The following is a 71,034-nucleotide window of genomic DNA, read 5'->3' on the forward strand; positions in this document are numbered from 1 at the left end:
CCCCCAATCCTAGCTTAATCTAGCCTACAAAACCCATCTCACTTGGCCCGCTAAGCCTATCTCGCGACCCTCTCCTTAGGAATGGTCAACTCTTGTGTTCTCCTTTCGGACAACGACCCCCTCCTTGGGATTGGTCAAGTCCAGATCCTCCTTTCATCAAGACCCTCTCCGATGGAATGGTCATTGATTTCTTTCTTTACATCAAGACCCTCTCCAACAGAATGGTCATTTATTTCTTTCTTCACATCAAGGCCCTCTCCAATGGAATGGTCATTGATTTTTGTCACACCAAGGCCCTCTCCGATGGAATGGTCATTGATTTTCTTATGTTTACATCAAGGCCCTCTCCGATGGAATGGTCATTGATTTTCTTATGTTTACAGCAAGACCCTCTCCGATGGAATGGTCATTGGTTTCTTTCTTTATCAAGGCCCTCTCCAATGGAATGGTCATTGATTTTTGTCACATCAAGGCCCTTTCCGATGGAATGGTCATTGATTTTCTTGTTTACATCAAGGCCCTCTCCAATGGAATGGTCATTAAATTTTTTGTCACATTAAGACCTTCTCCAATGGAATGGTCATTAATTTCTTTGTCACATTAAGACCCTCTCTTGTAGAATGGTTGAGTCTTGTTTTTACTTTCCATATCATGAGCCTCTTCACGGAATTGGTCATCAGATCCGTGTGAACCGATTTTTACTCATCTTTTACCTCTTCAAAATCCGGACAAAATTAGTGTCTTTATCTTTACTTATCTTTTACTGCAATAATTTGAAAATGTCACCTTTTCATATTATCTAATAAAATCTAAGTAAAGAGGGACAGTTGTCAACACCCAATTTTGTCCAGGTTATAATGTATTTTACCTTTTTTTTCTCATAATCTTATTTTACTTTTCATCTTATTTTACTTTTATTTATTATTATTCTATTATTATTTTATTTTATTTTATTTTATTTTTTTATTTTGTTTTATTTTGTTTTATTATTTTTTTCGTTTTAATCTTATTTTATTTACAATTTTCTTTATTTTCCTTTTTTACTTTTTATTATTTAAGAAAAAAATGAAATGAAAAAAAAAAAAAAGACCAAGAGGTTAACGTAAGGTCTCTGATGGCTAGCTGGCCATGGTCATGATCACTGAAGAAGGAGGGAACAGGAAGCAACATCTGTTTTTAGCCTTATCCCACGTCTTGAGGTGGGAAAGGAAGAGAGCAGAGGCACAACAAATATCACCAGAGTCCCTTTATTCATGGATGAACCTTCTTCACTCAAGGGGGCTCTTTCTCATCCTGTTCTCTGCAAAACAAAAAAACAACACCTTCGTCCTCAAGATTCCAACAAAAACACCATAATCCATTGACGCCCCCTTGATTCACTCAACAGATTCTCCTCCTCCCATTCCCTCCATTTATCCCTGCCTTCTCCATCCCAATCTCGCAGCATTCCCATTCACCTCAACATCACAATACCATCTCAACTTGCAAACAAAATACACAAGCAAAAAATCAGAATCACAACTCCATCCCCGCAATACATCATCACACCGGGTCAGAATCCCATTCCTGCACAAAGCTCTCACGTTTCATCTTTCCCAATCGTTTACACCCAGCGCAGAACAGTGAAACAAAGGAAAGGATAAAGACTTTCGCCAGCGATTTGGGGTTTAGGACACAAACCTGTGCACGAATCGAGTTTATGTTTGAGTGATTGGCGTCTCCGGCAGTGTTCTCAGCAAGCAGTGATGGCGTCGCGGCGGCAGTCCAGATCGTGACTGTCTAGGTTGGCAAATGCGAACGCGAGGCTGGAGAGGTGACAGGAGCGGCGGCAGCTCCGTCGACGATGGTCGTCGTCGTCGCTGGCGTTTAAGGTGGAGCATACGCGCGTCCCAGGGGCTAGAGCGGCGTGGTGGCCGGAACGGGTGCAGCGTAGGTGGGTTCGTTTTGTTGGTGCTGTGAGGCAGTGGAGTTGTCTGGCTGTGAGTGAGGGTTGGTGGAAGGAGAAGAAACTCTCTTTAGGGTTTTGCTTTCTATGTTTAAGAGTTATTTTTGGGTTTAGGTTTAAATTTGCTCCCATTAACTTCCTGCACCACCATTTTTAATATTCTCACCCTTCTGTGTATTGTTTCAGGTCTTACTCTGTGCACCCCTTTTTCCTTTATCTTGCACCCCTGTTTTAATTTTTGCTGCGAGTACCCCTGATATTTACTAACCTCGCACCCCTGCCACACTTGTTTCATACTTTACTCTGCGCACCTCCTTTTTTCTTTACCTCACACCCCTGTTTTAATTTTTGTTGCGAGTACCCATGATATTTACTAACCTCGCACCCCTGCCACACTTGTTTCATACTTTACTCTGCGCACCCCCTTTTTCCTTTACCTCACACCCCTGTTTTAATTTTATCTGCGAGTACCCCTGATATTTACTAACCTTGCACCCCTGCCACCTTTGTTTCATGTTTTACTTCGTGCACCACCATAATTGATAACCTTGCACCCTTGTTTATGTTTATCTTGTTTTGGGCCTATGTTTTATGTTTACTTCATGCACCTCACATGTTACTCATGCACTCTATTATTATTATTATTATTATTTTCTCACTTTTGTCCTTTTTGTTATTAAATTTTCTTTTATCCTTTTTTTGTTATTTATCTATTATTTTTTTTCCTTCTAAAAAAAAGAGAAAACAAAAATGTTTTAAATTATAAAAATTACACAAAAATAGAAAAAAATCTAAAAACTAAAAATATTCTCTTTTATTTTATTGTGTCTGTCAGATCGCCCGCACCGTTTGACACTCTTTTTTAAAAATACCAAAAATAGTTTTCTTTTCCTTTTAGTGTCTGTCCGACTACCCACGTCATGTGACACATATTTTCAAGTAATTCAAAAATACAAAAAAAAAATACAAAATTTTCAAAAATATAAAAATATCAATATTTCAAACAACTACCCTTTTTAAGAACTACGTGATCCTTGATTCTCCATTGTGAGATACGTAGGAGCAAGGTCAGTCCTTGTCAGGTTCACCTCCAAAACATCAAATCATTTTCCAAATAGTTTTTTTTTAAATATCTTTTTAAAGAACTACGTAACCCTGATTTCTCATCTTTAATGAGGATACGTAGGATCAAGGTCAATCCTTGTCGGGCCCAAAAAATTAAAAAAAAAAACATTTTGTTTCTTTTAGCATTTTTGTCTTATTATTTTTGGGGAAAATTAATATTTTGAAAATCACATCAACTTTACATTTTTAATTAAAGGTACCGCCCTCGGACGGGCGCGATAGGGTGTTAACACCTTCCCTATGCGTAACCGACTCTCGGATCCAAAATCTGGTTTTTTGCAGACTTGTTTTATTTTTATGGTTTTCTATAGTTTTCCAGAATAACTATGGTGGCGACTCCAAATCTCTTTTTAAACCTGTTTTCTTTTTCGGTTCGCCTTCCCGTCGCGATTCCGGTTGCGACAGCTGGCATTTAAGTTAATAAAATATTAATTTAATTTGATTTTAATTTTAAATCAAATTAAACTTAATAAAATATAAATTTAATTTTCATTTTCATTTTTTTAGGCTATGGATATCTGCAAATACGCATAGTTAATATTTGCACATGATTTGTTTATAAATGGGTATTAAAATAGTTGTTACCAATGGATAATAGATATCTGCGCATACGAACTATTCATCGCAGATACCTATGGACACAGATATTTGTATCATCCCTAGTATTAACATATATATATATATATATATATATATATATATATATATATTATTCTAGGTATTAATGTGAAGTTATCTAGTGTTATCTATAATTAAGAATAACCTAGATACATATTTTTCTAATATCTTATAACACATCATTTCCCATCCATTTTCATCTTTACACAATAAATATATCTAACGTCTCATCTGAGCTTTACTTCTTATTTTTTAGATAATTTTGCTTTTAACATCTTAGTTTTAAGTCATTCATCTTTGTCATTAACAAAATTCAAATTCAGTAAATTATATTTTAAAAAAAATATTTAAAAGAATATTATAAAATTATTATTAGATCTTTTTAAATGAACATTTCAAATATAACTTGATAAAGTATAAATTAAAATTTAATTTTATCAAGTAATAGGGTTCAAACACATGCCCAAAAGATTAAGAGTCATGCTCTCAACCAACTAAGTTAAACAAGCTTGATAATTTAATATTACTTGTGATGATTGTATATATTCAACAATAAACTTGAATAATATTCAAGTGAATAAACTAGTTCACTTTCCATTCAATATGTCGCCTAGGGATGGAAACGGATCGGTAAAATTATAAAAGAAAATTAAAATATCTACACCCACCGTAGGGCTCAAACCTACGACCACAAGGTTAAGAGCCTTGCGCTCTACCAACTGAGCTAGACGGGCTTGATATATATTAGAAGTAAAAAGTTTTCAGAAGAAATCTATGTTGGAAGGAAAAAGTGTTGTGTTTAGAAGAAAAGTGCAACGCCCATCGTGGGGCTCAAACCCATGTCACAAGGTCAAGAGCTTTGCACTTTACCAACTAAACTAGATGGGCCTGATATATGATTTAATGTACAACACATGAATATAAATCTTTGACTGAGGAAAGTTAACCCCTTCGCCAAAATCCATCGTTTAGTTTCATATGAGTTTTAAGATAAAAAGTAAATTAGAAAAGTAAATGAGAGTACAAATATTTATTATTACTTGCGATGATTATATATGTCCAACAATGAACTTGAATAATGTTCACATGAATAGATAATTTATTAGCAAAGAGAATGACATCTTAGTTAATAAAGGTTTGACGATTTTAAGGATAGTTAAATTTGGTTATGTTAAGAATCCAATTTAGAGAGCTATTCTTACATATGGCTCATTGGTCAGTCAATATCTTATTATTTTTTCAATTCACTTTTCATGCAATGTGTCAACTAAGGATGGTAACAGGTCGAGTTGGGCATGAAAAGTGCCTACCCATTACCCAAACTGAAAAAAAAAAAGAAGTTCAACTTGTTACTCATCCTGTTACCTGCCTGATTCTCACGAATATTTACAAGAAGATGTTTTTTTACTTTTTAAAATAAAAACTAGTTAAAATTACAAAAAAATTATAAATTGTAATATAAATTAAATTTTAATTTTAATTAAATTTAACCTAATAAAATCTAAATTAATCAAATTTAACTTAATAAAATATAAATTAAATTTTAATTTTAATTTTTTCCATGTAATGGATACATGCAGATATAGATAGTATGACACCCGCAGATGACCCATTTATAAACGGGTATTAAGATACTTGCTACCTGCGAGTAATAGACATCTGTAGATACCAACTATTTGTTGTGAATTTTATCCTCAAATACATGTGGGCACAAACATATTTTTTCATTCATCCCTAGTGCAACCATATATCTCCTTCTAGGTATTAATCTAATGTTATCCAGATTTGTCCATAATTAAAGAATAACCTAGATACTTATTCTGCTAACATCTTATAACACATCATTTCCTAACTATTTTCATCTTTACATAACAAATATATCTCATATGAGCATTATAACTTCTTATTGCTGAGATAGTTTTGCTTTTAACATCCTAGTTTTAAGTCATTCATCTTTACATGTCATTAACAAAATTCAAATATAGTAAATTATATTTTAAAAAAATATTTCAATGAATGTTAGAAAATTATTATTAGATCTTGTTACAAAAATGTTCAACAATTTGATTTAAGTGTTAAAAAAACAAATTATAAAACATGATCATGCTTTGTCTCTTAAATACAAGATTTTTTCAACAACAATAAATGTAACATACAAGTGTTTCTTTTGTTAGATAGTACCACAATATGTATATTTTGTTTTTACAAATGCTAAAACGATACACACATGCTTAATCTATGTTGCAAGAATGTTGATTTCTTATGTTTGACCAATAAGGTACGAAAAAAAAGCTTACATCCACGACCTCAAGGTTAAGAGAGCCTTGTGTTCTACCAACTGAGTTGAAAATAATGTAAAAGTGTTTAAGAATGTTGATTTCTTATGTTTGACCAAGGAGGTATGAATAAAAGCTTATCTCCACGATCACAAGGTTAAGAGAGCCTTGCGCTCTACCAATTGAGTTGAAAATAATGTAAAAACAAAAGGTGCAAGGTTCGAATAAAAGCTTATATCCATGACCACAAGGTTAAGAGAGCCTTGCACTTAGGGATGTCAAAAAAATATGTACCCGCAGGTATTTGTGGATAAAACCCGCAATGAGTAGGAAATGAATATTGTAAATAGATACCCGCGTGTAACAGGTACGGGTATTTTTTATACTCACATGTTAACGGGACGAGTACATGTATCATAGTATCCGTACCCGTGAATACTCGTACCCGCTATACTCTAATTTAAATTAAAAAATGATTAAAATATTAACATATTGATTTTGAATGAGTTATTTTTTTATCAATTAGTTTAAAAAAATCATTTCTTTGTAAACTGTCATTATTTATGAATGTTACGTATGATATTTTATTTGAATTTACCATTAAAATATGTTAAATATTTTTTTGTTAATACCCACATAACAGATACCGATGAATATTTATCTAGCGGGCATGGGGCATGGTACATCGGAGCTATTACCCGTATCGTTTATAAAAGGATATTAAAATATCTACGCCCACCGTGGGGCTCAAACCCACGACCACAAGGTTAAGAGCCTTGCGCTCTACCAACTGAGCTAGACGGGCCTGATATATATTAGAAGTAGAAAGTGTTCAGAAGAAATCTATGTTGGAAGGAAAAAGTGTTGTGTTTAGAAGAAAAGTGCAACACCCATCGTAGGGCTCAAACCCACGACCATAAGGTTAAGGGCTATGATTTAATAAATAGCAAAGAGAATGATATCTTAATTAATGAAGGTTTGACGATTTTAGGGATAATTAAATTTGGTCAACTAGTAAAAAGTGTTGCTTAGGAAAGCAGTGCAACGCCCACCATAACCCACGACCACAAGGTTAAGAGCCTTGCGCTCTACCAACTGAGCTAGACGGGCTTGATACATGACTAAACGTACAACACATGACTTGAAGTATTGGACTGAGGAAAGTCAACCCCTTCCCAAGGACCGATCTTTTAGCTTCATAAATGGGAAAAGAAAAAGAGAATACACACATTTAATATTACATGGGATGATTGTATATATCCAACATTAAACTTTAATAATGCTCACATGAATAGATAATTTATTAGTATAGAGAATGACATATTAATTAATGAAGGTTTTACGATATTAAGGATTGGTTACGTCAAGACTCCAATCTAGAAAGTTATTCTTACCATTGGTTTATTAATCACTTAATATTTATTTTTCAATTGGATTTCCATTCAATATGTCAACTTGGGATGTTAACCGGTTAGGTCAGGCACGGAAAGTGCCTACCTACTGATAAGTATAAAAAATACTTATTATTCATATTTGATTGGACCTCTTAATTGTATTCATTCATGTGTTTTGTGGGAAGTTTTAGGTTGTTTTTAGGTTTCTTTTAGGTTAAGTATATTTTGTGTTTTATTGGAGATTATTGTATAGGAGAGTGAAGGATTGGATAAGAAATGAGGCTGTTCTGTCAGGACCCAGTTGTCCAGCGAGTAATCCCTAGTCGCCCAACGAGTAAGTCATCTCGCCCAGCAAGAGGACGATATTTTGAAATTGTTATAGTTTCGAAAGTTACACGAAATTGACGTGTTAGAGTGTGGGAATGCGACAGAACCAGGGAAAAATATAAGAAACGCCATTCTAGGGCAAGGAGCACTCAAATCACTTCATTCATTCCATCAAATTCATCCATCTTTTGTTCTCTAGATGCCTAAGAGTGACTAAACTCCTTTTTCATTAGGGTTGGATGTAATGAACTTATACTCTCTGTAATTTTCCTATGTAATGTAATCTATGTCTTTGTTCATATGTTCTATCTCAATTATTAATGTGAATGATGGAAATCTTTGCTATTTGGTTGTATCTAATTATTGGAACATGAATTGGAACTTAACCTTGGATAGAACAACCATGAGATTGGGTTCTAGGAATAGACATAATCTCTAGGTCATTCTATACATCAAATCTTAATGCAAGTCATGTGTTAAAATGGTTAAGGAATTAATGTTTGGCATATTTGACTTAGAACTTGCTTCTAAGGAATTAGGGGCTAGTATGCTTATGATATGGATGTCTGAGCAAGATGGAGAAATTGTGTAGGAAATATTGTGCTAGTATGGTTCATGAAATCCAACCTTGGTGAAGTCTTTCCTAAATTATTCTATAACTTTAGTGTTTATTAATTTTGCATGTTATCTTAAATTAAACCAATCTTTAATGTTGACATCATTCCTGAAATTAGTAAATAATTACAATTAGACAAATGAACACAAATCCCTTGGGAAAACGTACTTGGACTTCCATTTTACTACTTGTAACAAATTGGTACACTTGCCAAAGAGTTAACACCTGCTACCAAACCTACATAACAAAAAATTGAACTCGTTATCCATCTTGTTATCCGTCGGATTCTTTGCAGATATTTAAAAAAAGATGTTTTATAACTTTTTAAAATAAAATCTAAATAAAATTACAAAAAAAAATACAAATTAAATTATATATAAATTAAATTTTATAATATAAAGTTATCCAAAGTTATCTATAATAAAGAATAACCTAGATACATATTTTGTTAATATCTTATAACCCATCATTTCGAAATTATTCTCATTTTTAGAGAACAAATATATCTAACATCCCATATGAGCATTAGTATGTCTTATTGCTGAGATAATTTTGCTTTTAACATCTTAGTTTTAAGCATTCATCTTTGCATGTCATTAAAAAAATTCAAATTTAGTAAATTATATTTTAAAAATATATTTAAATGAATATTAGAAAATTATTATTAGATCTTGTTGGTGAAATGTTCAACGATCATGATTTTGATTTAAGTGTTAAAAACAACAAACTATAAAATGTGATCATGCTTTGTCTCTAAGACATAAGATTTGTTCAACAACAATTAATGTGAGATAGAAGTGTTTCCTTTGTTATATGGTACAACACTATGAAAGTGTAGTTTTTATGTCTGATAAGCATTACTATGCTCAAAAGATACATACACAGTCTTAAGTTAACTCAATACTTCACGAATATATGTATGCTTAATGTATGTTGCAAGAATGTTCATTTCTTATGTTTGAACTAGGAGATACGAAAAAAAGCTTACATCCATGACCACAAGGTTAAGAGTCTTGCACTCAACCAACTGAACTAGGTGGGCTTGATACATGGTTCAATGTACAACACATAAATTGAAATATTCGACTGAGGAAAGTCAATCCCTTCGCAAGGATTGGTCTTTTAGTTTCATATGTATTTTAAGAATCAAGGAAATGAGAAAAGTAAATGAGAGTATGCATATTTAATATTACATGGGATGATTGAATATATCCAACATTAAACTTGAATAATGTTCACATGAATAGGTAATTTATTAAAACAGAGAATGACATCTTAATTAATGAAGGTTTGACACGTCTAAAATGAATGGAGAAGTGAAGCTAGAGCTGCTATGAACTAGTTGGCTTTGGTCACCCACTGCAGTAGGTCCTAACGTCTAAGGCAACATCAAACATAATGCAATGAACTTGAATTAGCCCGTGGCAACTACTAGGAAACCTTCCACCTAGGTTTACAAGTTAAAGTTTCAAGTAGTTAGGGAAAATGAGTTATTTTAGTTAGTTGGTTTTACTTGGAAAACCAGTTACAAGTGCAACACTAATTTAGATTGGTGCCAACACAGTTCATCACTTTGAACTTCATCCATTCGAACCGTACACACACTAGCCATTCTCTGCCCTGTGAAACACACAGATTCACTCTCTGTCATACCATTGAAGCACTAATTCTTCATTGTTTCTTTGCCATTTTGCTACATTTTGGACCATTCTTAAAGTTGTTTTTCTATAGATTTTTTCCACTATCACTGAATACAATTGTTGTATGGATGTTTTCTGTATTAGATTGTGCTTTCTTTCCTTTTTCACCGTGCAATTGTGATGTTTTACCTCTTTCGCTGGTGAAATGAATTCATGATTCAAGTGTGAATAATTGAGTAACGTTGATCTACCACAACACTGAATTCAACTTGCAATCGAGTTGAATCTTCAGAGAATGGGTAGTCATTCTACTTAGATATCAAAGGTTGTTTGATTATGATCAATCATACATAAATCATCAACTTGAATCATGATCCTCATTTTGCAAAACTTGCACACCGTTATATTCGTATTTCAATTTCGAATTCGTTGTTTTCGTGTACTTTTTTATTGATTCATGTTCGTAAGATGAACATGTTCTATGTAACGTTTCTAAACCATTTCCATGCTCAATTCATCAATCATTGCATCCAATTATTCATTCGCGCATATGTTCGTTAATATCATTAATTGGGGTTCTTCATTTTGGAATTCAAGTTTTACTCAATCGTTTCACGTGATTCTTGTTCTTACATTCAATAGAGACCATTTCCATTCATTTCACATCATTACATCATCATTTCATCCATTCCATATGGAAATTCGACCATGGCCTGCACATTTTGCATGTGAACATACATGAACCAATTTCAGATTTTTCGTTTTCTACATATTTTAGTGTTAATTCGATTCCAGTGGTTAATTTGAGTTTCATTCATGTATTAGAAGCATTCCATAATGTCCAGATTGTGTTTAGGATACTCACATTGCACAGCCATGCATAGTCACACACTTAGTTCATCTTGACATTTCATCAAACACCTTAGGTACATTTTGTTTTACTTAGGCATTTCATCAAACACTTTGCATTCATATACATTCATGTAATTTTAAGTCCAATTTCATTTCAGTTTGAATAGAGTTTAGTATAGTAGAGTCTATATAGATTTCCTCCATTTCACAAAACACGTTCAATAAATCTTTCAGTTCCCTTGCCTATCTTTTGGATTGATCATTGGTTGATCACTATATTATATTAGTTAGTATTTGTAAGGAGATCGAGTTTTGACTAAATCTCTATGCAACAAGAGGTTTGCCACTCTTCATCAAAGTGTTGTCTTCCTGAACTCTAGTTAGCGGGAGACTCCCTTTTCTTATAAGAAATGGTGAGGATGATTTTGGTGGAGCTTTGGGATCTTGATGAAGGATGGTGTAAGTTGGACCACCCAAATTGCCAATTTTGTGGTGGATAGAAGTTTTCAAAAGAGAAATATTGGTAAAGGTTTACTAAGTAGACTCCTAGGAAAGATAGGTGAGTCATAATGGACAAACTTAAGAACATTGTCTTTCCTAGCTAGAGTTTTTCTCAGACCTCTTTTACAAATTTCCTCGTACAAAATCCTCAAGAAGATTAGACTGGAATTCTTGAAGTGTCTCTCGTACTTCATACTTGTTCACTCGAGTTTCTTCTTGTATCTTGTGCATATTGATATGTCAGCATTCTCATTTGTTGAAGATTTTTGTGGTTGTCCTGCATGAGACCAATTTGTAAGTTATCATCGTTGTGAGCTTCATCAAAGTTTCATCTCCAAGTTGGAATATTAGGCTCTCAATAGAGAGAGAGAGAGAGAGAGTCGAGTTGTGTGGGTATTGCCCCAATCATCGCTATGGAAGGTATCATGTTATACATCAAAAATCTTGATGGTGCCATTTCGCCTTTCCTATATATCATTCTCAAGCATTATGTTGAAAACACAAGAATGAATAACATAATGACTTGCTTCCTTTGTAGTTGTTTGTTTTGTATGATGAGGACTTGTAGCCTCATTTCCTTTCAGAAGAGCCTTTGGACTGAGTAACCCGTTCCAGAACTTGCATATAAATCTTTTGTGACTTGGATTTGCTGAGTTTATAAGATCTCCATTATGAAATGCTCGTGCTTTATTCAAATATTGTATCATCGTGCAACTATTTGTTTTGTTGCTTCTTCTTTTGTTTGATTTCATCTTCTTTAACTTTTGCAAGCATTAATGTTGGTTACACACTTTCCACCAATGAGAACAACATGTTGCATTCAACTTTTATGCATTGGCTCAACAACCTTCTGTATTTCTCAGTGTAGATCCAATGATCAAACTAAAGGTGTTGGTGTGAGCCATGTAACGATACATATTAATTAGAGTGAGTAATAGAGTTGTCAATTTTGCCCAGCCCACATGGCTTGTTCTTGGTCCACGTTGGGGCCAAAAAATCTCACAGGACCAAAAAGCCTCCATTAAAAAAGTCCACAAGGTCAAAAAGCCCATAAAAGCCTTGCAGGTCAAGGCCATCCCATGCACTCCCTTTTTAAACATGAAAATATATTATTTTTTATTAAATATATTACTAAGCTTTGTCTTGACAATCGACTCTGGCCCATCCATCTCGATAATCAGCCTGTCTTGGCTAGTCTCAACCTCTGTCACAGGCTCGTCCCCTCAACCTTCAACCTGGATTGGTCCATCCCTACCATCGACCCAAGCCGGTTGTCTCAGCCTTCGGCAACCTTTGACAATGAGCTCAGCTCGACCCGTCTTGGTCGTAAGCATGAGTTGGCTCGTCTCAGCCTTGGGCATGAGCTAGACCATCTCGACCGTCGGCCAATGTGACTCGTCTCGTCTATCAGCCCAAGATGAATTGCCTCGGTCGTCGGCCTGAGCCAAGCTGTCTCAACTGTGGACACGGGCCGACCAGTCTTGGCCATGGGCACAGGTCGGTTCGTCTCAACCGTGGGCACGGGAGGCCATGTGCTCAGGTTAGCTTGTCTCGGTTGTTGGTCCCAACTGGCCCTTCTTAAATGTCAGACTGGGTCGACCTATGTCGCTCGTCGCCGAAGGCTAGCCCATCTCAACCGTCGGCCTAGCTCGTCTCGAACGTCGACCCTTGTCGACCGTTGGCCCTTGCCGACCCATTTCAACCGTGGATACAGGCCAATCCCTCTTGGTCGTCAGCCTGAGATCGTCCTTCTTAATGGTTGGGCCGAGTTAGCTTGTCTCAATTCGGACCTAAATCGTCCTATCTAGGTCATAAGTGCGGATCGACCCGTCTTGGCCTTCGATCCAAGTTCACTCATCTCGGGTCCAAACTAACGTTTGGAAAATTAATTTTATATAATTAATTTGATATGCATATGTTTTCTATTCAAGTTTACAATTTCATTAATGCATGTTTGTTTTAGTTTTAAATAATTGATTTTGTGTCGTCGAGAATTTTGAAGGTAGACTAAGAAGTTGTTAGACTTATAATAGAATCATTTGAAAGTCTTTAATTTTGATTAGTTGATCCTTATCCATTCATCTCGTCGGTATAATTTTCTTGAGAAAGGGTAACTGATTTTGGGTTATACCCCTTTCCTTCTTAAAACTTCCTGCAAAGCAAGAAAATCAGAATCGGAGAGAGAGAAAGCTAACATTTTTTTCTGTGGAAAAGAGAGAGAAACTTCCATTGAGATTGGCGAAATCGTGGTTGGGATAGAAAAGGCAAGGAAAAAACGAGGGAGAGAGAGGGAAAAAAAACACAATTTTCCCGGAAAAGAGAATAAAAAAGCTCATTACAAGACCGTTTGTTTGTCGTTGAGATTTGATCCTTTGCTTTCACTCCCTTGTTCTTGGATCTTTGTCTCGTCGTGCTATTCCAATCCTTCTCTTCTCCTGTGACTTTTTGTTCATTGATTCTTGAAGAACAAAAAGATCGTGTTTTGAGTCTCGTGCACAAGAATCTGCTTCAAATTCAATTCTGGGTCGGTTTCAATTTCTCCAAAAGATTCGTCCTTTGTTGCATCGTTTGTGCCCGAGGTAGGGCTTTACGGGGTTGCATTAATGAGTTTATTTTTCCGTTGTCTATTTGTGTTATGCTGATTTGGTTTGTGTGGGAATGTTGGAAACTGTGTGAAGGTTTTAAGGTTCGATGAAGCGGCAATGAGGTGTGTGGCTGTGAAATGGAGGTTAGATCAGAGGGTATACAAGTGAGGTGTGATAAATTTCCGGGTCCTGTGATTCCCAGGACACGTTTGAGGATTTGGTTCATTCGTGTGTGCTCAAGCATTGTGCTCTGGACGTGTCTGGTTCAGTTAGTGACAGTGAGTGAACTATGGCATTCACATTTGATTTCTGGGATTACTAATGGTATATATCACATTGCCCAAGTTCAGCTTCCAGTAGAAGGGGATAATGGAGTTGCTCAATCGCCTCCTGCTTTTCTTCCCCGAAGTTAGTTTCTTTACTCAGTACTTGTCTTACAGCTATGTTCTTGTTTGCTTAAATGAATAACTTGAAGCTGTAATGTGACATTGGATACGTATACAATATGCTTGAGCAATGAAACCCATTTGTTAATTGTTATTAAAGACGACTATGGTATTATGGTTGTTTTTAACTAAAAGTAGGTGCAATTGTGTTAGATTCGTGGATTGTGAAATCTCTGGGGAGCATCAATGCTTTATGGACTTATGGCTGTTAACTAGCAATTATAATTTGGTGTTTATGAAGGTTTGATTGGGGATTTGTGATGAGAGCATTATAATTTCTAACTAAGATTAGAACAGATCTTACTGATTTCTGAACATCGACATTAATTTTGATATTTAATCATCATATTTTGAGGAATTCCTGCAAGAAGAGCTGCTTAAAATTAATACTGATTTGTGGTCCCATACAGTTTTGGTTTGGGGTGGCAGGAGCGACTTAAACGGAAAGCAAATATGACAATAACATAGGGTCTTAAGATATGGATACGTTCATTCCTGGTAGTTTTACATGTACCTGTTTAAGTTGTAACCAAAGAGGTAATTGTCTCTAAATATTACGGAAAGATCTCCATTTATAGATTTTTGTATGTTACGTTCTTCTATATGACTTCTTCTATAACTATTTTATATGTATGGATAATAATTTATTCAAAGCTGCTTGCTTGTTTTGGATTCATTGACAATTTCCTGAGTTCTGGACAAAAATTGTGTCCTGTTGGTGTGCCTCATCTTTTGATTTCCATTATTGTGTATTTTAGTTGTTGAAAGGATTGCGAGTGGGTATGATACGACTGGTATAAATCAATACTATAGGTTTCTTGGATAAGATATTTTAACTGTTTTACCTCTATTTTCTAACTCATTTTGGTATATATTAAAAACTTTTGATCTGAAACCTGACAGGAAATTATACAAGTAATGGTTTTCTAAGAGTTTCCTGCAATGGGGGCTTGAATCAAATGCGTGCCGCGGTTTGTACTTCCTATTCTGCGGTTTCTCTTTATATTTTATGACAAGCATAAATACTCATTTAGTGGTATGGCGTTTCAGATTTGTGATATGGTGACAGTTGCTCGGTTTTTGAATCTCACATTGGTTGTTCCGGAGCTTGATAAAACATCATTTTGGGCAGACCCTAGGTACGTACTTTGTTCTGAAAAAAATATGAGTATCCTGTAATTTGGCCTCCTTGTCATTTTAAGGTTTTTAGTTTTCTTTTTGCAGCAATTTTGAGGACATTTTTGATGTGAAGCATTTCATTGATTCTCTAAGAGATGAAGTTCGAATAGTGAAAAGAGTGCCCAAAAAGTTCAGTGGTAAACATGGATACTCCACCTTGGAGATGCCTCCTGTTAGCTGGTCTAATGAAAAATATTACTTGGAACAGGTGTGGTCATTTTATTTGTTTCATGTCATTTGAGCAAAATGCCAAAAGTTATATACTATGCATATTGCAATTTAAGTTTTGATCTTGTGATTATGATTCTTCGCCTTTATTTTTATGCAATTGAAATATATAATTTTAGGACAGGATGGATTCTTTTATTTGTTAGCATTATGATACAAGTGTGTCATTCCCTCCTAAATCAACATTTAATTCTTTTTTCATTAGGCCATGAAGCCTTTCTTAACTTTTATGATTGTATGGCATGTTGCTGCTGTCTTATTTAGTAGACATGAAGATACAATGAATTCTATGTGTCAATAATTTTTTCCTCTTGCAAATTGATTGGGATTTGGGAATTATTGTAGCCCCTAGTCGATTATTATGGATTTCTTGTTCGAAATCATGCTTTACTTGGTAATTGTTACTTTTTGCTGTATGTTATTACTCTTGATTTTGTTATGTGATGCAGCAAGACTAAAATGCAGTGTGAAGTTGTAGTATATAAATAGGACTGCATTTTAATTTTCCTTTCATCTTGTCATTGGTACTGTCTGTACCCATCCATGCTGGAGGGTAAATTGGGATAATAGTTAAGAAATTGTTTTAACCTTCCATGACTCATTTCTGAAGTTACTGTTCTTCTTCCTAAATATCTCATCTGTTCTCATTAAAAAGGAAAGGACAAAAGAGGCAAGTGTGCAATTTAGGAGAAGAGATGTGTTATGTTGTTGAAAATGGAGACTATTGGTTGTGTGATATTAAGAAATATATTATCATTGAAGTCAAGCATTTTAACTTCTGAATTAAATTGAAATAATATGAAGAAAGGCACAAGTACTACTTTAAGTTGCTTTTCTTGTGTTTCTTATTTAAAAGCTGGTCTGAGTTGCTTCTGATGTAGTGCCAAAGTAGGTATCAAAATTCAGAACTATGGCTTCCATGTGTGCCTAGAAGAAAATAATTAGTTTGTAATATTGTGTTATCTTTTTATGACCAGTACATATATTGAGTTTAATCTAATGCCGGTAATTCCAATTGCAGATTTTACCACTTTTTGGAAAACATAAGGTGTTACATTTCAACAAAACTGACTCACGTCTAGCAAACAATGGTCTTCCACTTGATTTACAGAAACTCAGGTGTCGTGTCAATTATCAGGCACTTAAGTTCACTCCCCAAATTGAAAATTTGGGGCACAAATTGATTCAGATGCTTCATGAGAAGGGACCTTTTGTGGCATTGCATCTCAGATATGAGATGGATATGTTGGCTTTCTCTGGTTGTACCCATGGTTGCACTGATAAAGAAGCTGAAGAGCTCAAGCAGCTGAGGTCTTTTATGTTTCTTGTTTGGCTTTATATATTGGATTTTTAACCATTCTTGTTTTTGTCAATAATTTAGAGAGATGGTTCTTATCTGAGAGATGCTGGGGAGGATACAATTGAATATCATTTTTATGCCTTCTATTCATTTTGAGATGAAAAATAGGAACATCATAGTTTGGGACTGATAATAGATACTGATTAGTTGTGCTGTTGGAGGAAACTTCCAGTTGGAGAGTAGACATTCTATACTATATTTCATGAATTATATTTGAGAAAATAAAGAATTTTTATGATCAGAAATTCTGCTATGAGCCACAATATTGAATTTCCTCTTGTAATTCAGGTATGCTTTCCCTTGGTGGAAAGAAAAGGAGATCATTTCTGAGGAAAGGAGAGCACAGGGTTTATGTCCTCTGACACCAGAGGAGGCAGCCTTAGTTCTGCGAGCCTTAGGATTTGGTAGGGAGACTCAGATCTATATTGCAGCTGGTGAAATTTATGGTAGTGAACGCAGACTTGCACAATTGAGATCTGTATATCCACGAATTGTGAGTTTTCATTCGATTATAATTTTTCCTACCAACTTTCTGTTTATTTTTTGGATATTAAAATGGTTCAGAATAATACTAATGCAAATTTTGTGGACTATGCCTAATTTTCCTTGCGCATCCTGTCTGTTGTTGAAAATTGGTCTAGCTCTCAGACCGGTTGGCCCTGATCTAAATGTGCATTTTCTCTTTTTGATCCTCCTTTAAAATTGTTCTGCATGGAAGCATCTGACTTTTCTTCTTTGCAATTTTAGGTGAAAAAGGAAACATTGCTAACCTGGGATGAGTTGCGGCAGTTCCAGAATCATTCATCTCAGATGGCAGCCTTGGATTTTATGGTTTCAGTAGCCAGTAACACATTTGTTCCTACCTACGATGGGAACATGGCAAAACTAGTGGAAGGTCATCGCAGGTATGTATTTACCCTTGCAGGTTGCAGTTTTGTTTTGGAGAATGTAAACACACTCCTCTATTAAAAATGAGTGAACTTCACATTATTGATTTGGTGGGATCCTTCTGAATTAATCTAAATCGTTAGCAAGAGAAGTGCTAGTATAATACAATCTTTCTACAAAAGCATGAATGCAACAAATTAAATAAAAAGTGAGACACTTAATCTTGTGTTTTCAGATGAAGAGTTTTTCTCTTCAGCAATTATGTTTTATTTCACATGAATATTTGTGTGCAGGTATTCTGGTTTTAAAAAGACCATCTTATTGGACCGAAAAAAGGTGGTAGAATTAGTTGATATGCATCAAAACGGAACCCTTTCATGGATTCAGTTTGCAGATGCTGTGAGAGTGGTTCATGAGAGGAGAATTGGTCAGCCAACTAGGCGTAGAGTTATCTTAGATAAGCCAAAGGAAGAGGACTACTTCTATGCCAATCCTCATGAGTGCCTCTGTGAGCAAACAAATTGTGATGACTTGCTAGGTCCTCACAACTCTAGTAAGGTATCATCATGAGTTAGAAGGAGGAATCCAAAATATGCATTCATTCTTGCTCAGGTGCTGTGTTAAGATTCAAGATTACAGCCCAAAGATATGGTGAGATCACAAGAATTTTGTAGGAAACAAGTAAAGGAAAGCAAAGGAGTAAAAATAACAAGAAAAAGAGAGTAAGCAATAGCTTATATTGTGGCTGGCAAAAGTTCATTTTTTTCCTTCATTAGTTAATTTTTTCTTCTTCTGTCTCTTTATAGTTTTATTCAATGAATATTTGACGATTCAAATTAAGTATACCATAATATAGGATAGAAGAGGAGTAACTCATCATCGTATCATAAAAGGATATGATTTAATGAATTGACCAATCACTTTATTGAATTGGAGTATTGATGGTTCTGAAATACAATAGAATTTTATTTCCTAGAAGACATTTCTGTTGGCTAAGTTCTGAAATACATTTGAAAATTTGATTTGAAGGATACATTTTTTACTTTTCTTATTCCACAAAGAGACTTATCACGAGTTCTCACTGAAAAATCCTTTTATAACATGAATAATATTCCTTTTTAACAAAAATGCTACAGTTATGGAGATATTAAATACGCTTGGAAAGAAGGTTGAAATATATGCAAAGTCAAGGCCATCTCGTTTTGCACCTCATACTTTCTTTTTGTAACTAAAAATATTTAAATCTTTACTTTGTCGTTTGGTTTAAAGAGCTTTCTGGACTGTGGAATGTAGAAATCTTGTGAATTGTGCAATCCAGGGATTAAAAAATGTATATTGGATTGTACAGTTCCGAATAATAATTTAAAAGTCAATTTTTACTTTTGTATTGTATAATTATGAAGTTAATTTTAACTTTGTAACCTGAAAACAATATTGATTTTTGGACTATACAATATGAAAATATTTGTTTTAGAAATAAAAAATCTTTTTATTATATAATTAGGAAGTATTTTTATTTTTCAGAAAAGAATATAGATTGTAGAATTTGAAACATTTTTAGAAAAAAAATTAACATCCAGATTTTATAATTCGAAAGTATTTATTCGTGGTATCCAAACTAATATTTTTCATAGACATTCTTCATTATGTGGCTTGTGGATTATACAATCCATAGTTTTTTTTTTGGATTATACGGATTATGCAATTCATGATTATGTTTAGAAGTTTTTTTTTTCCAGAAAAAATAAATTTTGGAATGTTGAATTTGAATTTTTTAAGAAAAAAATAATAATTTTCAGATTTTAAAATTCGAAAGTATTTCTCATAGCATCCAAACTTATATTTTTCAAAGCCAAAGGCATTGGCGACATTATGGTATGGGACCACGTTTGCAGTAATTGCAAAATTTCTTGTTACAATTACGAGCAAAATTGTTAGTGTTGTAAGTCAACAACAGAAACAGTTCTTCATATATTACGACAGCTTGCTTAAAGTCAGTTAGTTTCTTTTATTAACCGCTTTTACTAGTCATTCTTTGTTGTATAAAAGGCGTGTACTGGTTTCATTGGTTTTTTTAGTGTGAATGAGATATAAACACATTTTCTTTCATCTCTCTAAAACACTTTATGGTATCTGGAGCTAGTTACAATAACTAGGGGTATGTGAAAAGTTAGAGAGAAAAAATGAGAATTCCTAACGTGTGTGGTCCGATTCTTATGCACAAAACAAGAACGGAGCAGGGTTTTCAAGTTTTGATAAAAAAAAGTGTGAGCAGCATAGGCGAGTACGATGGTTGGGTTAGGAGTCATGATGCAAGGTTCAGTGTCCGTCTTCGATGAAAAGTCGTTCGACAATTGCCGCATTAAAATGCAAGCCATTTTTGGCTTTCAAGACGTTGCAAATGTGGTGCTCGAGGGATTGCCAAAGTTGGGATCAAAGGCTATAGATGAAGAGAAGAGAAACTTCAAGGCGCAGTAGAAAATGGATAGCAAAACACGATTTATCCTTTATCAATGTGTTGGCTGAAGGTATTTCATAGAATCTTGAAGGCTGAAACAGCCAAAGAGATATGGGAAATCTTGATCAAAACCTACGGAGATGGTGATAGGAGCAAGAAAGTAAAGATGCAGACTATGAGATGGAAATTCGAGTGTCTGACCATGGAGGAGAATGAAACTGTGGCAGAGTACTTTGATAAAATTCAAGAACATGTGAGTGCAATGCGTGCTTGCCGTGATCCCTTCACTAATTAGTACGTAGTTGACAAGATGCTGAGATCATTGCCACCAAAATTTGATCACATTGTGGTGACTATTGAGGAAACATGTGACATAGTGTCTATGGAGTTGGAAGAGTTACAGCACTCATTGGAGTTGCATGAGCACAGGTTGGTTGAGTGCAAACAGATTCAAGAGCAAGCTCTGTAAGATCGGTCACAATTCCATGGCAAGGGAAAAGGCTTTAAGAAAGGTGGCAAGAAGAAATATGGGCAAAAAGGGGCTCGAGAAAAGAAAGGGAAAGAAACCAATGATCAAGAAAACCGTAAAGATCATAAGAATGATGATGAGTCTGACCAAGAGAAGGAATAAAAGTTTGATAATAGTAAGGTGAGGTGTTATAACTGTAAAAAATTTGGCCATTTTGCAAAAGAGTGTTGGAAGGGAGATGGTGCGAAGAACAAGCCAAAGAATCGTGCTCATCTAACTCAAGATGACACTTCATCTTCTGAGGCAGTGATGCTAATGGCTCGAATAAGTTGTGAAGATAATGCTAACATTGCCTAGTACCTAGACTATGGGTGTTCAACCCATATGAAAGGCAAGAAGGAGTGGTTTGTCAAGATGGAGTAGGTAGCTAATGGAAGAATCAAATTTGCTGATAATAGGAGTCTTGTGGCAGAGGGATTAGGCAAAATGGTGTTGCGAGGAAATGATGGCAGAGAAGTGATAATTGAGGAAGTACTATATGTTCCAGGGCTGAAAACTAATATGATAAGTCTCAGACGACTCTTGCAAAAAGGGTTTATGGTGACAATGAAGAATAATTGCCTTAACATCTTTGACCAGAATAAAAATCTGGTTGTGAGTGCAAGTCTGTCAAAAAACAAGACTTTCCGTGTGGTAATTGAAGCAGTCAAGCATTAGTGTTTTTCTACGACAAGGAATGAGTTAGAATGGCTATGGCACCTACGGTTTGGGAATTTAAACTTCAAGACTTATCTAGGCTAAGTTAGTGTACAATGGTTAAAGACTTGCCACATATTAGAGTACCTAAAACTATTTGTAAAGAGTGTGTGGACTGAAAACAAACTAGAAACAACTTCCAAGAAATGCTACCTCAAAAGTCTGCAGCAAAACTAGATATCATACACTCGGATGTATGTGGGCCCATGCAGGTTGATACACTAGGAGGTAGTAGATATTTTTTTTTGTTCATTGATGACTGGACTAGGAAGACATGGATTTACTTACTTAAACGCAAGGGTGAGGTACTAGATGTGTTCAAATAGTTCAAGAATATGGTGGAAAGGCAGTGTGGTCCGATGATGGTGAAGAATACACCTCCAGTGAGTTTAAAAGATACTGTGAGGATATAGACATAGTGCAGGAGATCACATCACCTTACACACCAAAGTATAATGGCACAACAGAGAGGAAAAATCGAACAATGCTAAATATGGTGAGATGCATGCTGAAGAGTAAGAGTTTGTCAAAGTATTTGTGGGGAGATGCAACTGTAACAACCACATATATTCTGAACAGAACACCTACGAAGAGGTTAAATGCCATCACACCTGAGGAAGCGTGGTCATATGAGAAACCTAGTGTCAGCCATTTGAAAGTGTTTGTTCAGTTTGTTATAAACATGTTCCAAACCAACAAAGAAGGAAACTTGATGACAAAGGAGTGCCATTGATTCTAGTTGGATATCACGTAACTGATGGATATAAAATATTTGAACAAAAAATAGGTCAAGTAGTGGTGATTAGAAATGTTGTAGTGGATGAGATAGCTAATTGGAATTGGGAAAAAAAGGAGCCAGAAGAACCAAGAATTATGCTGGAAGAGGATAAATTTGAAGATATGAAATTAACATCATATTCAGATGCTGACTGGTGTGGTGATAAATTTGACAGAAGAAGCACAACGAGATACATATTTTTCTTAGGAATAACACCAATATCATGAAGCTCAAGAAGGAATTTGTGGTTTCTCTATCCTCCTGTGAAGCAGAGTATGTAGCTGTCTGTGAAGCATCATGTCAAGTTGTTTGGCTGTGTTCGTTGATGAGGGAGTTAGAGGTTGAGCTAAATGAGAAGGTGAAGCTGCTGGTTGACAATAAATTAGTCATTAATTTGGCTCATCACCCTGTTTCTCATGGGAGGAGCAAACATATTGAGACTAAGTTTCACTATATAAAAGACCAGGTCAACAAGGGAAGCTTGGAGGTGGAATACTACAGTTCTGAAAGACAATTGGCAGACGTGTTCAAAAAGCCTTTGAAGCGTGAATGTTTCAGTCAACTAAGACAACTTATTGGTGTCAGAAGTGTTAGCTAGATGGTGTTTGGCTTAGGGGGGTATGCTAGTGTTGTAAGCCAAAACAGAAACAGTTGTCCGTCTGTTATGACAGCTTCTTAAAATCTGTTAGTTTCTTTTATTAACCGCTTTTACTAGTCATTTTAAGCTATATAAAAGGCTTGTACGGGTTTCATTGGTTTTTTTAGTGTGAATGAGATATACACATCTTTTCTTGTATCTCTTTGAAACCCTTTAAAAATTTCTTGTAACTAGTTGAGTTGATGGTAAGGAATATGAAAAAGCCATTCGTGTGGGCTTCAGAGCTTGAAGATACATGAGATGTTAAACCTTTTCCTATAATAAATAGGAAGGAGAAGAGAAAATGCAAAATATTTAATATTGATTATTTGTAACTACACAAACTATATATGGGTCTTAAAAGGTTTCAAGTTTCACTTATGATCAAACCTTAGAACAAGAATTTTTTTTCCAACTACTTATGATCAAACATTTTGAGACCAGTGCATCTGGTGAAATTGTCTTGGTGATGTTTCAAATCAGAAGAAGAGAAAACCTCCTCATGTGTCTTATACACATATTCAGGAGCATTTTAGGGAAATTTGTTATATTAGTTATATTACTATTTATTGGAACTTGTAACAATGGTTGAAAAAATAAGTTAGAGTTGAGTTAAAGTGTTACATTGTGTAAAATGAGTTAAATGAAAGTTCATTATAAGAGAGAAGCTTTGCGTTATAATTTATGTGACAATGAATTATGTCCTAGAAGTAGGTTGAAAAAAATTACTTTTGAATGTTCATTCTCCTTTGTTTTTTTTTTCTCGTTTACCTTCTACTAATAAATCAACCAATATATAGTAATAAATAATAAGTATGATACCTTATTATATTTATTATTATCAAAAACACTTATTGCAAGGATTGTATCCTTAAAATATTGCGTATTAGATCGCCTAGGTTTAAACAATCTCTTTTTATAATGACAAATATTATAAGTTTAAAATTTATTATTTACTATATCAAGACATAAAATATCAAAGTTTGATTATGAATGGTTTATTTAGACACAATTTTATCTAATCTAGATCTTAGATTTTTTTTATCGACAGATGTTAGTTGTTAGTATTTTGTTTGTGGGAGAGTTGAACCTACAATATCTCTCACTCTCTTTCTTAAACCTATCAAACCAACTTTATTTCTCCAAATTGTTAGTAGATCGAATTCACGAGCTTTCCATTCCTTCTCTTCTATCTAACTACTAAAACACCTTATCATTCCTAAATGGTGTCTTTATATAAATGGTGTATCATCCATTGCAACATAGATACAATGTATTGTCTACCTCAATATGTAGACAATGTATTATCTATTGGAGTACGTAGAAGATACATTACTAAAATCAAAAATTTGTTTATTTGTATATTAGTATTCAAATAAAAGTTTTAATAACATATAATAACCTTAACATTCAACACACAACTTTATTAGAGCATAAACTATAACAAAATGGTGAGTAAACAATCACAAGTTTTTGTTAAAGGAAAAACGTAAGATTTCTTTACTAAAAAAATATTAATAAAAAAATTATAATGATGCTACCCTATAATCTATATCTTGAAAGATGATAGGCCAGAGAACACATTTTTGACTTCTTTGTCCGTGTAAAGTAAGTGTTAGAACCAATTGAAAATAAACTGTATTAGATAAAGCAATTTTGATTATAACAAATACTATTGTTTATATAACATGTGTATATAACCATGCATAGAATACATGTTGCAGAATCACTTATTAGAAGATACAATGTTGAAAAAAATCTCATACACTAATAAGACGATATAGTGTTGAAAACTAGTCTCATGATAAGATGATATAATGTTGAGAAATCAATCTCATGATCAAACGATACAATGGTTGATCATAGTTTATTGGTTTAGCATAAATATTTGAATAGTGTAATGTTTGCTATTGCAGCTGAAACTCATTACTTTTGACCAAATGATTCAATGTTGAACATATAAGATGATATCACAAAGCATTTCTAAGTCATTATATCTAAGTCTTTGATTAGGCGGAACCTCAAGCTCAAGTCATAATACGACTATACAAGTTCTGATCAGAGCATTTCCAAGTCAACATTTTCATATTTACTAAATTGCTCTTATATATCAGGTCACAACATTTAAATTATTTATTGATAATTTAACGTAAATTATTGAACAAACTTTTAAAATTAGGCTTAATTACTCAGAACATACCTAGTTTGGTTCCAAGATTTCAAAATGGTACCCACTTTTAATTAAGCTTGTCACAATTTAGTACCCAAATTCGTAATTGTGCATTAATGTAATACACTCCATTAAGTCTTCGCAACTGTCGTTAACGACGTGCCACGTGTTAACCTCTGATTTTTAAATTTTTAAATTTTGTTTGAATTTTTTTTTAAAATGTCACCTGTCAAATCCTTGGTGTAACACATGGCATTGTCAGTGACACGTGGCAAGGTACCGCCACGTGGCAAGGTACCTGCCAAGTGTCATTGTCTTGATTTCAACTTAGTCTCCATATATGTCTATTTGTTTTAATTTAGTACCCATATATGTTTATTTGTTTCAATTTAGTACTCGCTCTATTTGTTTCAATTTTGTCCGAATATTTTTTTACAAAATAGAGAAATATTGTGTCTCCCTTAAGACCAAATTTATTATTTATATAAATGTTATATTTATATTTGTTATCAAAAATGACTTATAAAATTAAGTATTGAAATTTATATTAAAGTTAATGGTAAAAGTCATGAATAACAAATTTACCAAAACTTTGTTATTCATGAGTATAACAAATATCAATATAACAAAACATAAATATGTTATTCATGACTTTTACCATTAACTTTAATATAAATTTCAATACTTAATTTTATAAGTCATTTTTAGTAACAAATATCAATATAACATTTATATAAATAATAAATTTTGTCTTAAAAGAGTGATAATATTTCTCTATTTTGAAAAAAAAAATATTTGAACAAAATTCAAACAAATAGAGCAGAGACTAAATTGAAACAAATAAACATATATAAGTACTAAATTGAAACAAATAGACACATGTGGGGACTAAATTGAAATCAAGACAATGACACTTGGCAGGTACCTTGCCATGTGGCGGTACCTTACCACGTGTCACTGACAATGCCATGTGTCACACCAAGGATTTGACAGGTGGCATTTTAAAAAAAAAATAAAAATTAAAAAGAAAATTAAAAAAATTAAAAACCAGAAGCTGACACGTGACACGTCGTTAACATCATTTGCGAAAACTTAATGGAGTGTACTACATTGATGTACAATTACGAATTTGGGTACTAAATTGAGACAAACTTAAAAGTGGGTACTATTTTGAAATTTTGGAACCAAACTGGGTATGTTCCGAGTAATTAAGCCTTAAAATTAATTATCTCTTAAGTCAAAATGTTCTTAATCCTAAACAATCATATTATCTTTACATATAGAAATATTTTCTATAATTTAATATGTGACTAATATTAATCTTGATTGAAAACAATATTTAACAATGCCACTAATGAGATATTGCATAAGTTTCTGATGAGGAGATAAAATCAAAGTTTCTAAATCAAGGTTCTCGCTGATTCAAGGAAGAAAAGAAAAGTTTGAAAAGTCAAGAAAAACATTTGAAACTTGAAGTGAAGATTTGGAGATTGTTCCTGCAGAAAACAAATAAGATAAGTTAGGCACAAGTGTCACCTTACCCATATAGTCCTCAGTAGGCCTCTTCCCGGTTGGCATATGTTTGCTTGGACCCGGGAGGGGTTACCTGCAGAAGGGACTCCGAAGCTCAAGTCAGCGAAAGCTCTCAGAAAGTCAAATCAGGTGATTAAGGAAGTAATGAATGCGTACCTTTAATTCGTGGGGTCCATGTATATTTATAGATCATTAATTATGTCTGGCCACGTCATGGGCTGGGCCCTTGCTTGGGCCGTAGGTGGGTCTGGGCCTTAGCCCAGGCTCCTAGTTCGATTGTTGGAGATTGGTGACTTGTATTGGAGTGTTCTGTTTTTTTACTAAGTCCTTAGTTGTTTGTATAGAGTTGTCGGCCTGAGCCAGTTACCCTTTAACGGCTTAGGCCGCTATAGTTGTTTTCGGCTTGCTAAATCAATGTCGCTTCTTAGTGGTTTTAGTTCGGGTACCTTAGCATATACATGGTGCTTGCTATTGTTCGGCTTAGGCCGACTAGGTGCGGTACAAAGATCATTGTGAAGAAATTATCAAGTCTTTCCCTATAAAGAGCTATACAAAGAAGATACCAATGAATGTTATTGGGGAATCAAAATTTTCAAATTCAATAGAACTCCATAGATTATCTTTTCAATATCTATAAATAGATGACAAGTTGATCAAGAATTAAACAACAATCACAATGAAAAAGTTCAAAGATCAAAGAACAAATCATTGTCAAATTTACTTAGTGAAAAGTCTAGTTTGAGAAAAAAAGGAGAGTGATAAGCTATTGTAATATTCTTCACACCGTGAAATTTATTCTTGTAAATTTTATTTGTACTCTATTTCTTTTAAATTGTTTTTTCATTATTTAATTGAGAGTTCTTGATCTCAAGAGGATATTAAAAAGAATATATGAAGAGATTACACTCACCTAAAGAATCTCGTGATACTTAGAGATGTTTATGCTTATAACATGGAGTGTACTCATTTTATAATAAATTTTATTTGATTGGTGAAATCTCTTGAACAAAGTGTTTAAAGAAGAAAAGGAGATAATCCGTGAGTTTTGGTGAATGAATATAAAACTTTCTTTTATACTTATATCTATTGTTATTAAGTATTGAGTTTATTAAGCACAAAAAGAATATAAAATGTATTCAATCTCCCTTTCTAAAATCATATGCACCAACAATAAGATTATTATCAATTGAATTAAAAAAAAGAAGTTAAATGAGTACTTTTCTTAAGATTGTCTTAATATAGGCATCTACTTTAACGATGATCCTATAATATATTTAAATGTGTTGAACTATTATCACTTTCTTATCGAAATCTCAACTGCTAACTATTGAAATCATTTTATTCAAAAATTCTTTCAAGATGAAAAAACTAGTATCATATCCCATTTTAGATTCATTTTAAATTTTATTTATATAATCAAATATTAACTAATATGATTTTTATTTGAAGATTAATTTATAAGTAAATGTTGATTACAAGATTAATTGACTATTCAATCCCAAGTAATATTTGAAGTTCGTACGTTTAATACTTATCTTATTTGAGTTTGGAAACTTCATGAATTTTAAAATTATTTCTATATGAGATTAATTTAGTTTTAAACTAAAAAAATTGCGGTGTATAAAAAATTATCCGTATTAAAATTAATTTAATAATTTTAAAAAGTATTCCAAGGGCAATTTTTTTTTCTTCAAAACTATAGATTTTGCAAACCCGAGGGAAAGTAAGAAAGGAAAAAAGGAAAAAAAAAAACTAAACTCTTCATTATACAAGCCAAACAAGCCCTAACTTTGGGGGAAAGCGCTTTTGAACGTGATTCTTTCATTGCATAGACGATAGATGCAAGGCAAATAATTTATAATTTATAATAGACGAAGGAGAGAGCTGTGTGTTTAGGCGTAGACATGTATCATCCAACCAGAGGTGGCGTTCGTGGCGGTCGAGATCGTAAGTTTTCTCTGTTCTTCTCTTGTCCCGACACGTTCAATTTTTTGTTATTTTCCATCTCTCTCTTTGGGGTATCGAATTGTTTTGGAAATATGTCAAATTGAAATTTCAAGAATTCGTTCTCGAATTCGGTATGGTGAACGGTTTCTACAAATTAGGGTTTTGTCTTTTTTATTTTATTTTTATTTTTATGTTTTCATGAGTAGATTGATCATATTGAACCCTAGAACTCTGGGGTTTACAAAATTCATTCTCAAGAGTAAAATCTATGTTTATAATTTTAACTGCTTATATATGAATATGAGATTTTATGTTTGTTTGCATTTTACTTTTGATGGCCAGAGTTCACTTGGGACGATGTGAAAGTTGATAAGCACAGGGAGAACTATCTTGGTCACAGTATCAAGGCTCCTGTTGGAAGATGGCAGAAAGGTAAAATTGATTGTTTATTTCAACTCCGCATTCTGTTCATTGGGAATTTTGAATGTTGTTTTTATACTCTAGCATGTAGTAGCATGGAGACAAACCATTAGTTAGTTACATTTGCAGACGCTGGATCATGATGCCTGGGGGATATGGGTGCCCTTGATTTGTAATTCTGATTATTTGGGGATTCATAACATAACATGCTTTTAATTGGTATTTATAGTTTTATGCTTTGGATTGACTAATGGAATATTTAAACTCTGTGCTGAACTAAACCCGAATTGATAAGAGTTCAGTTTATATGTTAATTTTTAGTTGCATAGTATCAGACTTCAGTCCACAGTATTGGGAGAATATCTCATTGTTCTGTTATGTTATTTAAAGGCTATTGTTCTACCTTCTCTCCCTTCTAAGATATACTACAATGTGTGTGCATTCTGTTTAAACATGAAAAGAAAAAGAAGAAGAGGTATTTCTACCAAAACCACCAAAGTTTCCTTATGATATCTTTTTCAATATGGTTATTCAAACAGTTTTTTGTTTATAGTCTTGATTAAATGTTCTAAACTTATGTTTGTCTTATTCCCTGTTTGAGTCAATTAAATTGGTCACTTTTTGGTTTTCAAAATCTACTGAAGTGGCTTCTTTTTTCAATAGAGAACAATTTGTGTTCTATGTAAAACAAATTTGGCCAAATTACACTAACATGAGCTTCTTCTGAGTGCCGGACCTCCTCTTCTTAGTCTATTGTATAGGAATTTATTTACAACTGCTATTTAACTCATTTTGGTATTGGATCTTAGGTTATTTCATAATATTTCTGTTAATGTGTCATAGAAGTATATAAGCGTAGCATATGGCATGTTGGTGTTGCTGACATTTTTTTCATTGTATTTAGAAATGAACTCTTACCTATCCAATGTTACTTTTGAAGATCTATTTGATTTACTTGAATTGACTGATAAGAAGCTGGGAAGTCTGAAGAAAGATAATAGACAGACACGCAAAAGAAAAAACTATTCCTCTGCTTCCTGTTTCTAAGATGCTTAAAAAGGCTCGAGACAAGAGCATTGTAGTTATTTGAACACACGAGTTTTAGCTACTCTATTGCAAGATTCACTTTGTTTGTTAGCTACCATGATTATGGTTTCATCTCTCTGTCCTGAACCTGGTACGGAGGATAACACCTCTTTTCATTGAATTTATTCTATAGATTTCTCTTTGATTAGTGTAGTTCATTGGTCAAATTTTCTAGCAATGCGCAGTTTGTCATTATCTTAGTAAAAGAGCATCATTGAATCTCCTCCTTTGATTCAACAGGGAAAGATCTTTTCTGGTATACCAGGGATAAAAAGTCCCAAAATGCTGAAATGGAAGCTGCAAAAGAAGAGATAAAAAGAATTAAGGAAGAAGAGGAGCAGGCAATGAGGGAAGCACTTGGCTTAGCTCCCAAGCGTGCTAATCGTCCTCAAGGTAATCGTTTAGATAAACACGAGTTTTCGGAACTTGTAAAGCGCGGGTCTACAGCAGAGGACTTAGGGGCAGGTCATGCTGAAGCAGCAAGGGTTCAAGGTCTTGGTTTTTCAAGGTAAAGTGACTTAGAAAGTAAAACATTTTTAAAGCGATAAAGTAGATTTTATTTTCTTTATATTTAATTTAATTTTTGCTATTTTCTGTTTCAGTTGTTTCTGATTTTTTTAGCTCATTGTTTAAAATAAAATATAAAACCGTTTATGTAATTTTACCTAACTGCTAAGTTTTTGAGACAATTGGTCCATGACAAAAATGTTGAGACGACCCTCATTGGCGAGCAATATGGACAAAATATTTCTTCAAAGACTAGGGCAATCCTCATGTTTTTGACCTCTGGGAGTAAATTAGGTCCAAGTTCATTTGTAATATGGTATCTGAGCTTTTCCGATCGTAATGTTGGGGCACTTATAGATTTTTAGTCTTACAAAGTTCATGCACCAAATCTCCTATCCTTTGGTTTGAGGGGTGCGTGAGGTATCACATATTGGCTAGGAATGTAGCCAAATACCCCTTATAAAGACTTGGAATATGAATGGGTTAAGATTTCTAGTGCATGTCATTGAAATGATTGGATTGGGAATGACTTGCTGGGTTTGCTTGTGGTCACATCATATGGACAAAAAGATTATTATACTATATGGTGTATTGTATTTCTCATGGTGACTTTCTGAAGATCGATGTCTCATAGATCATAAGCATCTGAATATTGAATGCCCAATTTAATTTTGATGTCAGAATTTATGTATGTTGAAGCATCAGATGGTCCAAAAAATTGTCTAGTTACTTTGGTTTTATCAGAAAATAAGCTGCCGCCCTTTGTGTAAATTTTTTATGTATCAGAGTTCATATTTGCTGAAGCATCAGATGGTCCAAAAAATAGTATAGTCCTTGTAATTCATGGGCTTTTATCACAAAATGGGTAATCACTCCTTTGTTTATGATTTCGTAGAACAGGATGTGGTCTTACTAGAGCTTTATTTAGCATATGTCAAAAAGTGATAACCCAATGGTATTTGGAAGAACTGACATGCAACATGGTGAATTTGTCTTTAGGATCTTTCTGTTTCTTCTTTTTGTACTTGTGTAGTTTTTCACATTCGTTTGTGAAAACTTATCTTTTAAAATATAACAGATTTAGTCTCTTGAAGATATACTTCACACCGAGTTTGTTTACCTTCTAAACGAAACTATTATGCCACCAATCGTATATTCTCAAGGAATTCCCTTCCAATATTCTGTTACTTACATTTCCTATGGTCTGTAGGGAACCACGCCCTTGGGAAGAACCTGGTTCTTCAAAGCCTTCAATGGATGATGCACCAGCTGAGGTGGAAAATGTATCTATTCCAAATCAACCAGCAACGAAGACGGAAGATGGTTCAGAAGATGAAAGTAGAAGAAAGAGAAGACGAGAGGAGAGGAAGCAGGAGAAACATGAAAAGCGTGAGAAGAAGCATTCTCGGGAGGATAGGAAGCAAGAGAAACGTGAGAAACATGAGAAACATGAGAAGCGACATTCTCGTGATTCCGATGACAGGAAGAGGCACAAGAAAGACAAGGAGAGGAGGAGACATGATTCAGATTGATTTTCTTATGGGTGTGTGTGTTGTCATCATCTATGTGAATTAGCATGTTTATTTCTAGTTCCATGACTCAATATGGATGGTGTATCTTGGTTATTGACAGTTCTAAAGGCCTGTATGTTGGCACTAAAAATCAGGCATTCGTTAAATTTGGAATTTGTGATGAATGGAAATGAAGCCAATCACTTGTGTTTGTATAATATCACGAGTTCTAGCATAGCCAAGAATAATGTTTCTATCATCATCTCTCTAGAGATGCAAGTATGCTCTAATCTTGGGAGAGAGAAATCTCTTTGTTTTCTTTACTCATTTTGTACTCTTCTGATTTAGCTTTCAAGAAACGTTATGTTCTCTTATGTGAAAGCACAGGTTTTGCTCCCTTTGGAACCCTTATTTGAACACTTCTTTGTTGCCTTTCAGGGTCTTGGGAGATAGTCCTATGAAGTCCACGTTTGGATGTTATATCTCCACAGAAAATGACAGACAAATAATTATTACAAAACTTGTTTCTTCAATCACTTCCTTGCTCAAATTGAATAGGCACAGGAAAGAGTGAAAGTAATATTTCCTTTTTAACCTCGTTTTATCCATGCTTTTAAGACTCATGGGGAAATGCAATCCAACTATGAATTGAAACTCACTTAATTGAATTAGACATGTTTCAAATATCATTTTGTCTACATAATTTTTATTTTTATTTTATCTTTTATAATATAATTATTAATTAATTTTAAAAATATATAATTATTAATTGTTATTTTAGAAATAACTGTCACATGTTTCTATTTTTTTTTCTTTTTCTTTTGTATTTTTTATAATTTTCATTGTTTTTCTCTCATGACATTGTTTATAGTGTTTCTCCCTTCAGAACTTTTTATTTTGTTTATAGCTTTTACTACTAATATTCAGTCGAAAAGTTCATTTAATACCTTCCAAAAACCTAATCTAAAATGTAACCAAAAAAATAAGAGATATCGTGATTTTTTTTCTTAATTATAGAAGTTTCGCAACCAAAGCATATCTGTCCCAACAAATTGTGGCCAGATTATCCTAAACCCTGAAATTAAGTAGCTTTACGGTATCCTCTATCATGTTGAGAAATCTTGTCCTTGAAGTAAAATTAAACAAATCAAGTTCTTTTGTTAAGTTAACGAAATTCGAAAAATTAGTTGTTTTTTTTTTCTTAAATCAATAAACCAATCATCTCATTTTTTTTTTCCTTTTTTGTCAATTTTATATTTCGTAACTAAAGTGTTTAAGAATTTTTAAATGTATCACGACTTCGTGTAAGATCCTATCCTGAATATGCACCAAATACCGTAATAAATCAAAGGTAAAAGATCTTTAAATTTGAAAAATCAATACTTTATTCGACATTCATGAGGAAACTTTTAAAATATTCACAATTTCTCCAATTCCTAGTAAATATTTTTTTTTATAAATCAGTTCTTGCATTCTATGCTGAATTTTCTATGATACTATGTTTCATATACAATTCAAAATACATTGTTTCTTTGAATTGTGGCTGTAATCATGCAGTAAAAAGTGGGGTTTCCCTACTCATCCTTGTCCTTTTCCTCATCGTAGTAACTGAAAGGATGAGGAACAGATTTGAAGGCACGGTAGTTTCCAACATTGTTCAAGTGTTCGTTCTCCAACCTGAGTCATTACAATGTGTCATGCAATCTAATAAAGCCAATGCCATGAAGTTTTCTATGTCAAGAAAGTTACCTGAAGAAGTTCCAAATGCCACGCCGAATAATCTCAAGGCAGGAAGTAACTGTAATTATTGCCACTTTACGAAGGGGACTCCAATCCATTTCAAACACCAATTGCATCCATGAAATTCTAAGAGCTATGTCCACAACCTGTGAGTAAATTTACAAGAGATTGAATTAGCAATGTAATATACAAGAACCATATGCAGAAGAACACACACCCTTTTGGTCAATTTTACAGTTACCATGGCTATGAAGTAGATACTTCTGTGGGGAAGTATTAGTTTATCTCTCAAATAGGGGTTGTTTGAAAGCCTTTGCAGGAGCCCCCAGTCCTTAACAATGTCCCAATATGTGTTCTGAAGAACTGCCAGTGCTGAAAATACCAGTGCCAACACTTTCCAACTGTTTCCCTTCTTTAGTTCAAAGGCTGTCCGAAAGACCATTGCAGTAATTGTTGAGAGATAATTTAAACTGTTGAATGCACGGTTGATGTCTCCCTCTTCGTAGAATTGACGCATGCACTGCACAAACAAACATGATGTAACATGATTTTTGCTGTAGTATAACTGAGATATCAAAATTCAATGATGTCTAATATGAACTTATTTAGAAACATCGAATAATGTTTAACATGAGCTTATTTGGAAACGTTTGTCTATGAACTTATTTGGAAACGTTCAGTGATGTTTAACATGAGTTTATTTGAAAGTGTTTAGTGATGTCTAACTTAAAACTTATTTGGAAACGTAAAGTTGCTTTTTTTCTTTTTGTATTTTTAACAATTCTCTAGGTGGTGTCTTCAATGATGATACTTTGAAGTGCATAACACTTCACCTTATAATTTCAAAGGAGAAGATACTTCGTATATTTGTCACAACAAAAACAATCACAGATATTAGAATGCATATGGAAAGAAAAGATTGTGTATATGGACCTGTGCTAGGCGAAACCAATAAGGAATGATGCCAACGATGAAATACTGTATGTTATAGATACCACGAGTGTGACATTTCTTTTGCCTCCTTGAGTGTTCTCCAAGCCCATAATAGCATATGTAAAGCTCCACACTCTTGAATGCTTGGAACTGAAGTCAAAATTAGAACATGGAATGATATATCAGAAACATTCCAATGTCTGTGGAATATGAATCTATGGGACCAAAATACCTGGCTAGTAAGCTGATCAGCCAAGAAGAAATCTGCAAGACGAACCTGCAAACATAACTCAGTTTTGTGTTATAAATAAACTTTTCCATTAAGTAAAATTAGTTTATGGATAAGATAATTTACAGAAACCATATCAGATTTTTAAAATGTATATAAGTTAGCTTTAGTTTCTGGAACAACTCTTCACTTTTTTCATCTTATTTAACTCTATGGAATTCTTCCTGTTTCCATCATTACCGTGAAAAAAGGAGCACATATACAGCGAAATAAGCATCGGATAAAGAAGAAACGACTTGAGCGGTATAAGATGTTCAGAGGGCAAAAGGTAATCAAAAGAACAAGCTGCACAAGAAACCAAAAGTTTAATAAATTGAATTACTGAGAGAAAATTTTGGTGAGGATGAATGAACAAGGCAAGAAGTACTTTTGAAACTATATTTGAAATGGTCAAGTAGTTGGTTGAATCTTACAACAACTAAGATTAGAGGAACAAGTTCAGTGAGTGTCTTATACTGTTGACTCCTTGAGTTCATCTCAATCTGCAAATTTATGAGGAAACATAATAGTGCTACCACTGCAAGACCAGAGGTCAGAAGGAAAATTTGTCTGTAGTCCAATTCAGTTCCAGCCCTGAAGCCAAATAAGAATGGATAATTGACCCGATAACGCTTCCAATAATATGTGTTTGCAGCATACACAAGCATATGTAGAGTGATATATCCAAAAAGACTGCAAAAAATACTCTCATCTTAAGAAATAATATGGAATGAACAGATCAAACAATCATGAATATTATGTAGACAGAAAAGAACAAAAGTATTTGTTATAGATATGCAAAATGGTTCATTAAAATGCATTCACCTGTACAGTGGGAAAATGTTTTCCATGTAAAATGTTCCCTTTTTCTTCTTTATGAATTGCTGAGATGTTATTCTTAATATAGTAGCAACCAATAGAGCAAGAAAGCAACCACAAAAGAATCCTACAAGTAACAATGCAAGGTACTCGTTATCATAATACTCAACACATAGCTTAGAGAAATACTTCAATTCAATCATTTACATAAAACTAAGCAACAGAGATTCTATTATTTAGTATTTACCTGTAAAAAATGTAATGCTTTGCTTTTCTGTTTTTGCTTTTTGCCTTAATAACTTCCTCCCCTTTTTGTGATTTGAGTGTGTGAAGTTTCTGATGAAGGTAGACTCTACTTTCTCCAATAGAAAATTAACCTAAAATCAGATGAAAAAAATAGGATTTGTAAGACGATTGGGATATCTTGATTGATGTTGTGATTATAACAAACATATGGTTCAAACCAACCTCATCAGAACTTCCTAGATAGGAATTATCCACTACTGTCATGTAGGCTGTAGATGCTGCCCTTGATGTACGCTTTTACAAGTAAACATATTTAAGAAAATAAAATGAAGTTAAACAAAACTGTCAGAATTGTGCTTCTGATCAGAAAAAATGCATTTCAAAATGCCTTCAGTCTAATTTAAATTTGTGAAGAATGTAACCAAGAAAACTGAAGTATGCTTCTAACCTTTTCATAGGTCTTCATGATCTTGGAAAATGCTGACAGGTTCATAAAACTGTTGCATTCATTTATATAAATACCAAAGAACATTAGAAAACTTCATTTTGAAAATGCAAGACCATTTGGTTTTACTAGAATTTATAAGGTTCCATAGTTTGTTTATTTTACCTGTAATCTTTGAGATGGAGGAGTTTCTGATAGAACTCAACAAACACAAGTCTTAGTTGCTTTTCAATTTTTTTCAGCTCCTCTTTGCTGATGCTCAATTCATTATCATTATCACTGGAATCAGTAAACGCTTTTTTAATTGTTGATTTTGGAGATTGAAGAGAATCATCAACCTTTACATGCTCAAGGATTTCCAAGGGATCTCTTCTTTTGTAATTATTGTGTGCTTCTACTTGCTCCTCATGATGATGAATATTTCTATTGGTTTGTCGAACAGGATCAACTTCAGGGCCTGTCATAGAATCCTTTTGCTGATGATTTTGATCTGCAGCCTCTTTAGGTGAGGAGACAATCTGCTTCAACTCTACAAATTAAGGTCAAACTCAGTCTTCTAGACACTAAATGGAATCTAAAAATTAATTTTACTGATAACAGTATCACCACTATGAGTCTCAAGGAGTTCTTCTGAATGAAACATCCTAGACATTCTCACCTGCATGGTGACATAGAAATCATATAATGAATGCATATGTTTTAGACCATATGTGGTCTCAAATCTTTCAAATACTAATTTTTATTTTCTTTTAACTTTGTCCCAATTCTCACAACACAGGAAAACATAAGGTTAAATATAGGAAAACATAGGGTTCAATATGTTTATGGAATTTATTCCTATAAATTATATTTAATCTAAAATATAGTGGATGTACACATATCAGATTTTGCCTCAAGAAGCTTACAAGTCCAGCCAATAGTATAATTATTTACCAAACAGACTATGAAACTAGTGCTTGAATTTTCAATTTACCTGCATCAGGACTTTTCACCTTTACTCTTAGTGCAACCAAAGCCTCCACCTGTTTACTCAAAAGGTTGGATTCATGGTTGGCTGCTTCCACCTGATCCTTGTAAAATGCATTGACCTTGTTGAGCTCTTCATCAAGCTTCTGAAAGAGTCTTGCCTCAGCTTCTCCTCCTTCTTCATGGAGCTTGTGAAAGTCTGTCTTATATAACTCTTTGGAACCTTCTTCTTCTTCTAATGTCTTAACTTCTATAACCTCTTCTTCAATATTCCCCTCTCTCTGGTGATTGCTACCCTGCAAGTGAATTCCACTGAATGCTCTTTCAAGTTTCAGTCTGTGCTGCAATGACCTGTTGTGTTTACTTTGTTTGCTACTTTTCATCTCTTTCAGTATTCTTTTCAGGCCTTCATAGTCCATGTACTCTTTCTCCCACTCAGGCACCATTTGTTGCTTAAAGTCTTTCGTAAATGTCATCTTTCCTCTGTAAGAAACGTTGAAAAATGTTATAACAAAGAAAAGATCATACAAGAAAGTTCAACATGTAACATATACAAGGAAAACAACATCTTAGGAAACACTGAAACAAGAGTCAACACAATTTGCAGCCTAGATTTTCCTGATATGTAGCATCAACAAGTCAATTCCAACAATTCATTCCTATGATGAGAAATAGAAATGCAAAATTATTTAATCATTAGAACTTGGAGTTTGATTATTACCCTAAATCTGGACTTAAATGATATTCAATCGTATGACATCTCTTCTTAAGAAGGAAGATTGATGATTGGTATGAGTTCCAAAATTCAGTGTTTCAAGAATGATTTTGATGAAGTTAATATAAGACTATTACTTAATAATAATAATAATGATAATTAGATTATAAAATTTATCCTTCTAATATATCAATCATCATTGAATTATCCTATCTATTACTAATAATTAGTAATAATGATAAAAGACAAGAGACTAGCATTTCACAGTCCAAACACAGTGTCCTTAAGGCTTCAGAATTTTTAGTTTGAACTTTGAAGATGGATTCATGTAGTAGCAAATGCAAGGGATTTACAATCTAGTAAAGATAAGAACAAAAAGTAACACATGAAAACCAAGAACTTCGTAATTAGATGCAACATGTTCGTACACTAAATTTACAACAAAGGGGAACTGAGAAGTATACACAGGCTAGCTACAACAAGACTATAACAAAGCCAACTTAAATGATTAAGCACTTTATCTCATACAGAAACTCTGTCTATTTATATATTTATATGAATGTGTAAACAAAGAATATTCGACACTTTTTAGGAGAACGTAATTTGAAGTAATGTCGATGATGTGTAGGCAAAAGGAATGCTCGTAGACAGTGTTGCATGTCTTCTTTGCTATTAAACTTACACGTGGTCCAAAGTGAATATCATATGCAGCTTACTTAATAGTTACTTAATTGTTTTAGTGTTTCATCATAGTGACATGTTGCAAAGGTAATTTATACTTTTGAACATATTAAATTCTATTATAAATAAATAAAAAGTTTTTAGCCTCTAAATATATTTAAAATTAAAATTTATTATTTAAAATTTTAATAAATTTTAGTTTAAAACTTTATAATTAATAAATATAAACTTTTTAATTTAAGAGTGTTTTGTTAATAATTTAAAATTTCATTTGATACGAATTAAAAAAGTATATTTATTTTACTTTTAAAGTTTAAGAATTAAATTGTATAAAAATTTAAGATATATAACTATTTCCGGTGTAAGGATCAAGCACGTTGACACTCAAATTATCCTCTTTTTCCCTCTATGCTTTTTCCCAAGTTACCTGCTGTGTCTGCAATCTTCATTCTTCCTTGATCGGTCGAACGGGCGATCGGTGTACTTTTCTAGAAGGTTTCGATGTTTAAGTCAGTTTTAAGGTCGATCGGTTGATAATTATAACTGTTGCAATAAATGCGAATTAAAGATCTTCACCAACCTACCTTTGGCCTCTATTTATAGTTTCCGGTGTGGGCATGTAATTAGGGCTCCTTATTCACGGCCCAATAATCCCTTAATTATGATTACTGACTTGTTTTATTTTAATTAATCTGATTGATTGATCCAGGTTTTCCTCTTGGTCGACCAACCAATGGTCGCATGGCCTGACGGGTTATCTTTTATGGGTGAGTAGCTTTAAATGATTAAGTGTGTTTAACTCGTCTGACCGATGGACCGATCGCCTCCAACTCTGCTACAAGGTCTATCCGTAGCTAGCAGCCTGTTGCCGCTTGAGTTTGGTCCGTTAGGTCGATGTACCGATGAGCCGTACAATACACAAGAAGGTTTCTGGAAAAGGACCACTGTGTCGAGGGGCCGGTGGGCCACACAGTACAATAACAATTTTTATTTGTGTTAAATTATAAAAATTAAAAATATATTTAATCTATAAATAAATAAATTTAAAAGTATTGTTTTATTGTTTCAAAAATATTATAATTATAAAAAAACATAAAAGGACTTTGAGTAGTAGAAAATATATTTTATGTTTATCTGTGTACTAATGTAATGTAGTTAGAAGAGCGAGGATACTTAAAATGTTACATATGTTGTGTAATCATTACAAGATATTGACGTAATTACAAGATATCGACGTAATTGAAGTGTATAAAGTGTATAAAGTTTTAATGTAATGAAATAAAATACTGTTTTTTAACAAATTTAGAACTATAAAAATAATACTTTTTAATATCTTTTTCATAAATTACATTATTCAAATTTTGAACTTTTATCATGAATTTAATGTTTAGATCTGTACAAGTGTTCCCAAAAAAAAAAACAGTGTCACAGACATATTACATACAGATTTGTCTAAAGGTATTTATATTTATATATAGATTTAATGCTTAAATTATTTTTTTAGTCTTGTATTTATTAAATAGTGTCAAATTAATCCTTGTTTTTGTAAAAATATTTAATTTGGTGTTAATTTAATCAAACGATGTTAAAGTCAATGTTACGTGTCAATTTCTAATTTTTTTGAATTTTTTTAAATTTTTAATAAAAATGTCAATTTTGGTAAGAATATCATCATAAGATTTATACAAAATTAAATTGAGTGTCAATTCAAGGAGAAACAATATTACTTCATTTTCTACAAAAAATTGGACTAAATTGAAACTAAAAACAAATATAGGGACCAAATTGAATCATTTTGAGATGTGACACAAATGTGAGGTAACACATGTAAAAAATAAAAAAATAATAAAAAGTTAAAAAAAATAAAAAAATATTTTAAAAAAAAAACTAGAAATTGACACGTTTCGTTAACTTTAACCTCGTCTGGTTAAAATTAACGGCAAGAACTAAATTGAATCATTTTTAAAAAAATGAGGACCAAATTGAAAAAAAAAAAAAACTTGAGAACCAAAATGACACTTTGTTGTTGGTTATGTACACGAATTAAGCCCACAATGGCACTTGGTAGATGTATATGGTAAGAGCACAACAGTTACCTATAACATGGATTCAGATAACCCAAGGATCACTGAAGGTTGGTTTAATATGAGAAATTTGTATCAAATTCAAAGTGATTCTCACATCCAGTTTCAGTATTTGGGAAATTCTTTATTTCACCTAATAGTGTTTAAAGGTGGATGTACAACAAGTTTGACAACATTTATGCACCGTATTACTCATCAAAATACAATATCTATATTTTCAGTGAAATTGACAAAGTATCAAAACAAAGCAAGTCACTTGTTATATTCCTTCTTATTTATTCTTATGCTTATTACTATAATTAAATTGAAATACTTATACTAACAAAAAACATTTGAATCATGTAGGATTTGCTATCAAAGTTTGCCAATTTCACTCGGGAGGTGAAGGTTGAAGACGTCTTTCTTATAGAGCCTAAAACTATAGTGAATTGCAAAATACTAATATTGAACAAACAACGAAGTTCAACAAAGATAGGTCAAGGTTGGAGGCTATTTTGTTCTGAAAATGAACTAAAAGAAGGAGATATTGTTGTCTTTCAAGCAAACAATAATGATTTCATCGAATCAGATGTTGAAGTCTTCGTTAATGATTGTTGTTGTGATTAGATTAAGCATAATTTTGTAATATTCATCAATTATGGTCATTGAACTTTGTTATATGACAATATAGTTGTTTATAATAAATTGTTAAACTTTTTTTAATAATTTTATAATTTATAATCATTATTAAAAATAACAAAAAAACTAGTTATTTAAAAAATAAAAGGATCAAAAGAATAATTTAACCAATTTATTTTATAATTTCTCCGCAACCTCTTATCTAATAAAATATAGTTTTCATTACTTAAAATAAAAATACTCTAGTGTACTTCTTTCTTAATATGCACAATCTTATTTACGTATTGTTACTACTATTATTTCAACAATTTAAAATATCTGTATATTGAATTTTGATTATTTGCGCTGTCCGAGATGGGTCAAACCAAACTCTCCACAAAAATACGTCGTATTTGCACTGCAAAAGCCGTCATCAGCAAGAGGCGCATCGTGGCAGTTAGTAGAAACAGCGAGAACGGAGGACAATAGCAAGAAGCTAAACGATGTCGTTAATGCGCGGAGATTTGCTTTCTCAAACAAGGAAGCTCGTGAAGGGTTTGGCCAAGGCACAACCCGTATGGCTGAAAGCCATGGAACAGTTTGTCTTCTAATTCAGATTCATCATTCTCTTCCATCTTTTCCTTTGCATTTTCATTTTCCCTTTTCCATTTCAGAATCCCCTTCTGGGTTTTTCTCATCCACCCCTCTTTTTCCCCAAAATCCTACCTTTTTACTTTCCAAATCTTATTAATGTCTTTCTTTTTCTTAATTATAATGCTCGGAATGCTCAATTCTTCACTCTTGCTCTGCACTGTACTGTTGATCATTTTTGGGATTCAACGAATTTTTTTTTCAAGGTTTATTTGAGCCTGTCGATTATCGTTTGATGGCTTTTTATTTTTTCCAAAGGTTTGAAATTTGTATAATGTTTTCCTTTTGACTGTGTTACCAGGGCGCCACCTGCAACATTTCCTCGAGTTGCAGAAAAAATTCCGACCATCACTCTTCCTGAGGATGCTTACGTGAAGAAGTTCTATAAAAAGTATCCGGAATCCAAAAGCCATGACCCCATTAGGTATTGTCCTTTTTCCTTGTCTCTAGTTTCTGTTCCATTTGTTATGTTCGAGCCTATTCTTGTTTCTGTATTGCTGTAGATTAATTTTTTTTTCAATGTTGCCTCCATTTGCATCAAGAAAACTTTAATTAGGCTCTAACCCATGTCTACCTTTTGATGGAGGTAAAGCAGCTGAAGCATCAAATGAATTAATAACTTATTCAGATACATGATTAATGTTTGGACAGGTTTCATGCTTTTGACCCTCCTCCATCTCGTATCTTTGCCTTGAGGGTTCTTGAATTGAAAGAGCATGGTGTTAGTGAGGAGCGAGCAATGGCTATAGCTGATGTATGTAACCCAGTTTGGTTCCTGAACAAGTTATCTCTACAATTTGTTCCTCTAACAATGAGTTGATTGTTTTTCTTTGATTCTATCTTTGTAGATGGAATATCTGACAGAGAAGAAGGCGAAGAAGAAAGCATATAGCCGTTTGAAGGAAATTGCACGTATTCAAGGAAAGAGACCTCCTCCAAACCCATATCCTAGTGCTATCAAGGAGATACAAGCTGAGGAGAGGAAATATGTTCGTGATCGTTTCTTCAATCCCAAGATGCTCGAAATTGTGAAGCAACAGAAAGCCGAGGCAATGGAGAGATTCAATGCGCGTGCTGGTGGTGATTGGTGACTTTTATGGGGGAAACTTACACTACATTCAATCTCTGCCTCTCACAATAATGTGTATCATTCAATCACTGAAAGCTGCCTATTTCTTCCCTCATATGAGGTGAATATTTACTTGTTGTAATAGATAAATTGCAATAGAGCATTACAAAACTTCATGTGAAGGTCATTTCTTCCAGGCTACTCAAGTTTTGTTAGAGCAGCAAATACTTGCCTTGTGTTGAGCTCTCTCTTTTGTTGAATTTGAACCGTAACTAGTTTTTCTTGGAGTGCCTTAGCACTTGTCATTACTCGAATGTGCTTCCTTGATAAACATGCTTTGATTACTTGCTACACAGGGTTGAAAGTATCTGCAGCGCCAATTATTGATAAAAAAATGTGCTAGTACTATTTGAGTTTGACTAACCTTAAATCATCACCTTTGAATTTGTCATGTAATCTGGTATAATTTGTTTCCTCCCTATTCACCGATTTCATCAAGATCGAGTTTCCAGTGCGAACGGTTGCATTGTTGGTTGAAGATTTGGAATGTTATCTCGGTGCAGCTAAGTGGTAATAACTTTGTCGGTCTTGCTCTAAAATATTTGGAAGAATGGCTTCCTGAGAGAACTTCCAATGGCTGAATCATCGAAAGTTTTTTATGATTTTTTTTGGGTTAAAATTGTTGTAAAGAGAAATGATGAATTGGGGTTCACCAGAAAAAGATCGCAAGGAGAAAATATCAAATAAAAGAAAATAAAAAAATGTTAAAAAAGTGCATAGTTTGTATGCTAAAAAAGGTTTTTCAAAAAAACTTCTGCGCTGTACTCGTTTGTAAGATTGATTCCATTTGAATTATAACATATACTCCTCCTTGCAATAATTTTTGGAGATATTACATTATCTATAGGAATCTAAGTTAAAGGAAAATATATATCAGATAAAACTAAATAAAGCAATCACTTGACTAGTTTATGATATCGAAGATGATATAAATTGGGTTGGTCTGTGGAACCTTTCGGCTTAGTACAACACAGTCTATCAAACAAACTGTACTAGAAAAAGGAAGTAATGAAGACAAAAACCGAAAAAGTAGAACTCAGTCAAAATCTTAAATTACGAATATCTTCAGAAGAATCAATATGTAGATGTGAAAGTGTTTGGTGAAGCCGTGTCAACTATGCAGAAAGCACTCGAGGGAAAAAAAAAATCTCAACCTCAATGAGAATTTGTCCTACAAGGTAAAAACAAATGTAGAATATTAATATGCAGGTGCTATGCAAAGTGTGAAGTCAGTAAATATATACAACAGCAGAAAGGGGTGGCGTACACGAACTAAAAGATTGGTTACTGTTCGTTTCTGATTTCTTGGAGGGAAAGCGATGCCATTCCTTTATCTCTTTCCAAGCATCGTTGATTCTGCTGCTTAAAAGAACTATTATGTTAGGTAAAGAATATAAAAGAAACATTATTGTACGTAAAGATATTCCTTTATTAGTGGACACTTTCATAGTTTTGGTTTTACAAAATGTCTGGACTGGAGCAAAAGAAGCTCACAGAAATGATTGGATTTGGATTTATTAAATCCTTCTCTCCCCAAGTAAAAAAATAGCAGCTTGTATGCACATGTATCAGTTTCTTACATCTGTCCCCATCCAATGATATCAGGACAAAACATTGATCCTTATGCTTTTTATGTTTTCTTTTGAAATAAATAATATATATTAGTGTGTGTTTAAACTTTGAATGGGTGGATAAAGTGATTGAAAAATGAAACATAAATTACGTATGCAAATTCTTCATAATTTTTTATTGGAACCGCAAAACTACACCACACAAATTTGCATCCAATTCCAAAGGAAGAGAAACAAGTGAGACCCAATAAAGTCATTCCCAACCATGCTTTGAATTTGTGATGTGTAAAATTGGATCATATTTCAGACAACACCATTTTTCTTTCCTTACAAGGTGACCTCATGCGTGGAAAGTGGGACAAACCCATCTGAACCATCCAAAATAAATCCTGATTTTCTTGGGCGTAAATGCACACCACCACCACCCTTTGAGTCTTTTGCCAACATAGCACAAACCCAATTTTTTCAGAGATTACAAACACAGCACCAATGACTCGTTATTAACATAAAAATAAAGAACACCCTCTCATTCGCTGCGTTTCTTTTCCTCCCTTTTTGTTAAACTTGCACCACACAAACGCATCCGTTTTTGTCTCATTCAAATTCCCTCTGCAACTTCTTCCCCTGTCACCGTCCATTCAATTGGTCCTCAAAGTCGTGTTCCGCGTGCAAAACTATTCAACAGCCCCACATTGCTCGTTTCACAGCCATGGACTTGGCATCACCATCATCATCATCAATGATACTTCCTTCATTGCAACCCCGTAACACCCTTTCAAAAGTTTCAATCTTCCAACATTTCACCCCTCCGACAACCTTGTTTCCATCACGGGCATGTTCCTCCAAACCCAGCCCCACCATCTCTCCGGTGTCCTCAAAGTTCCCGTCTTTCCTTCGCTGCTCCACAAAACCAGACACCAGCGCCGATAGCGAGACGCAACACAACAAGTCAAACAATGAACCCAATTCAGTTTCCAACTCCCAAAGTGTATCACAATCAGATTCAGCAAAATGTGAAGCATTTTCTTCTTCACGACCTTTAGAATCATCGCATTCCTCTTCCTCAAGAGGGTTGGTGTTGGATTTGGGTCCTTCAAACGCTTGGGACAGTGCAGATATTGGGTCCCCAGTGGTGAAGAGGTTTCTGAGCGACGAAGAAGAGAGATGGTACATGTGGTACCACGGGAGAGCCAAAGGGCACCCTTCTTTCGATTTGATAGGATTGGCGATTTCAAAAAATGGGGTTCATTGGGAGCGTGGGGGAGGGCCAGCCAGGTCAAGTTCTGATGTGGGGTTTGTGATGAGTTGTGGCAAGGATTGGTGGGGTTTTGACACTGGTGGCATTAGGCCTTCTGAGATGGTTATCATGTCAAGTTCCAGGGTTAGAGCTTCCAGTGCTGTTTACTGGCTTTACTACACTGGCTATGTTTCTGACAGGGTGGAGTTTTCTGATCAATCTTTGGAGTTCAATTTGGAAAACCCTGATGGAATCAATGGTGATGTGAGGTGTGGTAATGGGAAGGTTTTGAAGTCCTTGCCTGGTTTGGCTATTAGTCAGGATGGGAGGCATTGGGCTAGGATTGAAGGGGAGCATCACAGTGGAGCATTGCTTGATGTTGGGTCTGGAAAAGAGTGGGATTCTTTGTTTATTTCTTCCCCACAAGTTGTTTACCATGGGAATGGTGACCTGAGGATGTATTATCACTCATTTGATGTGGAAAAGGGGCATTTTGGTATAGGCATTGCGAGATCAAGGGATGGAATCAGGTGGGTGAAGTTGGGGAAAATCATGGGGGGAGGGAGAGATGGCTCCTTTGATGAGTTTGGAGCAATGAAACCGTACGTGACAAGGAACCGGAGTGGCGGGAACTATGTGATGGCATATGAAGGTGTTGCTGCTGATGGGAGGAGGAGCATTGGTATGGCTGTATCTCCTGATGGATTGAAGGAATGGATGAGACTTCAGGATGAGGCAATTTTAAGGCCTTCAGAACAAGGTTGCTGGGATGATAAGGATGTTGGATCTCCATGTATGGTTGAAATGGGTGCTGCAGGAAATGAGTGGAGATTGTATTATAGAGGTGTTTCCAATGGAGGAAGAACTGGAATAGGAATGGCTGTTTCAGAAGGGAAGGATATTAGAAGTTTTAGAAGATGGAAGGTTTTCCGGGTATAATAAGCTAGGTGTATCCAATGTTTCGTTTACAGTTATTTAAACATAGTCTCTATTCTTTGTGAATTTGAACTTTTTTTTATGGTTTGTATGAGTAGTTTTGTGTTTAGCCTGATTGTTGTACAGTTTTTGAATTTGTCCTAATTTTTGTAATTATGGTAAGTCTTATTGCTCTGAAACAGCAGCAGAATCTCCAAGCCTTAAAATTAACTTGTCATCTAATACAGTGTCGGAGAGCAACTATGTAAGACACAATCGAGCATTATATTTTTGGTTTATTATCATCTGATTGATTTTTTGGTTTATGTTGTTGCAAAATCTCTTCTCAAGAACTTCCAAAATTGCTATGCAGTCCCCTGTTTAGTAAATGCCATGCTTGAGAATTAACTCTAATAGTAACTGTGTTGTACAAATCACCTCAATGAATGACCACTTAATTCTATAATCCTCGTCTTTTAAGGTGAGTTCTTGCATTAAGTAATCACGAGGTTATGATTTGTTAGACATTCCTGCAAGAATTGCATCTTTGTTTGCCACTTTATCTGTTTTGGTATGCGTGTGTTGAGAGTATATGCATATTTTTCTTTGATGAAATGCTTCTTTGGATACTAAATATAATTCAATGGTTGGTTGAAAGTAATGTTTAATAGTTGGTTGTTGTTCCCTTTAAATGGCCAAAGTCATGTTTGGACTCTACATCAAATTCCCATGTAGTTCTTGATGTTGATTCTGTTGCACCTACCATGTAAACTTGGTTGTTTCTTGAACATATTGCCCAACAAACACAACCTACCTGGTTCAAAGCCATGGAAAGTAACAGTTGATTTCTTTTCCTCATTCAGTATTCTTCAATTTTGGTTTATGTTAACAAAGTGTTTTGGTTTCACCATCTCATGTTATTGCCATTTCATGTAAACTTATTGTTTTTGCTTGAGACATTCTTTTCTGGGTTAAATTTTTCACTGGATCAGTTTTGATACATAAACCAAATCAAAAGAATATAAAAAATGCTTTCAATCGGATTAATTTGGACTTACTTATAATGCATGACTGAGTAAAAGTAAATAAACTTTTGGCTATTTAATCCAGTAAACTAAGCAGCATGTTAAATTAAAACCAAATCTCTAGTTAGAATAAATAAATGAAGCACTTTGATGGGTCTTTGTGTGTGCTCTACTGAATAAAGTGGTTCAAAAAGGGCATGAAGGAAACTAAAGATTGGTTCATGTTCTATGCTCCTTTCCTTGATGAACAAGAATACCAGTTCTTTATCTTGTTCAAGGAAAGTTCTGTTTATTTTATGCCCTTACTAAAGAATTATTAAATTATGTAAAGACAATTATTCTTCAAAGAGCATGTTCACTGACCTGGTTTATGGAAGGAATGCAAAAAAAGTAGCATATTTCAAGATTCCCATCATCTAAAAGTAATTCGATTTATCTAGGTTCCATGATATTGAAATTTGACCATATATCATATTAAAATTCTTCTTTATGATTACAAAAACTCTATCGAATAATATAGAAATACACATGCTTGATCACAAAAATTTTTCACCCTTTGTTAGACATATAAACAACATTGACCCAAAAAATATATTAAGTAACTTTTTTTTTTTAAAAAAAAGACCAAATTAAAACTTTTAATAGTATAAAATAAAAAATACGTCATTAAACCTTTAATTAAAGATAAAAAAAATGTTAATTTTATTTTTTTTAAGTCACATCCAGTTGTTAAATAACTCTGAGTTATAAAATCTTAAAAGGTAAAATATCTCATTAATATGTTTCAAATTTAGCAGACCAATTTATTTAACTATGATTACTATTTTTGATAGAAAATAAAATTACTTCAACATAAAAAAATGTGATTTACTTATGTAAAATATAATTTGTTCATTAAATTAATATTCCAACCACATTTTAAATGTCTAAAAATGAATCTATACTCATACAGATTATACGAGAACAAAAATTTATATATTATCTTTATTTTTATTCTTAAAAACAAACGAAAAATTCATCTAATTATTTTAATACAGTGTGAGATTAAACCACGTAACATATATTTAAAATTATATTCAACTGGTATTTCAATATAAATTATGATTATTCAGTGTGAATCCGGGAAAAGCCATCTAAAACGCAATTTCTTAAGGGAAAAAAAACTAAATATTTACTTCAGATTTGGAGTGAATGAATGGAAAGTAAGAAAGAGATAGGGAAGAAAAAAACAAAAGATGTTACATAGTAATGTTTTTGTTATTTCTTACCTATAAGCTATTGTGTAGGATGGGGGTGAAGCAGAACGCTAGGAACAGGATCTGAGTCAGTCAGGATCAAACTATTTACTGCAATCTCAAGTATATATATTTATTTCTTACCTATATTCTCTTTTCTAGGTTAGGTTCAATATTTTCCTTTGCTACAAAATGTTTCTAATTTATAATTAACTTCATAGACGATGAAATTGTGAAAGTTGATTCATCCACACCGGTGTGTACCATCACCTATTTACATTCATTTATGTTATATATTGTAACCTAGAAAAATGAAGGACAGAGAGATAAACATATCGAAACGATCGATTTTAGTGATCAATAACGATAAGTAATTATAATAATTAATTTAGATATTAATTTATAAAATTAAAAGTTATTGATTATTAAAATATTTATTATTATGAATAAAAAAATATAATTAATTACTAAATTGATTTTTAAAATTAGGTACTATAAATTTGGTTATTAAAGAAAATTGGTCCGTAAAAAATAGCTATCTAGGTTTTAACTATCAAAATAATTTAATTTATAAATTGGTGTACGATTAATTAGTGACCAATTTAATTTTTTATTTATAATAGTGATTATTTTAGTAATAATAACTTTTAATTTTTTAAATTAATATATATATATATATATATATATGATGACTAACTATTTTGATTTCAAAAATTAGTTTCTAATTCATGATTTTATTATAATATTACCAATAACTTTTAGTTTATAAATTAGTATTTATATATATATATATATATTTTACTAATTATTTTAAAATATATTAATTATAGTAAATTATGAAAAACAAATTTGCACATATATCGGTCTTAGTATCGAACTTTTTAATTAAAATGAAAAAATATGATATTACATTAAAATATTTTTTTGGATAAAATAATTAGAAAGATATTAAAATTTCAGAAATTTTTGAAGGTATTCTAAATGAATAAAATACAAAATTTTCAAATACCCTAAAAATTATAAGAAATTTAAAATTTCAACCTTTTTGAACTCCACTCTTACTTCACTCAAGAAAGTTGAGTCATGTCGGTTCAAGCAGAAGGTTTAGTCGATTCAGCTCAAGTTGAAGGTTAAATCGAGTCAGTTCGACAAAAGACAAAATCGATTTGGCTTAGGTTGAAAGTCAAGTCTATTTGATCAAGGTTGAAGTTTGAGACGAGTAGGCAGGTCGAAACAAGCCAAGGTTGAGATGAGTCGACCTCAACCTAGGGTTCAGACAAGTTGATCGAGCCAAAGGTTGGGATCAATTGGCACAAAACACGAAGTTGATTCAACATAAGCCAAAGGCCAAGTTGATTCTATTTAGGTCGAAGGTGGAGTCAATTTGTCCAAGGATGAATGACGAGTTGAATTAATTGTAACCAAAGGTCGAGATGAGTCAGTTAGACTGAAGGTCGAGATGAGTCACGTAGGCTGAAAGTCGAGATGGATTGGCAAAAGTCGAAGGTTGAGATGAGTTTGTTGGGTCAAAGGTTAAGAATAGTCTGCCTAGCTCAAAGGTCGAGGTGAGTCAATCAAGCCAAAGGTCGAGTCGATTTAGCATGAGCCGAAGGTCAAGCCAATTTAACGTAGGCCAAAGGTTAAACTAATTTGACCTAGATTGAAAGTTGAGCCGATTCGTTCCGAGATGAATGATGAATCGAGTTAACCAATAGTCAAACGTCGAGACGAGTCGACTGAGTCAAAGTTTGAGACGGCTAGATTTGGGTCGAAGGTTAAGATGAGCCAACAAAGGTCGAAGGTCGAAATAAGTCAACTTGAGCTAGGGATCAAGATGAGTCAATCATGACGTAGGGTTAAGACGAGTTGGCCCAAGACCAAAGTCCAGACGAGTCGGTCCAAGCCTATGAATGAAATGAGTCTGCCTGTCACGATATGGTCAAAATGAAGATGAGTCAATCCAAACCAAATATCTAGATGAGTCAACCTAAATTCAAGGTCAATGAGTTCTTCTGGCAAAAGGTCAAAATATGTTGGTTGAACCGAAGATCAGGACGAGTTGGCTTGGATCGAAGGTCGAAAGAGGTCGTCATAGAATGAGGTTTAAGCCAAGTTAACCAAATATTTTTAAACTATAATTTTGTCATAAAAGAGAAATTAAATTCTTTTATCAAAACTAAAAAAATTAAAATGAGATATTTCAATTGTTTTATCTAAACAAATTATTTAAGAAATGAAAAGAATTCAAATATCATGTATGTTTGGCATGATGTTTCATGATGTTAGGACTAGTCCTCACGTAATGTTTTTATTTTCTTTATATATATATATATATATATATATATATATATATATAAATAAATAAATAAACTAACTTAAACGAATTAAAAGGTTTACATTTATAAGAGAAGTAATATTTAGCTGTAAGACTTATTTTAAGGCAAAATAACAAAATAAATAATAAAAAACATGTGAAGAATGAGAAAAGATAGGAGTCACTACTTTTAAAAAAATTCAATCAAACAACACATGATACTGGTACTTGACGTAGGATCCTAGCTACCTAATTCACTTATAACCAAGCATGCTATTCCAATAATCCTTATTCTCTTCGAAGTTCACTTCCAAGTTGTCCGCTGCTAAATCTTGGTTGGAATCAAAATCCTGCATGTCGTTATTGAAACCAACAACCATATCGACATTGCTAGATAGAGGTGTAAATGGCACCACATCATTATTAATAGTATCAGTATTATTACCATAATAACCACCACCTCTTAACGCATCAACAGCCTCCATTATGTCATCATCTTGCAAACATGGCATCGTCTGGTACATAATTCTCTTCTCAGTTTCAGCGACTTCTTCATCACGATCAGTGCTGTGTTTGGTGAAGTACCTCCACGACTCACTGCTGTCACCATCACCGCCACAACAAGCATCTTCCTTCACGGTTGAACCCTCACCACACGTTCCGACACTTTTGGTCAGAAACTCTTCCACAGCAGATGGAGGAAGTAAATAGTTCTCATTGATTAACCCAACTTGGTTGGTCGACACCATAATGTTATTGCTATTATTATTGTTACTGTCATTGATTTGCATACTCTCAGGGAAGCACAGGGTGGATGTTGGGGATTCAAGGTCATCGGTGGCAAGCATCATCGCATACATGCTATGCACATGCATGGTTTTCTTCTTGTCGTGTAGCGATGAGTATATGTTGTTATTGTTGTTTTTGTTGTCTGAGCATGAACTTTGCCATGCTTTGAGAACGTCGAGGCACGGTGGTAGTGAGGGTTGGTGGTGGTGGTGTAGGGGTGTGATTTTGTTGAGAACGAGTCTAGGTTGTTGTTGTTGTGGTGGTGGTGGTGGTGGTGAGGAAGAGGTTAATACGAGGTTGTTTTGTTCCTGCAACTTGGATTCTCGTACGAGTCTGGCTTCGGCTTCGAGGCGAGCACTCTCCCACTGAGCCATGTGGCTGAGGTTTGAACCGTCTTTGAAGTGGATAAGGGACTCCATTTTTGGCTTGTGGGTGGTGGGGTCTATGCCCATTTTGTCGAGCCTTTTCTTGAGGTGGGTGTTCCAATAGTTCTTGATCTCATTGTCTGTTCTCTTCGCCAAGTGAGATGCTATGGCTGACCATCTGTTATTCAACCATTCAAGTTGGGATCATGATGAGTATCATACAAACTAGTTGTTGTCAAGTTTTTAATGAATAAACCATGAGTTATTATTCGTTTAGCATTGACCATAATATCAACGTTAAAAATTTTATATTTATTAACATATGGAAACAAATAAAGAAGATTGTCTAGGACACACTTGGTTATTCTTTGCAAGAACTATCATTGTTACTAACAATTTTTATATTATATAGAATTTTTCTTATAAATTTATTAAAAAAATTTGCAAAAAAAAAACTTTCTTTTTACTATTTCTTTTAAGAATTTTAATTGATAAATAATTTTTTTTGGATAATTATTTCTTACAAAATTATAAAATTCGTAAGTATTTTATACAAAATTTATTTTAAAAAATGTTTTATACAAAATATTTTACAAAAAAATTTACAGCAATTTCTTACAAAAAGTTTTTCATAATAAAATTTATAAATATTTCTTTAAATAAATCTCAAAACAAAATTAAAGAAAATATGATTTTTTTAGTAATGTATATTAATAGACTTTGATGGAAAGTTTGAATTTTATTTGTAATATCTCTCTCTAGAACTTGTTTTGGTATATATAGGTTGAGACATCCTTTTATCTTATATATCTATATATTTTTGTTTTTTATGTAAAAAATAAAATCTAATCACCCATTCTTTATCAATATTAAACGAAAGAGATTCAACTAAAAAATATAAAACATTTTAGTGTTCAACAAATTAAAAATACCCAAATTTTTAAGGGAATTTAAACTTTAATCATAAATTTTCATATGATTTATGTATGCAATTATAATGTGGAAAAAATGTTAATACATGAAGTTATTTTACACATGTAATGAGTGATATTTTTCTATCTTGACGTACAAAAAGTTGTATGTTTTGGAGAAAAAGGAAAAAACATGAGACTTTTTAAGGGACGTCTTGTGTTAACAGTATAAAATTGATGATGACAATATTGCAGCAAAAACAAGTTTTTCTTTTGAAGTTTTCATCATTACATTATGTTTTTTTTTTCAAGGCACATGTACTTATAATTAAACATAATATCTTCCTTATTTATCTTTTGAGACTAAAATATAATTATCCAATAAAAAGTGTAAGTGTATTAAAAATTAGGTTATTACTAATATTAGTATCTTGAAGGGAGTTATTATGAATATGTTGTAAGATTGACGTTGTTACAACGCAAATAGTTACGAGGAGTATTTATTGGCTTGATTTAAAGTGAACATCACGGTTTCAATTGAAGTTCTAAAACAGATTATTTTTGTTTTAATAAAGTCATTTTTAGTATACTCTTACCCCGTTTATAAACTTTGTATATCACTATTCAAAAAGTACTTCGTGATATATTAAAAAAAATCATCTCTAATAAACCTTTCTAGTTAATATCTATTTATCATTCAACAAAAACGGACGCCACTAACAAGAATTTTTTTTAATATGTTTAAGAAAATTATTTCATAATTAACCTAATCAGTAGTTATAAATTAATTTCAGCTGATAACTTTGGTGTTCATTAATAATTGTCCAATTTATATGATTTAATCAGATAAACTAATTTAAATTAGTTGAAAAATATAAAATAAAATAAAAAGACATAATGTTAGTTTTATAGTATAACAAAATTGTTTTTAAGTAAAATTACATTACTATGCAATTATAACGTTATTTTATTTTTCTAAATAATTAAATTTAGTATAAATGTTGAAATCATTCTACGATATTATTTAAATAATTTAGTAGTTAGAAATTAATTGAAGTCACTCAGAGTTTAAAAAATATAAATTTTTAAAATAAAATAATTTGAAATACTTATTGCACACTTTTATACATTAGAAGTACTTTATAAACTAAAAAATAAATTAGTAAGTAACTCATATTCACTTATTAAACGCATAAATATACATCTCAAATGTTTTGTACATATATAAAATAAAAATCATTTCGATCAATACATTCTACGGAAAATTATGTAGGTCACACAATACACCACCCTTAACTGCATTACAACAATGTTGCTAATAATATCTTGACAACTGAGTACCATGTAACGATATGAGATAATTTTTCTAATACTAAAAATCTATGAAAGATGAGTCATGAATAGTAAAAAAGTACAACAATATTTTTTTTAATTAAACACTATTAAAAATTCTCATATTACAATTTTTTTTTTAAATTTGTTAAAAAAATTTATAAGAAAAGATTTTTTTCTATTATTTTTTCTAAAAATTTTAATTAATAGGTAATTTTTTCGTAGATAATAATTTTCTACAAAATTATAAAATTTTTAAATATTTTTTACAAAATTTTTTACGAAAAGTGTTTTATACAAAATATTTTGCAAAAAAATTGGTAACAATTTCTTGCAATTTCTTTTTCATAACAAAATTTGTAAATATTTTCTAAAAAAAAAAACATTTTAAAACAAAATTAATAAAAAATATGAATTTTTTTAACAGAAAATTTTGAATGTCAATATATCAGTCCAAGTACAGTGACATAAATTAAGGAGTTTTACGCTCTTTTTTCTTAAATTACAATAATGCATTTCAAAAGGAAAATAAATGATGAAACCATATTATATAGTTTAGCTTATTTTTTATTTTTCTAGATATTAACTAATCCTCTTATTAGTACATAGATACCTATTCTACTATTGATGGATTACTTATTGATCACCTAAAGTAAAAGTAAAGAATTAGAGAAAGAAAAAATTAGGAGAATAAATATATAAGATGAGAGGGGACAAAATATTTTTTTTTTCTTTCATATATTTGATAATAATTTAAAAAAAATCAGGATGTGCATTTGTTCATCTTCATGTACACGTAAATCTATCATTATAATCGATGATATTTGTCTTTTTGTGTTAATTTTTTTCTCTTTTTTAATGTTTGTTTCATGCTTGATTAATAACATGAAAAATATGTGTTTTAGTTTGAGTGTTTAGTTAACTAGTGTAGATGGTCCATGCTTGACTTACCTGTTTCCTAGAAGAGCATGAAGTTGAATAATGGTTTGCTCTTCCTGCAAGCTGAACTTTCCTCTTTTTATATCAGGTCTCAGATAATTAGTCCACCTAAGTCTGCAACTCTTTCCACATCTTCTAAGCCCTGCCAAACAATTTTCTTCTTTATATTCTATTTTTATTTTAAAAACTTAATATTTAATTCTTATCATACACTCATAACTCAAAATTCAAATTCATCGTTTTCTAGTTTTAGAATTTGAAATACACTCTAAATATCTTCAAATGACTGCTGCAAAAATTATACTGTATAAAAGTTTTGAGATCAAAAAATCAAAAACAAAAATACGTATTTTTACTACTGTTCTCTAAGACGTATATTAAAAATAATATTAGTGTTGGGAATAGTCTAAGTGTGAGTCAAAGTTTCACATTGGATAGAATAGACAGAGTTAAACACTATATAAAAATAAAAATCCATAATACTATTGTCTTAAAATTTTGAGATTAAAGTGATGTCAAATACCTTATATGTATAAGACTAATGTCATGTAATTATATGAAACCACAATCTCTCGATAACTATAACCATAATCATATATATGAAAGAATATATAATCCAACAGTTACCGGCTTTTGGTGGCAAAGCACGCCAGCTTCCATGGCCATGGTTTTCAATGAAAGCAATGAGCTTTTGGTCTTCTTCTGGTGTCCATGGTCCTTTCTTGAGCCCTGTCTTCTCACAGCATGGTGGCCTTCCCATATTCTTGAGCTGTATATGTGTTGCACCAGAAAAAGAAATGATGTAGAGAATAAGAGGAACAGAAAGGAAAGTAAGTGACACGTTGGAGAATGGCACTATATATAGAGGAGAAACTAAGTGTTATAATAAGTTGGTGTAGTTATGACTCTGTAACCATACTTTGTGAGTCGGGTCATACACTTAACTTTACACACCTATGTTCCACTGCCAAATTTATTGCAATAACTGCTTCGTGTCCTATATTAACATGCATACATAGTTATGAGGAAAAAAAATAATAAGATAACATAAAATTATTATTTATTATTACTATTTTAGTTAGGAATAATATTATATAACGCCAAACAAAGAGGCCATGTTTTTTCTTGTTTTTCTTTTTCGAAAGCTTTCACTTTTTGGCTATGTATAGGATAAATATCTCAACTTGATGAAAGCCGGATAATGTTGAAACAACTGCATTTGAAACAATATACCAAGCCTTAACTTTTTTGACCTAGAATAAAAATTTGTGCAAGCATATATGTGGTCCAATAACAAAGTCCAAGAAAAAGTGTCATCTTAGGTGAAATATATATAGCATTTACAATTGTTAATAAACATTGGTGCATAAGAAGAATTTTCTGATTCATATAGTACATATATTTAAGTATCAGAACAGAAAATATTTCTAGAAACTTTTTTTTAACTAAATCTAGTACTCTCTCAACTTTTCATATGGAACCATATTCTTCTGAAAATTTATATAATACAGGAGAACCTAAACCTTGCTAGCCATATCCACTTATCTATACATTTTTTCAAACCTTTCACTATTGCATAAATCTTGCAACCACATTGAAGCATATATGTTATTCCTCCTCCAATCATTATATTATAATTCTCTAATTTTTTAAATACATTTTTAAATTTATTAAATTGAGATATTAGTATATATATCACCAATAAAGTTTTTTTATGAAAAAAAGAGTGTTTTTAATAATGTCAAAATTCTAAGAGAATATTTTGAAAACAAAATACATTTAACTACATACGATTTTAAAAAATAAATAGTCTATGAAAAACATGATCACATTTTTATATATAATTTCTGGAAGACTGTATATATGGTTCAGTTAAACCAGTAGCCATCTTCCTTTACTACTACATTAGTGATATACTTTTTATTACTGTAAAGCTTTTTCTTTGTAAATAAATTTTATACCAAACAATTTCATTAATAATTCATATTTTTCTCTTAATAAAAATCATTAATATACAATATATGAATACTGGCCAGTTCTTTGTTATTTTCCTGTAACTGATAATAATTGATTTGAATTTTTTTTTCCATTTTACCTATTCTCTAATTTTCCTGACTCCATTTTTGTTCTGTGTAAGATAATAACTATTAGCACTAAATGCCAATAAAACTGATAAATGTATATAAAAACGAAGAAATTTAATTTAGTGCATTGTTGTTTCAGACACAAACTCCAACCACATCTTTCTTACGATTTTACTGTGGTTTGAGTAGTATAGCTCATTATTAATTACCATCATAAATTGACGAAATAAATTTCACTGGAATGGAAGATATTTTTCCAGCTAGAGATATCTACTATCGTTCTTTAAATTTAATATATTTTCAAGTTTTCATATCGAGTGAATACATGGATAATATTATTTATAAATGATTAGTCTTATGTATTTTGTATAGCGTGAAACTCAATCGAATAAGTTATATATTTCTTAGAATTTCTTTCGTGTTATTATATAGAGTGTAATATGGTTTATTTTATTAATTTAAACTGAATTTATTATAAACTTTAACAATTTTCTCATGAGTGGGAAAATAATTATTTACATTTCACTTAGATGAGAACTTAATACCCTAGTAAAAGAATAAAATAAAAGTAAATAAATAACAGTGTCGTACTTGAACAGATGATTCCAGAAAATTTCATCACACTGATAAGAATTAAAGAAGCAGTAAATACGAAAATTTATATCGAATTAAAATCTTACTGACAACTCGCCTAAAATAATTCACGTTGATCAACAGCTATGGGTCCTCAGCTTTTATCCTCACCAACGAAATTCTTCCACCTATTTTTTTCGTCATTATTATTATTGAAAAAAAAATTATGACAAAAATGTATCTTTAAAAAAATTCTGTCACCTTTTTACTTTTCTTTTACATTTTAACGTTATACAAACTGAGGTGGAGATTGAATCTGAAGTTAAGTCATGATTTTATTGGTAAAATTGCTCATATTATTTATAGCTGGATCACCACGAAACAAGAACACTGTTCAAACTGGATATTCAATGAATTTAAAAAATATGTCTAAATTAATTAATCAGTGTAGATTCCTAATATGAAAATGTCCTTTTTTATTTTCTGTATTTGTGTAGATTAAAGTTTTCACACATACTGATAAATGTTCAACAACAAAAAAAATAATTTTCTACCAATAGAATTTGAATATAGTGGTGGAGTTTTTTGTGTGTGGAGATTTTAACTTTCTGAATGTTGTAATTTTATTATATATGTTAGAATATATGTTTTATCATTATGTGGTTGTGGGTTTTATCATTATGTTAGAATGCAATTGTTCCACCCGATTCGTTTTGGGCTGTTTCTTCCACCACCTTCAAACTTTCTTCTCTCACCTACCCCATCACGTAAACAAATTTGACCAATATTGTCTATTATATATCCAAAATATATTATATAATTTTAAATGTTTAGGTCACATAACCTTGGATATAGTTTTGGATATAGTTTTGAACATATAAATATTAATATAAAATATAATTTTATGTTCTGCAATGCATGACAATATTTTAAATTACTCAATTCATAATCAAAATATGCAATTTAAAAAAATTATTTTGGATTACATAATTTGAAAAATAGTTATTTTATCATTATTTTAAATTACATATTTCAGAATATGATTATCCTATGTTACATATTTCATATATAGTTCCAGGTTATTATGTGTTGTTATCATAAAGATATATTACTTACTTTTTTATTAATTATGATTGTTAAAACAGAAATTACAAAGTGTTAGAAAGAAACATGAATTTTGTGCTGAATACTCTAATTCATTACGCATTTCCACGCACACACAGTTATGTTGTTGAGATATTATTCTCCGTTTCTAATTTAAAAGTGATATTTTCACAACATAGAGTCATTTGTAATTATAAAGATAAAGAGAGGATGGAGAACAAAAAGTGAGTGTGAACTTATTGTATGACGTCTTTTGAAAAATAAAAACTTTAACGGTCTCGTGGATGTAGAACAAAAAGTGAGTGTTAATATCGTGATGAAATAGTTTTCAATTTATTCTTTTCTTGTATAACAAGTTAACATATAAAAAATGTGTGATTTTTGGGTAGAAGTTTCTTCTATACATCATAATATTGCTGGATACACTTTTGTCAATTTGAATATATATGTTTAAACAAGAAGTGTAAAACATTAAAATTGATTAATATCCTATTAAGTGGAAAAGAGTTAAGAATGTGTGGTGAATAAGAATAAAGGGTGATTGGTGTGAAGAACCTCTGGGAGGTTAAAGACATTATATAAGATGAATACTCATAAATCCATTGTCTTAAGATTTTGAGTTAAAAATAATATAAAATGTTTTATGTGTGTAAAACTAATGTCATATATAAAAAATCACAAGCTCTCGATAACCAATCCCTATATGAAAATATAATATAAACTCATTACTGGTTAATGGTAGCCCAACTCAAGAATTTAAACCAATAAGAAGACTTCGACAAGAAAATCCATTGGCATCCTCTCTATTCACCATAACTATAGTTAGACAAGTAGTGAAAAAATAATGCAGTTTGCAGAGATGATACCATGTGCACTTGCAAGCCAAATACTATAAACATAATGGTAATTAAAAGCATCTTCAGAAATTTTGAATTAGCATTAATACTGAGCAAATTTCCACAAGAGTAACATTGGAGGAATAAGGATGAATGTGAGAGGAAATCCAAGGAAACAACTTTTTTGGCAACCAATGATAAATAAAATCAAAAGCAGTCTAACAAAATGGAAAGGTGGGAACTTATCATTTGCTAGAATAGTGTGTCTAATTAAATAAGTTTTAACAACATTGTCATTGTACTACTTATCTTTGCTCAAGATGTCATCCTATTTGTGTGAAGAGATTAGGAAAATACAAAGGAAAATCTTGTAGGGATGACGGAAAAATAGCTTCGGTTGAATGAGAAAAGTTGTACCAAAATAAGGAAGAGGGTGGATTGAGGATTAAAGATATAAATATGTTTAATACAACTCTATTAGGTAAATGGAAGTGGAGATTAGGAAAAAAAATAGGGTTGTGGAAGGATATATTAGAGTCAAAGTATGGATCTTGAAAAAGTCTAAATGGTACCCAAAGTTACAATAATGAATCTTGGTGGTGGAAAGATCTAAGAAAAAGTTGCACTTATATAGAAGAAAGTTGGTTTGATAATAATGTGCAATGGAAAATTGGTTTAGGGACTAGGATAAAATTTTGGGAAGATATATGGCTTGATGATATGCCACTCATGCATTCTTACTCTACGTCTACATTGAGGTGCATGATGAACTGACTTTCCACGTACGAAGCAATTTCCCTTCTTCTTAAATGTGGGGTTAGATCTGTTGGGGCAAAAATTTCAAAAATTATTTTTCTTATTGTGATCAAGTTTATTCTTGTACCTTTTTGGAGTAGGTTTTTCTTCTACAATGTTAGCTTTTGCAGATAATGTTTTGACCCTTGTAGTAGCACATTTCTACCTATTGCTATCTTTAGTTATGATGTGTGTAATGACTCTTGAAGCGACATCTTCTTATGTCTGTGCTTTAGCTGTTGTTTATATTCAATCCAAGATGATGGTAGTTTCTCGATCAAGAGTTCTTAAACGAACTCATCAAGAAGAATTATATTCTCTACTTTGATATCTTCAAGCAACTTGTGATATTCGTTGATTTGGATATTAATATCCTTATCTTCGATCATCTCCCAATGATAGTAGTTCCCTGTGATAAATCTTTGTCTGACTACATGTTCAACAGTATATTTGAGGATCAAAGAATCCCAATTTCTTTCGCTTCCTTGTATGAACAATAAACATTGAACAAGTCATTAGACAATACACTAAGTAAAGTGTGTTGACATACCTTGTTTGCATGAATCCAATCTTCAAATTGTTTTCCTGGAGTACCAGATTCAAGTTTTGAAGTTGTGAGGGCAGTAACAACTCCAAACATGTCTAAAAGGGTAGACACTCATTCTTGCATTGCTGAAAGTTCTGACCAAAGAATACATCAATTTTTGACACATCCAGAACATTTTTGCAAAGACCGTCTGAGTTCTAAAACAAAAGTTTTGATTCTTCAGATTTGGGTTGTTGATGTCAACCATTAGTCCTTAAGATTATTGTAGCAGCTGACAAAATCACGAACAAGAATAATTCCTGAGGTGTGTAGATTCACTACCTTTAAGAACTTATCCACAATGTGTTGCGCAAGTCCCCCAGAATACAACAAGAACTTCCGAAATTTTCCGAGGATCTCAAAACTAGCAAGAAACTCTTTATAAGAGTAAATAAATAAACCAAGGATAATGAAAGAGAAAAGAAATACGAGACAAAGAAGGATGAGAGAATGAGAAAGAATGAAGAAAGATAGCTTGAAGTGTTATGTCCTTTATGATGAAAAGAAATGGCTATTTATAGAGAGGGGGTTGTGGCTAGCAGTTCCAATGACACCTCCAAACACGGAAAAAGTCCCAAGATTCATGGTGCAGGACTTGCGAAGGAAGGACCGAGACTTAGGCTAAAAGATCAACAAAGCAATTTGGATTTGCAACCACTACAACGTTCCACCGTGCAAAGAAATGACATTGTATTTAGAAATGGGAGGGTTAATGCAAAAGAAATATTATGTATAGCCCAAATCAGATTTTGGGCATGGATAAGGAGTAAAAATCAAAAAGCTATATTCTCATACTACGATTAGTACTTTGACCCTATACAATACATCAAAACAGTGGTGTGAAGCGCAAGACTATAATGATCATAAAGAGAAAAACATTACACATTTAAAATTGTATATGGTTTTCTGGTGGATACTCTGTCTTCATCTTGGCTGCAATAACTTGAACATCAAATGTAAGACAAAGCCACTAAATAGAAGATATGGTGATAAAAGAACAAACCCTCAACTCAAGTTATTTAGCGCAGAGATTTATTTTGTTTCTAGAGATAAAAATTGAGTGCGAGGATAAAGGAACGAGGAGAGGATCTTGGGAAAACAAAGGTTTTTGCTGTGGACATAAAACAAACTCTAGCTACAACTAATAATAAGCCTCTTTTGAAGCTGGGCCAATTTTATTACATTAATATGCACATTTGAAGTGTTGATAGCAACACCTTGAAGGTTAATGTTGCACATCAATGATTTAATTCATATTTTGTATTCCCATCCGTTGTTTTCATGTATGCATCAAGAATATACTAGATGAGTATAGGATATGGATATTTTGATATCAAACGTAGAGGTTCTAATCATGCTTATGGAGACCTAAAGCTGGAAACAATGTAAATATATCATGTATAAGAATTGGAGTATACCAAGTGCTCCATTATTAATTATATATATATATATATATATATATATATATATATACTTTCTGACAAGAAAAAAAGTTGCTAAGACTTTTCTCCAGAAATAAACTAGAGGAATATCATTAAGGCTTAAATACTTATTTAGTTCTCATTTTTGTAGTTTTTATTGTCGTTGGTCATAATTTTTCTCAAATGTTTAAAATGGTCCTCATTTTTGTAATTTGTGTTTAATTTGGTCCTTTTGTGTCACGCCGTTTAAATGAGTAATAGAGCATTGTATAGGTGACACTATTTGTATTGTGTCTTCCATTTTGTTTATTACGTGTATAGTGAGATGGAGAAATTAGTTTTAAAATTAGGGAATAGGGATTTGGGGAAACCCTGTATTTAGGGATTTGGGATTGAAACCATGTCTCTCTCCCTTCCTTCTTCTTCCTCACCTTCTTCTTCTTCCTCTTCAATCTTCAACCCTCTTTCTCCCAACATCAATTCTCATCCTTCAACATCTCAAACTCTCCATAGCAACCATCTCAAAACAGAACCCTTCTCTCTCCCAATAAAAACTTCATTGTAGGCTTCTCTCCTATGCCAAATTCCAACAATCTCTTCATCTTTTCCATTTGGTATTCCAGAGTCTCTAAAATTGTTAACAATCTTGCAGATTAACATGGACACAATAGAGAACATCTTTACTGCATATAGGCTTTGGTCTATTACGAATTTTTCCATGTCTCTTCAATAGACAAGGCTAATTCAATGTTATACCCAAATACATGGTCGAAAATTTTCCTTCCATATTAATCAATGTCTTCATCTTTCTCTACATTCAAATACATCCTCTACATTTTCTGAGGAGTTAGCACCATCACTTGATCGAACATTCAAGTTATCACCAACATGCTGAAGCAGCAACTATGAAGAGAATGTGTTCCTCTTCTACTCCTAATTATGGTGTTTTTCCCAAATCCCTAATTATAAAACTCATTTATCCACCTCATTGTTCACAAACAATTCACATAACTAAAAAATGGTAGACATAATGTAAACAGTGTCACATGTACAGTGTTCCATTATTCATTTAAACGGTGTCATATAAAAGGACCAAATTAAACACAAATTACAAAAATGATGACAATTTTAAACATTTCAAAAAAATGAGGACCAACTGTAATAAATTATGTGAAAATGAGGACCAAAGAGGTATTTAAGCTTATCATTAATATCCTATTTTTTATATAAAATTATTGTGTATACATAGGATTGTATGCGGGTTCGAATAATATATATATATATATATATATATATATATATATATATATATATATATATATATATATATATATATATATATATATATATATATATATATATAATATACTTTTGCTTATGATAAAAAAAATAGTACGGAAATGTATCTGGATGATTGGTATATGTTTTGCTCGTTTAGTTACATTATAAAAAACGGTTATAGGCATGTTGGAATTTATCTTCAATTATATTTTGTCTAGTGTTTATTACCCACAATTGCATGGATTAAGGATTGAAGGTTTTTTACTTGTTTGTAATAATAATCACCATGATGACTTTTTTATTATAAAATCATAATTATAATGTACCTGCTTTTTTGATATCTATAGATTAATCTAATCAATAGGGTTTATGTGGGTGAGTGTTCGCTATAGGTCATATTAATGTTCTGTATGCTATGGGAGGGCTGTTTTTTTTTTCTTTTTTGTGTGTGGGTGGGTAGTATTAAAAAAAAAAAGAGAGGCTGTGATGGAGAAAAGCATAGTATAGCTCTTCTCCTGAATGAATCCAGGGCCTTTTATGGTTGGAGATGATTGATGAGTTAATAAACACACTATCTATTTTGAGCTTATTTGAGGGAATTACTAAGAAACAAGTTTTTATTTTATTGAATATATATTTTTCTTTGCATATGAGATTAAACAACTCTATTATCCCTATTTAATATAATTGCTTTTACTGATTTTTTTTTTTTTGTATACCTGTTTCGAGTTAGAAGAAAATCTTTTAACAACCAAACAACCATTTAATAACTTGCTTTTAAAAATAATGCAATCATTAAGAAAACAAACTTTTATTACAAAGGAAAAGAGAAAAAGAATGAAAAAATAATGAGTCTTAATTTATTGATTGTATCGATGCTTATTTATAGTATGAATTTATTTACAATTTATTGATTGTATCAATTTATTGATCTATCAAGATATCATTACCCATTGTTGGAAACTGGTCTTTTCAGAATCATACAACCATTTAAAAAAAGAAATGCTTTTAAGGATAATATGACCATTAAGAAAATAAACTTTTTTTAATTATAAAAGACAAAATAATGGGTGTCTAAGTGATTGTATAAATTTGTTAGGTTGTTAAGATATTATTACCTTTTATATTTGAAGTTAATAATATTTTAAGAACCATAAAACCAGTTGAAAACTTTCTTTTAAAAGTAACATAATCATTAAAAAGAAGACTTCTTTTTATAAAAAATCTAATTTTTTTATTGAATTCACTTTTGCTTCAATCCAATAAATTTAAGATCCATTTTATAAAAAAATTAATCCATTTAAAATCTATTTTGTTCAATTTGTCTGGATTTCAGTTTAATCTACATTTCTCATACTTTTGGGATTAGTTATCCATTTTTTAATCTAGATTTTAATTACTGATTGGTACCCTAATTTTTTGGTTAAGTTCAATTTGGTCTCCACACTTTTGGTTTATTCAATTTAGTACCCCAATTATTAAAAATGATTCAAATTGGTCATCTCCGTTAAGTTGAAGTTAACACCGTGTCCGTACAGGACACGTGTCAAGCCGTTGAATTTTTAATATTTTTTTCAAAAAACTTTAAAATTGCCACGTGGCAGCTTATAATCATGACACATGGCAGTAGTAATAGTTATTTTCAATTTAGTCCTCTATTTAAATTTTTTGTTCAATTTAGTACCCAATTCTTTAAAACGATCCAATTTTGTCCTTTCCAATTTAAGACCAAATTAGTAAATAATTTTAATTATAACTTATATATACATGTTAAAATAATTGTTTTGAATTTATACATCAAATCACTACACCTAAATATTCAAATTATTTTATTTTTTACAAGTATAAAAAATTTCAGGTGTAAAAAATTACAAAGGTAAAAAATGTTAGAAATAAAATAATATAAGTATTTAGATGAAATGATTTGATGTATATATTAAAAAAAGTTATTGTAACATGTATATATAAGTTGTAATTAAGCTTATTTACTAATTTGGAGAGGACAAAATTGGATTGTTTTAAAGAATTGGAGTACTAAATTGAACCAAAAATATAAATACAAGACTAAAATGAAAACAACTATTACCACTGTCACGTGTCATGATTGTAAGCTTCCACCTAGCACGATGGTAAACTGACACATGGTAGTTTATAAAATTTTACCAAAAATTAAAAAATAAAAAAAAAACTAAAATAAAATTAAAAATTTAACGGCTTGACACGTGTTTTATACAAACACAGTGTTAACTCTACCTTAACGGAGAGGACCAAATTGAATCCTTTTAGATAATTGGGGTAGTAAATTGAACAAACCAAATCAGTAATTATACCTTTCAAATATGAAAAATCAAAGAAATTCAATCTAAATTTTCAAACTAAATTTTTAGTTGGGTTGGCCCAAAGGTCGGGATGGACTAGCCTAGACCAAAGGTCGAGACAAAGTGGTCTAGGCCAAATGTTGAGACGGGTCAGCGCTAATTGAGATTTGGCCGAATCAGTTCAGGTTGAAATTCAACTAAGTCGACTACGATCAAAATATAGTTGAATTCGAAAAATTTGGCATATTCAGCTGCGTTGGCCCCAACCAAAATGTGATTGAATACGATCGATTCGGTCCCGACTAAAATTTCGTCGCATTCGGTAGAGTCAACCTTTATTGAAATTTGTCTGTATTTAGTCGAGAGGGTTGTGACCATAATTTTATCGTATTCTGCCGAGTCGGTTTCGATCAAAATTTGGCTGAATTTTGAGTCGTCCTTGAATGAAATATGGTTGTATTTGGTAGAGTCAACCCATTGAAATTTAGCCGTATTCAGCCGAGACGGTAGTGATTATAATTTGGTTGTATTCTGTGGAGTTGGCCCTATGTCAAATTCCTAGACGAAATTTGATCGTATTCAGCCAAATTCAACCGAGCCGGTCATGATTGAAATTTGGTCGTATTTGGTCATATCAACCTCGGCTGAAATTCAGACGTATTCGACTAAGTTGACCTTGACCAAAATTTGGATGTATTCTGCCGAGTCGGCGATGTCTAAAATTCGGTCGAGTTGATCTGACCAAAATTTGGTCGAGTTAACCACAACCGAAAATTCGACTAATTTGCCACGTTTGAAAGTTGATCGAATCGGCCACAACCATAATTTGGCCACATCAGTTCTTGTCGAAATTTGACCAAGTCGGTCTTATCGAAATTCTACCAAGTCGACCTTGGTCAAAATTCTACCAAATTCGATTGTGTCAACCTCGCGACAACATAACCTTTAGAAAATTCAATTTAATTTTCTTTATAAAAAATAATTTTAGATTTTGAACTTGATCCAAATATTTGGATATAGATTTAAATATTTAGATCTAGATTTAAAAAAAAATCCAAACTAATTTTGAAAAAAAAAAGATTTGTATCCAAAATTTGATCCAATTATTTGAAAAAAAAATGAATTTGAAATGAATAATTAAAAATTCAATCCATGAATTTTTTTAATTATAAAAAATGTATTATAAATTTGTAGAGTTGTCAAAAATATCTTTACGCCTTTCAATTTTCTACACATTACAATAAATATATATATATATATATATATATATATATATATATATATATATATAAAATTCTTTTTCACTGAATTTTGACAAATCATTCCTACCCCACCTAAAATATATTCCATGATAATAGAGAAGCTTCATTTAAGTGCATGCGCCGCTCAAAGTTATCGTGACTATCACATTGATATCAAAATTTTTATCTAAATTGGTCACTAAAAATATTGATCTCTAAATTTGTAAATAAATTGGTTACTGTAAGCCCCTTTTTTCCAGCTTATAATTTGTTGGGTCTGGCCTTTTCGTAGGTCCAAGGCCAACCTAGTAAGGGACCCCCAATACCCCTCCCAGTTCACTCACTCTCATTGTGTCTCTTTTCAGAAACTTTCTCTCTTCCCTCTCACTCTGTGCTGAAGTAGAAGCTTTGGTAGGGCAAGTCCAGGTTCCCCTCACAGTGAATCAAAACTAGTTCCTAGTAAGTGGAGATCGACATTTCGAGCTCACGTTTGGTTTATTTTATTTTCTAAAAGCTTAGTCTCGTGAGGGTTCCAACCCTAACTTCATCTTCTGTTTTAACTGTAATGTTTCCAGCTTCTTAAAGCTGCTCCTGTCCTCTCACTTCGTGGTTCGTCTTCTTTAAAGCTCAGCTTAACTTAAGGTAAGGGAAGTTGGGTCTCTTTTTTTGTGTCTTGAAGTATGTGGTATGTTTCTGCTTCTGTTGTATGCATAAAGTGATTTAAAAATGCTTGTATCTATTTTGAGTGAACTGTATGGATTGTACTTGGCTGTGTTGGGTGCTGCATGCGTGAAATAGTGGGAGAGAGCTGGTATTCTCTCCCAAGCGAGCTCGTCTCGCCTAGGCGAGAATAGCAGAAGCTCGCCCTAGTGTTGCTCGAGCATCTCGCTCAGGCGACCAAATCTTATTTTGGGCGACGCATTGCCTCGGTCAGGCAAGAATGGCTCGCCCAAGCGAGCGCTCGAGGAAAGCCAGTATGCTTTGCTCGCATCCTCGTCCAGGCGAAGGATTTTAGTTTTGGGCGAGTGGTGATCTCGTCCAGGCGAGCTGGTCTCGTCCAAGCGAGGGCTCGCAGAGTGCCACTGTTAGAAGCCTCACCTAGGCGAGAATGCCTAGCTCAAGCGAGACAGTTGTTGTCGCTTAGGCGAGGGCTTCTAGCCTAAGCGAGAACAGTGGATGTTCAGGCTTTGTGTTGTTGTTTACGTTATGCGTGGATACTTATCTCAAACATACATGATTTATGTGGATTTGCATGGGTTGTATGAGTTATGTGAACTGGAATTGGTATGCTGGAAGTGATTATGGCATGAAACTGTTAGTTGGTGGTGTTGGCATGAGAATTTGATGTTTGAAATGAAAGTGGTGGTTATGGTATGAGGAACATGAAATTGGTGTGAGATAGGCGTAATTCCATGAATCTCGTGGGGAGATCTCATGGTGGTGTGTAGTGTATATAATTAAGGTAAGGATTCAAGTAAGGATCGCATCCCGAAACTATGAAGGATCAGTGAGTCTCATGTAGAGTAAACTGATCCATGTGGTGAGAGTAGCGAGAGGCCCTAGTCTTTTGCAAGATAATGGCCTTAGATGCTTGAAGGCTAACCTTGTGTGTGGTAGGGTGAACCCCATTAGCAATGGCTCTGCAGAGCAGTAGAGGCCACCACAAGTGCAAACGTCCAGTGAATCCGATCTTATTATATTTATCCGGATAATTGAGTCATAGTGTCCTGCTTGCTTGCCATAACATGATTCAGTGTGCCTAATGTGTTGTTTTCTTGGAATTGTTTTAAGTACTTGATTACTACAATATGTTCAAATGATTTTACACTAGCTTACCCTTTCATTTCGTGTTTGTGCTTGTCTTATTTTCTTCTGCGATAATCACCTTTTGGTGGGAGCAAATGAGAGAAATGTTCAAGGTGGATCTGGTGGTAGCAGCGGTGCAGCTTAGAGTATCCTGTTATTGATGGCTCTTAGGAGCAGTTTCACGGCCATGGGGCCTTTTTGTAATAGTTGTTCTAGTAGCAACCCCTCTTGCAAACTGTTTTACTGTCAACTTTTATGTTTGGTTCATGGCATTATGTTTGGTATGCCTTAGTACATTCAAGTACCTTTATGAATGACTGTAAAAGTGCATTTTTGGGTTATGTGTTCATCTGAAAGCTCTGCTCTTCTTATTACTATGTGATGTTTTAATTTAGTAGAATTATTCTATTTAAATGGGATGTCACAATTACTAATAAGGTAAATTTAGAAATTAATTTTTTTGGTAGCTAAAACCTTGGTAATTAATGTTAGTGACCAATTTAAGACCAATTTAAAAACTATTTTAGTTACTATTAATTTTTAGTTTATAAATTGATATAAAATTTGTTACCATAATGACTAATTTTTGTTGTCTCTAAAATTGGTCACTATTAAGAGATTTTCTTGCAGTAGATAAAAATAATTAATCATTCTCTTTTACCTAAACAAAAAATTTAATTCATTAAATATAATTTTTAATACCAATAACCATACACTACAATGATAATAATTAATTAAATTTTATTCTCAAATATAAATTTATAATTAATTTAATAAAGATATATTAGTACTCAAAAAATTTTGAAGTTTTTTTTTAAATATAATTTTAT

The 71,034-nt window shown here is 32.6% G+C and overlaps 6 protein-coding genes and 2 non-coding genes across 13 annotated transcripts; 4 read left to right on the plus strand and 4 right to left on the minus strand.

The window, feature by feature from the left end:
- Positions 1–4,349: 4,349 nt before the first annotated feature.
- Positions 4,350–4,422, minus strand: TRNAK-CUU. The gene has a single exon. It is a non-coding gene; the product is annotated as a tRNA-Lys (tRNA).
- Positions 4,423–6,696: 2,274 nt separating this feature from the next.
- Positions 6,697–6,769, minus strand: TRNAK-CUU. Its single transcript has one exon. It is a non-coding gene; the product is annotated as a tRNA-Lys (tRNA).
- Positions 6,770–13,344: 6,575 nt separating this feature from the next.
- On the plus strand, positions 13,345–18,915 carry LOC114174254 (rhamnogalacturonan I rhamnosyltransferase 1). The gene is made up of 9 exons (XM_028059054.1): positions 13,345–13,873; positions 13,973–14,287; positions 15,229–15,296; positions 15,376–15,464; positions 15,550–15,712; positions 16,754–17,043; positions 17,381–17,585; positions 17,840–17,997; positions 18,274–18,915. The coding sequence occupies exons 2-9, from the start codon at positions 14,017–14,019 to the stop codon at positions 18,548–18,550; spliced, it is 1,521 nt and encodes a 506-aa protein (XP_027914855.1). The 5' UTR covers positions 13,345–13,873; positions 13,973–14,016; the 3' UTR covers positions 18,551–18,915.
- A 9,619-nt stretch (positions 18,916–28,534) lies between these two features.
- On the plus strand, positions 28,535–32,575 carry LOC114174322 (multiple myeloma tumor-associated protein 2 homolog). 2 transcript variants are annotated; one of them, XM_028059154.1, is made up of 4 exons: positions 28,535–28,728; positions 29,071–29,160; positions 30,475–30,742; positions 31,952–32,575. In XM_028059154.1, exons 1-4 carry the CDS (start codon positions 28,686–28,688, stop codon positions 32,271–32,273), a joined length of 723 nt encoding a protein of 240 aa, XP_027914955.1. In that variant the 5' UTR covers positions 28,535–28,685; the 3' UTR covers positions 32,274–32,575. The 2 variants fall into 2 exon arrangements, with proteins under 2 accessions (XP_027914955.1, XP_027914956.1); XM_028059155.1 differs by lacking the exon at positions 28,535–28,728 and adding an exon at positions 30,089–30,325.
- A 1,157-nt stretch (positions 32,576–33,732) lies between these two features.
- Positions 33,733–38,937, minus strand: LOC114173269 (phosphate transporter PHO1 homolog 10-like). Of its 4 annotated transcripts, none has more exons than XM_028057545.1 (14): positions 38,849–38,937; positions 37,677–38,152; positions 36,869–37,232; positions 36,707–36,755; positions 36,481–36,552; positions 36,260–36,389; positions 36,019–36,139; positions 35,628–35,886; positions 35,395–35,499; positions 35,158–35,202; positions 34,926–35,075; positions 34,234–34,512; positions 34,002–34,138; positions 33,733–33,929 (listed from the first exon to the last, which is right to left on the minus strand). In XM_028057545.1, exons 2-14 carry the CDS (start codon positions 38,143–38,145, stop codon positions 33,827–33,829), a joined length of 2,283 nt encoding a protein of 760 aa, XP_027913346.1. In that variant the 5' UTR covers positions 38,146–38,152; positions 38,849–38,937; the 3' UTR covers positions 33,733–33,826. The 4 variants fall into 4 exon arrangements, with proteins under 4 accessions (XP_027913346.1, XP_027913347.1, XP_027913345.1 ...); XM_028057546.1 differs by having other exon boundaries at positions 35,628–35,787; positions 38,813–38,920; XM_028057544.1 differs by having other exon boundaries at positions 38,813–38,920.
- Positions 38,938–42,097: 3,160 nt separating this feature from the next.
- On the plus strand, positions 42,098–43,774 carry LOC114172233. 2 transcript variants are annotated; one of them, XM_028056837.1, is made up of 4 exons: positions 42,098–42,344; positions 42,699–42,821; positions 43,049–43,151; positions 43,246–43,774. In XM_028056837.1, the coding sequence occupies exons 1-4, from the start codon at positions 42,250–42,252 to the stop codon at positions 43,486–43,488; spliced, it is 564 nt and encodes a 187-aa protein (XP_027912638.1). In that variant the 5' UTR covers positions 42,098–42,249; the 3' UTR covers positions 43,489–43,774. The 2 variants fall into 2 exon arrangements, with proteins under 2 accessions (XP_027912638.1, XP_027912634.1); XM_028056833.1 differs by lacking the exon at positions 42,098–42,344 and adding an exon at positions 42,350–42,603.
- Positions 43,775–45,369: 1,595 nt separating this feature from the next.
- On the plus strand, positions 45,370–47,314 carry LOC114169412. The gene has a single exon (XM_028054557.1). The coding sequence runs from the start codon at positions 45,807–45,809 to the stop codon at positions 47,271–47,273; it is 1,467 nt and encodes a 488-aa protein (XP_027910358.1). The 5' UTR covers positions 45,370–45,806; the 3' UTR covers positions 47,274–47,314.
- A 4,763-nt stretch (positions 47,315–52,077) lies between these two features.
- On the minus strand, positions 52,078–56,919 carry LOC114174560 (transcription factor MYB106-like). Its single transcript, XM_028059394.1, has 3 exons — positions 56,787–56,919; positions 56,172–56,301; positions 52,078–53,155 (listed from the first exon to the last, which is right to left on the minus strand). Exons 1-3 carry the CDS (start codon positions 56,917–56,919, stop codon positions 52,078–52,080), a joined length of 1,341 nt encoding a protein of 446 aa, XP_027915195.1.
- Between the last annotated feature and the right edge of the window lie 14,115 nt (positions 56,920–71,034).

This window comes from Vigna unguiculata, chromosome 2, assembly GCF_004118075.2.
Source record: "Vigna unguiculata cultivar IT97K-499-35 chromosome 2, ASM411807v1, whole genome shotgun sequence".
Lineage (NCBI taxonomy): Eukaryota > Viridiplantae > Streptophyta > Magnoliopsida > Fabales > Fabaceae > Vigna > Vigna unguiculata.

What these genes read in the sequence shown, in the direction of transcription:
- LOC114173269 (XM_028057545.1), bottom strand. Translation starts at nt 38,145, where the DNA reads ATGACATTTACGAAAGACTTTAAGCAACAAATGGTGCCTGAGTGGGAG. An exon ending in TCATGAAGACCTATGAAAAG is followed by an intron (nt 36,553 to 36,706) that starts GTTAGAAGCATA and finishes TACTTGTAAAAG; the next exon opens with CGTACATCAAGGGCAGCATC. An exon ending in ATTGGTTTCGCCTAGCACAG is followed by an intron (nt 34,513 to 34,925) that starts GTCCATATACAC and finishes TTGTTTGTGCAG; the next exon opens with TGCATGCGTCAATTCTACGA.
- LOC114172233 (XM_028056833.1), top strand. Translation starts at nt 42,497, where the DNA reads ATGTCTTTCTTTTTCTTAATTATAATGCTCGGAATGCTCAATTCTTCA. An exon ending in CAACGAATTTTTTTTTCAAG is followed by an intron (nt 42,604 to 42,698) that starts GTTTATTTGAGC and finishes CTGTGTTACCAG; the next exon opens with GGCGCCACCTGCAACATTTC. An exon ending in GAGCAATGGCTATAGCTGAT is followed by an intron (nt 43,152 to 43,245) that starts GTATGTAACCCA and finishes CTATCTTTGTAG; the next exon opens with ATGGAATATCTGACAGAGAA.
- LOC114174322 (XM_028059154.1), top strand. Translation starts at nt 28,686, where the DNA reads ATGTATCATCCAACCAGAGGTGGCGTTCGTGGCGGTCGAGATC. An exon ending in CGTTCGTGGCGGTCGAGATC is followed by an intron (nt 28,729 to 29,070) that starts GTAAGTTTTCTC and finishes TTTGATGGCCAG; the next exon opens with AGTTCACTTGGGACGATGTG. An exon ending in CAAGGTCTTGGTTTTTCAAG is followed by an intron (nt 30,743 to 31,951) that starts GTAAAGTGACTT and finishes TATGGTCTGTAG; the next exon opens with GGAACCACGCCCTTGGGAAG.
- LOC114169412 (XM_028054557.1), top strand. Translation starts at nt 45,807, where the DNA reads ATGGACTTGGCATCACCATCATCATCATCAATGATACTTCCTTCATTG.
- LOC114174254 (XM_028059054.1), top strand. Translation starts at nt 14,017, where the DNA reads ATGGAGGTTAGATCAGAGGGTATACAAGTGAGGTGTGATAAATTTCCG. An exon ending in TGAATCAAATGCGTGCCGCG is followed by an intron (nt 15,297 to 15,375) that starts GTTTGTACTTCC and finishes ATGGCGTTTCAG; the next exon opens with ATTTGTGATATGGTGACAGT. An exon ending in AAAAATATTACTTGGAACAG is followed by an intron (nt 15,713 to 16,753) that starts GTGTGGTCATTT and finishes TTCCAATTGCAG; the next exon opens with ATTTTACCACTTTTTGGAAA.
- LOC114174560 (XM_028059394.1), bottom strand. Translation starts at nt 56,919, where the DNA reads ATGGGAAGGCCACCATGCTGTGAGAAGACAGGGCTCAAGAAAGGACCA. An exon ending in TGCTTTGCCACCAAAAGCCG is followed by an intron (nt 56,302 to 56,786) that starts GTAACTGTTGGA and finishes ATTGTTTGGCAG; the next exon opens with GGCTTAGAAGATGTGGAAAG. An exon ending in CATGCTCTTCTAGGAAACAG is followed by an intron (nt 53,156 to 56,171) that starts GTAAGTCAAGCA and finishes GTTGAATAACAG; the next exon opens with ATGGTCAGCCATAGCATCTC.